Genomic DNA, 72,089 nt, shown 5'->3' with positions numbered 1-72,089 from the left:
GCAAGTTGCCAGAATTGAGAAGAACAATTATAACCTTGTGGCATGCAACTCTGCAAGGTGGCCACTCAAGTGTTGAAGCTACCCTAAAGAGACTACTAACACTGTTCTATTGGAAGAATATAAGGAAGGAGGTAAAAAATTTTGTGCAGAAATGTGATGTGTGCCAAAAGAACAAATCTGACTTGGCTGTTTATCCTGGTTTGTTACAACCATTACCCATTCCAGATGTAGTTTTGTCTCAAATTAGTATGGATTTCATTGATAGCCTCACTAAGTCCAATGGCTATGAGGTTATACTAGTAGTGGTGGACGTGCTTAGCATATATGGTCATTTCATTCCACTGAAGCACCCTTATACTGCTCAATTAGTCGCTAAAGTGTTCTTAGACACTATGGTGAGATTATATGGTAGACCTGATGCCATTACTAGTGATCGAGATGTTGTCTTTCTCAGTAACTTCTGGCAAGAACTGTTCTCACTACAAGGAGTTCAATTGAATACCTATTCTCCATACCATCCCCAATCTGATGGACACACTAAGGTGTTAAACAGAAGTCTTGAGACCTACTTAAGGTGCTACTGCAATGAAGATGTTGCTAACTGGTACTCCTGGTTGCCTATGACTGAGTACTAGTATAACACCTCATTTTACTCATCCATACAGACCACCCCTTATGAAGCATTATATGGTCGACCACCTCCCTTACATCTGCCCTACTTGCTAGGGGAGTCAGCTTCAGTTGAAGTTGATAACACCTTGATCAACAAGGAACTAAAAGTATAGCTGCTTAAGCATCATATGAGAAGAGCTCAACATAGAATGAAGCAACAAGCAGATTCCCTGAGAAGTGATAGGCAATTTGATGTAGGTCATTGGGTATATCTAAAAGTTCAGCCCTATAAGCAAGTGACTATATCCAACCACTCATCCCACAAGCTAGCTTCTAAATACTATGGTCCTTTTTAGATTCTTAAACGAGTTGGTTCAGTTGCCTACACTTTATTACTTCTTATTGGAGTTAGGATTCACCCCACAGTGCATGTTTTACTGTTGAAAAGATGCTATGAAGTTCCATCTCAGATTTCTTATCCTCCAATAATTGATTTGGCAGTCTTTATTGTCCTGATCCTGAATTAATCTTGCAAAGGAGAATGGTGAAGAAAGGAAACAAAGCTGTTGCACAAGCCTTAGTTAAGTGGCATGGGCTTCCTGCTGATGCTGCTACATGGGAGTTTGTTACTATCCTACAAACGAGGTTTCCTTCTTTTGATCCTTGTGGACAAGGCTCTTCGATTGGGGGAGGGGGGGTACTGATACACGATTATAGAAGGCCAACTAGATTCAAGTATAGAAGAAACAGTTGTAAGCTCAAATATAGAAGAACCAGTAGTGAAAGTCAAAAGTTAGTCACTAGGAAGGAGAGTTAGTTACAGTTAGTTGAAGTAGTTAGTATAATAGAATTCTGTGAGAAGAGAATTTACTCTAGCTTCATCATTTTAGATACAATGTAATCAGTACAAATAGTGTTGTAAGCTACATTTTCATAATTATTAATCAATACATACAACTTTAGCCAAAATTCTCTTTTCTCGTCTTCATCTTCTCTCTCTTATCTCTACTACTTTTCTCGATCAATTCCTGAGGCAGTGCCGCGATCCTTGAGTTCAAATCGAATTCCTGCAACCGCGTAACAAATTCATAACTGATATTGCCAATTTTTTGAAAAACTATAATTTTTTTCCTAATTAATATCTAAGGTTGTAAAGATTCTAAAACACTTTAAAGCTTGCAAAATTCCAACCATTCTTCACTGTTGTGATTTTTGCTCAATTCATAACCAATGTTGTAAATATTCCTGTTAGTTTTCTGCCTTCAAAACTCAAGCCTTAGACAATAATATCTATAAATGTTGTTTATATATAGTAAGTAACATGAAGTTTAATTAGCATATGTTAGATTTTCATCCTAGCCTCATAAATTGGTTTTGGATAGTCGTTCAACTTTCTCCTCCTTTAGTATTTCTAGTTAGTATTTTGTCCTGAATTTCTATTCCATTAGGACTCTCTTTCTTGGAAGAAGGGAAAAAGACTACTAAACGGAATAAATCTCCTTCATATGCCTTATCCTTTTCTTGAAGAAGTTTTGCACTTCTATAAATTAACGTTTTCTTCTCACAACAATAACAATAACATCCACAATATAGTCATTAAAAGAGTCTTGTTTAGGGGAGATTATTATCTCAACAATTTTATTTTCTCTTTTTATATTAGTGATATCATACGTAGGTTGATTGACCAAACCATAATAAATTATTATGCCTAGTTTAGTACAACAACAACCCAGTGAAATTCCATAAGTGATGTTTGGGAAGGGTAGTGAGTACGCGACCTTACCGCTACCCCGAGGGAGTATAGAGGCAAATTATTATGCCTAGTTTAGTATATACTCTAATTTATTGTCCATCAAACATTGCATTGTTAGCTGCCGCAGACACCATGTTATTTCGATCCCGACATTTCCTTCTCTACACTTTTGTTTTATGCTTGAAAATGCCTCTCGATCTTCTTTTACAAACCCTTACTTTTATTTCAATTGTTGAATAGAGTACTTACTCTGGGACGCATGTCTATGTCTGTTTTTATGTTCTTCATAGCTACAACGTTTTGTCAAACAAAACTTATGTCATTAGAGTGAAATATATCCCTCTTTTTTTGGATGTTGTATCGCGGTTTATGAATAAACTAATGAAATTTGAGTAGCTTTATCTTTTGAGTCGTTTTATCGCATCTTTGTGCCATATCACGCTTGATGGATGTATAGATAAATGAAATGAAAGAAAATTTCATGAATGATTATTTTACATGAAAAAAGGTAATGTACAAAATGAAAATGATTCGCTGCTATTTAATTAAAATTTAATGCCTTCTTATTTTTATTTGATTATATATAGATCCATGCGATATTAGTATTATTATATTTATCTTGTTCTACTCTTTTGTGTTTTGTTTGAAGAGCGACATATGCATTTAACACATCAATAAAATCCTACTAATCAGCAAAATACTTTTTCCCAATAATATTGTTAGTATCAGGAAATTGATTTTTCACTTTTCTCTTATCTTGATTTTTCGCACTTATCTAAGTGCTCTTTCTCCACCTTCAAATTAAAAGCCTCCTTTCAGTCCTTCAAAAGTCACACCTCTTACTCTTCCTCTTAATTTTAATCACATGTTGTTTTCACTTCCTCTTATTCCTCACTTCACAGCAAATCCCATCTTTCTTCCTCATTTTTCGTTTATTTCATGACCCAGAATCTCACACTCGGGACCATAATGGCACGTAACATTTCACTTGCTAGACAAGCCAACGTTAGCTAAGTTGTTTATCTAATTTTTAACAATTCACACTCATGACCGTGATGACGCCTAACATTTCACTTGCCAGACAAGCCAACGTTAGCTAAGTTGTTTATCCAGTTTTTAACAATTCAATTTAAAACTTGAAAATAAACTATAATAACCTAAAATGGAACAACAAAGTTTCAAATGACGAAATCTAAACATATCCCAGAATCTGAAGTCACGAATACATGGGCATCTAGAGTGCTATAGATAAAGTCTAAATAAAATACAACTGTTTGAAACTACATAAACAATAAAGATAGAATGGAAGGGGACTTCAGGGCTGCGGACGCCCTGCAGCTATACCAATAATCTCCAAAAGTAGCTAAATTTGAGCGGTCTCACTACGCGCCACTGGATCAACTCTGGTATCTGCACAAGAAGTGCGGAAGTGTAGTATGAGTATAACCGAACCCCTGTACCCTATTAGAGCCGAACCTAACATCGACGAAGTAGTGACGAGGTTATGGCAAGTCACTCACAATAACATGTACGCAATAATAATAATGTCGCGCCCTTTTTTTGTTCCCTCTTATGCAATCGGGAGATCGGGTTTGTGACATTTGGTATGGGACAACTCATTCCTTTTGGGAACTGGGTTTTGCATTTTGAAGAGTCGTCACCTAATGATTTAAGGTGCATTAGGACACCTATAAGATCTACTCCTAAGCTTGTTTGATAATCAGAGATCGGGTAAGGGCTTGAAATTATCCTAAGGGGAAGGTGTTAGGCACCCCTCAGGATCCACTAGTGTGGTTTCCGGCCAGATAGTTTATTGTGAATTTGTACAATTTAGCAAACAGACAAATATATGCTCAAATAGTAGGGGATTTAAGTTTAAACACATAAGAGTTTGAAAACAATTAAAGGCGAATTTTGAGAAGAAAGGGGTATAATTTCTAGAAATACATGAAAATATAAAAGAGGAAAAAGGGGGTCCTAGGTTTATTTATAATATAGATCACATCAATGCGATACCCGGTATGATACTCCTAAGAAGAGGGGATACACGTGGTATTAGCGCACTGGTCATCATATCCATAGCTACCCTTCCCACCCCGTCAAGGTATTAAAGCGCGGATTGGTCTCGATGTCTATTGCATGCTACTACCCCTCCCTTCCTATCAATACCGGAGGATTTTTAAGACTACTATTCCTAAAGGGGAGGGATATTAGGCTGATTTTAGGTCTTAAAGGTGAAAAAGCAAAGGCGACATACAAAACATATAGAGGCTGCACATTAAGGGAAACATATAACAAATAAGAGGCTCATGTATACCTCCTCAAACAAAGCACATAAATAGCATGGCTTAAACATACATCTAAGGTTTGAATTTAACATACTAAGGTAAGGAAAATTTTAATTGTTGAGGCAACACAAGTAGTAACAGAGAAAAGAGAGAGTTTGAGTGAAGTGTGTGTCTTTGAACTTAATTGGTTTGTGTTTTTGAAAGAAGAGGGGTGCAGGGTATTTATAGTTTTTTGAAAACGAGTGAAGGAAAAGTAATAAGATACAAACATGGAAACAATCATAGGTGAGAATCAATTACACGGGTGATTCCCTTTAATTAAGGAATCATTGTTTAACAGATTCAAATAAGGAAAGAGATCAGTTTAGATATAGACTGATTATTGCCAGAAAAGAAGTAGTACAAGCATTTAGTAAGTAATCAAGTCTAAGTACAAAATATACTTGTTTTGGAAATAGATTCAGCAAGGTAAATATTATAATAAAGGGAAAAGAATCAATCAATTTGAACGGGCGAGTGAAATCAAGATTCATAAAAGGGAAACTTTAGAAATCAGTCATAAGGTGAAGATTAATCAAGGAAGAAATTTCAGCATATAAATAAAGTGAACAGGGTCATCAGACATGCGAGACCAAATAAAAGAGATAATCACAAACAGGCGATAGTGGCAGAAATAAGCTAGTAGTAAAGCAAACATTTGAAGCATATTAATCAAGTAGGTCAAGTCACATTGAATCAATAGTGAAGAAAAAATAGAGTATCAGAAGCATGCAAAGGTCTCACAGTAACAGATGAGAAACCTTTTGAAAAGTTAGGGTTTCAAGCATAGTCAAGTTTTAAAGATAGTAGAAACCCAGAGTCAGAGGAATCACATAAAGGAAAAGGGATTCTGAAACAAGGAACTTCAAATCGAGTTAGTCATTTAAACGAACAGTTTCAGACCCAAAGCCACAGGGTTTTCAACAATAGTCGAGCCCTAAAATAGATCAAACAAAACTTAACCAAACAAACACTCATCTAACAAACAACTTTTAGAACTCGACTGAGACCCAAAAAAATTTAGGGTTTTCAAATACAACGAGTTCGAAAGATGGTAAAAAGGCGAGTCAAGTAAGATTTTAAACAAACAAATGCACATCTTAAACATTTTAAAAGTCAGAGAATAGATTTTGAAATAACTTAACAGGAAAAACCCTAATCGGAAAAAGACAAAAAGTCGTTTTTGAAAGCAAAATTGAAGAAACTTCGAGAAGATGCTTAAAAGTTCAGAGCAAGCATAGATCTAAAGTAGATCTGAAAGAAATCGAAAGACCTTAGAGATTAGGGTTTCAGAAAACCCAGAAAAGATGAGAAAGGCTTCGAAAGTTACCGATCTAACCAGGAGAGTCAAAAGTCTAACTCGAATGACGATGGCCGGGCGGAGAAAGGTCAAAGATGACCAGAAAAGGGCCATGAACTAAAATCGAACAAAGACTGGACCAGAGCTCTTCATAGTCTGGCCTTGAAACCATAAAGACAAACACATAGGAGACAGGGAAGGTTGGTACAGGTCTCTGATGACCTCGGAAGGCCATGGATTAGGGCGGATTAGGGTGGCAGCGGCTAGGATTTGAGTGGTGTTGCAGAGAGTGTTTGAGAGGAAGGGGATTCTAAAGCGGCGGTAAGTGAGAAATGCTAGGGTTTTGGGGTCGTTTGGAATTAATTAAGACAAGGGCGACTATTGGTCGTTGATTTGAGTGATCAACGACTTGGATTAGAATGGGTAAGTGGGACAGTTTATGAAACTGGGTTTGGGCCTGGTCCGATGAGTTCAATTGGGTCGAGAATTGGGTTAAAATTGGGGTAGGATTTAGGCTATGATTGAAATGAATTTGGGCTATTATTTAAATAGCCAATTTCCCCTTTTAAAATTATAAAAAATAGCAAATTGATTTCTGGAAATAAATTAAAGGTACTAAAATGATTTATAACACATAATTATCAATTTAAAAATACTGGATTTAATTTTTTATAAATGTAAACGCAATTAAATCTTAAAAGGGGCTAATATTGCAATTATATGCAATTTAGCTTTAAAAAATACTAAATAAATTTGTAAAAATATGCAAAAATGTCTTAGCTATATTTAGTACAAATATGAAAATCCAATAAATGAATCACCAAAAATGATAATTTTGGGAATTATTATTGGGTTTTTATGAATAAAATAGGGGAATAAATTGGTTAAAAAACCTTTAAAAAATAAGGAAAAATAATAAAACATTTGGACACACTTATACATGCATACACATGCTGTTTTGAAAGTAACTTGCATATTAAAAAATATATAGGGAAAAATTGGGTATCAACAAATAACATGAATAGTAATAAAGCAATAAACTCCTGAAAATGGATCCGAAAGTCAACTACCAGAGAGTCCCAGAATAACAAAGCCTCAAGTCTCATATTACAATATCAAGATTAACTCTACCATCTCAAACAAATACAATACAACATATCAATTCTGTTGTGGCGCACAACCCGGTCCCACCATATCATCATCTGTTCACATCATAATCGACCCTTATTCCTTCATATCATTTCAATTTTGTTCAATACTGTTGCGGCGTGCAACCCGATCACCTAAAAATTTCAAACAATTAACTTAAATAACACCAATAATATTTTCAAAACTAAGGAGGTGAAATGTACAAATAATAAAGAACCACAGAATAAATGAAAATTATCAACATCTCGAAATCTAAAACAGTGGAAATAGGTAAAATATGTGACAATTTAAAATATACAATTAAAGCAAGTTGAAAGAAGTAGCAAATAAACATAAATCGTATGGGAAATGAACAAATCAAGGAAAATAACAATTAAATAACAAATATGATATATTGCATAGATATCAATTAAAAGCATTAACAGTTAAAGCATATAACACAAAATAACATGAAATAAATGGGACGTGGAAGTAAATACTCCAACTCTGTATGCTAAATCCCGTGACGATGCATATACACTTGTCACCTCGCATATATCCTGCTTCCCCACATAATATACATAACAAATAATTCAACAAGTCCTAATTCTCTCAAGTCAAGATCAGACATAACACTTAACTCGCTGTGCAACCAAATCAAGGCACAACCGCGTCCTTTCCTTTAGAATTAGCCTCCAAACCAATTAAATCTAGCCAAATATAGTTCAAATAATTAAAATTAAGCTTTAGAAACTACTCAAGAGTGAAAACGATTCAATCTTTAACGATTTTGAAAAAAAAGTCAACAAAAGTCAACCTCGGGCTCGCTTGGTCAAAACCCGAGATTCGGACCAAAATCCAATCACGCATTCACCCCCGACCCCGGTTATGCGCTTTTTTTTTTTAAAATTCGGCCTCAATTTGAGGTCTAAATCTTAATTTCTCAAAATCTCCAATTTCTATATAAATCCCTAATTTCTACCATGAAAAATCTTAGATTAAAGGTTAAAATCAATGGGTGTTTATGAACATATAATTAAACATGTTAAAATTTACTAACCAATGAAGTTGGGATGAAAACTTCTTCAAAATCACCTCTAGGCCAAGATCTAACTTGAAAATGATGAAAAATGGTTCAAATCCCGACTTTGGAATGTTTTCATACCTGGGCGTCAGGTGCTCTTTGTGTTCGTGAAGCACCTGACGCATTCGCGATGTACTCTTCGCGTTCGCAAAGGCCTAGCTCCCCCCTTGCCTTCGGTTCGCGAGCCACAACACGCGTCCGCGTATAATAACAACCCAGCCTCCCTTATGTTCTCACAACCCTTCACATTTGCGAGAGGACGATCGTGTTCGTGAAGGGTAAACCCCCATTACTTTGCATTTGCGACCCAGTCCCCGTGTTCACGAGGAAGAAATTCCTCCCCGTGTGTGTGTATGCGTGTATCTCTCTCTCTCTCTATATATATATATATGTGTGTGTGTGTGTGTGTATCTATATATGTGTCTGTCACGACCCAAAACTCAATACGTCGTGACGGTACAAATCACAGTACTAGGCAAGCTCACAAATAACTACGCATTTCTAAATGGAAAACAAGATGAAACAGTTTTAACACTGACTAATTTTCATAAATAACCGATAAGATAATACCGTGACTCAATATAAAAAAATTAAAATCTAGGTGTCACTGAGTACATGAGCATCTAAATGACAATACAGTCAAAACTTCAAATACAACTGTCTGGAAAACTATAACAGTGCTAAAATAAAACAAAAGAAGGAGAGTCGAGGTCTGCTACGTCCAGGCAGCTACCTCAATAGTCTCCAAACAGATAAAGCTCCAAATCCAGCAACCGCCGTGTCCAGAAGTACCTGGATCTGCACACGAAGTGCAAAGTGTAGCATGAGTACAACCGACCCAATGTACTCAACAAGTAACAAGAGTAACCTTGGACTGAAAGCAGTGACGAGCTCAGATAGGTACAGTCCAAATCCAAATAACAACATTAATAGCTTAGAGAGGAATCCAATAATCAATTTATAGACAGTACAAAAATGTAGACATGCTTTCTAGTTTAACAGTTCAAGTTTAACACAGATAAAATATGCCAAGTGTGACTGATATGAGGAATATTACATCTCTATATCTACCTGTCAAATATGCATGTCAACTGTAATGCAACACAGTGATAAAGTCATATACATACTCTTGGAGTATTTAATTTCACTCAGCATGCTCAATCACTTGGCACTCTTAGTCACTCAATACTCCCAGTCGCTCAGCACTCTCAATCACTCAGCCTTCCTAATCGCTCGGCACTCGCACTTCATAGGTACCTGCTCTCACTATTGGTATGTCAGACTTCCGATGGGCGGATCCTGCCCAAACGCTAATATAAGCCAATCATGACATAAATCAATAAAGCCTGTTACGGCAGGCAACCTGATCCCATAAATATCACTTACAATCAGGTCCTCGGTCTCACTCAGTCATCAATCTCTCTAGTCTCTTGGGCTCACAAATCTCATGACAATCAGCACAAACAATGATAATATGATGTAACAATAAATGACAACAAAGACTGAGATATGATATGCAAATGATAGGTGTGACTGAGTATATAATTGCAAATTAGGCAAATAATTCAACAACAAAATGACCTCTGTAGGTCCCAACAGTACCAGCATATAGCCTAACATGATTTCTAACATGAATTTGCAGCTCAATTACTCTAACACATAGAGATCACATGAATAGCAACAAGGTTTGATGACTATACAGTACCACAAAATCAATCGGTCACAATTACTATGGAGCACGCTTACACGCTCGTCACTTAGCATGTGCGTCACCTAAACAACAACCACATAACACGTATTTCAGGGATTCATACTATCAGAATCAAATTTAGAAGTGCTACTTACCTCAAACCGCGTAAATCCCTACTCCAATAAGCCATTATCTCGCGAATCGGCCTCCGAATGAATCGCATCTAGCCACAAACAACTTCATACAATCAACACAAGCTATATGAATCAATTTCATATGATCAATCTAGGTTCTTTAACAAAAGTCAAAAGTCAACACAAAAAGTCAACCCTGGGCCCATGTCTTAGAATTCGACAAAATTAACAAAATACGAACATCCATCCAACCACGAGTCCAACCATGCCAAAATTACTCAATTCCGATCCCAACTTGGCCTTAAAATATTCAAATTATAGTTTATGGAGTTTCAATAATTTTTTTAATTTTTCTAACCCAACATAAATTAAATAGTAAAAATAATAATAGATTCATGTATATTAGACAAATCCGCTTTAGAATCACTTACCCCAATCAATTCCTTGAAAATCCCTCCAAGAATCGCCTCAATCCGAGCTCCCAAAAGTCTAAATGTGAAATAATATTCTAACCCTCGTTTCTAAAATCGTATATTCTGCACAGATGCTCCTCTTTGCAATCGCAAAACACAAAAATGCCAGCTGCCAAAATTAACCCTTCGCGAATGCAGAAACCCAAGCGCGAACACGATTCACAAGAACTAAACTCTACGCGATCGCACGTCTCCTCACGCGATCTCGATGAACAAATGCATGGCTTCAGGCCACTCCTCTTTCCTTCTCCGCAAATGCGGTACAACACTCGCGTTCGTGTAGTACTACTGACCATAGCTCCGCAATCACATACCTTATCTCACGACCGCATAGAACAATTTCACCAGTCGCCCCCAAACAACTCTTCGTGATCGCGTACTTCTACTCGCGATTGCGTATAAGAAAACCAGAAGCATATGCATCAGCAACTTCAGCAAATCTTCAAAGTTTAATTTCAATCTGTTAACCATCCGAAATCCACTCGAGGCCCCCCGAGACCTCAACCAAATTTATCAACAAGTCCTAAAATATCATACAAACTCGCTCGAAGCCTCAAATCACATCAAACAATACATCGATTCAAGCATAATGAACTTCTAACTTCCAAAACTAATGTCGAAACATATCAAACCAACTCCGATTGACCTCAAATTTTGCACACAAGTCATAAATAACACAACAGACCTATTCCAACTTCCGGAACCAAAATTCGAGCACGGTAACCACAATGTTAACTCTCGGTCAAACTTCTCAACTCTCCAAACTTCAACATTTTCAACTTTCGCTAATTCAAGCCAAAATTATCTACGGACCTGCAAATCAATATTCAGACACACTCCTAAGTCCAAAATTACCCTACGGAGCTGTCGGGACCATCAAAACTCCATTTCGAAATCATCTACACATAAGTCAATATCCAGTCAACTCGTTCCACTTAGGCTTCCAACTTTTGGACTAAGTGTCCCAACTCATTCCGAAACATCCCCGAAACAAAATCAACCATCCGACAAGTCACATAACAACAAGTGAGCATAGAATAGGTAATAAATGGGGGAACGAGGCTATAATACTCAAAACGGCCAACCAGACCATTACAGTGTCAAATCCCACGATATATATATATATACCAATAATCTATAAATATTTGACCATGTTTGACCACTAATACTGACCGATATCGGTCGAAAACTTCATCAAATTTTTTAAAAAATTATATTAGTTATGAAAAAACAAAACAGAAGTTGGCAGGAAAAAAATTAATTCAGTATTCCGACCGATACCGATTAGAAATGAGGAGCTTATTTTATTTTAACATCTTTTCGTACATAATAGGCAAGTCTAACTAGCTTTTGGTCAAATATTGACCATATTCCGACCGATTTCGGTCTAAAATGAGAAATGTGTCCGATTGTACAGTATGGACCACATTTACCGGCCAATGGTGGTCGGTATATTAATTAAAAATTTTATTTGACTTTTGCAACCAACTTATACTTTTTCTGACCGATTTCGATTGGTTTTCTCTTCCGACCAATTTCGGTCGGTGATAATATCACTTATACCCGTAGTTGTTACTAGCACGTAAAATGATACGTTTAGCACATATAGACGTACCTTAAGGAGTTAAAAGCTTACAAATTTTTTAAATTGCTACATAACTAAGAATTATGTTAGTTCGCCTTAATTTTAACTTTTTATATTTGTTTTCTTTCTTGTCAAATTGCTCGTTTGGCCTGCATTATTAGATAACAGGACTCGATTATAAATTTATTATTTAATGTTTGATTGGATTCTCTTACAAATATCCTCTGCCTTTACAATGAATGAAACTTTTATATTTTTTTTGGAAAAATAAAATAATACTCTCAATTTAAACACCTAATTATTATTTCAGATAAAATTGTAAGAGTCGGGAGAAAGACTAGATTTAAAATTTACTCGAACCCAATATTTACAATAACCAATGAATGTAAGATATGTTTTTCATACATATATTATGGTTAAGTGAGATTTATTCTCACTTTAATTTGTACCGCGAATATTAAGTATTAGTAGTATTTTAAAAAAGAAGCACTAGTAGTCCTTGTTGAGTGTATTTACACCACAAAAGTGCAATATTCTAATCTTATCAACAGCTTTTCTCTAAATTCAGTATTTTTCTAATTTTATTCGTAGGTCTATCTCCATTGAGAAAAACATAGTAGTAGTAAGTAGAAAAAGAGAAACGGAAAAAAATGTTTATAGATTGTTATTCCCTCTGTTTCAGTTTACGTAAGCGTGTTTGATTAGATACGAATTTTAAGAAAAAAATAAAGACTTTTAAAATTTATGGTCCTAAATAAGTCAAAAAAGAATTCAAAATATTTGTGATATTATAAAAATTTCTCATTAAGATAGAATTGAAAGTTTAAACTAAATTTTTTAAATTTTAAAAAAAATAATTTATTAGGAACGGACAAAAAAGTAAATAGTTTTGCTCCACGAAGGTAGCAGCACTGATGACTTGTAACAGATTCATTGGTCAGTAGAACCTCTTCCATTTCATGTGGCTCAAAATTTCCACGTCTTCTCAATCTTCCAAAAAAAAGAAAAATGAAACACCCCTTTCAAATTACCACAGTCGCACACACTGACCTTTGGTCTCAGCTTACAGTCACCTTTCACACAAAATATACTCCAAAAAATTTCCTCACTATCATTGACATCAACATCACCATCACCATCAACTCTGTAATAAGAAGGAAAAAAAAGAAGAGTGTGGCTCCGAAACTCTCTTCTTTTTATCTCCCAATCCTTCCCTCTCTCCACACATTCTCTCCCATTTCCACACCTTCTCTTCCTCTCTCTAAACCTTTCACACAAACACTGCTTAATTTCACACATTCACTGTGCGATTTTGTGTGTAGGGAGAGAGTTCTGATCGGTTTATATGGCGGTGAACTCGGTAGCGAACGTCCCGCAGTTACTCTACGCGAATGGGCAGTCACCGAAGATTGTTGCGGGGAGTAAAGACGGCGTGTTTGTTGATTTCTTCGGATTGTACTGTAAATCCAGCAAGCGTGTTCGTCGAAGGATTGGTTATGCGGCAGCTAATAGGAGAAGCTTGATAAACAACAAGTGGAATGCAATTAACGCTGCTCTTGACCTTGAACGTGTTGCCACTAATGCATCTCAGCAATCCTCTGATATTGTGCCTAAGGTGTGTGTTTGATGTTGTATACTTTAGCTATGTTGACTTCTTATTAGTGTAGGTACAATAATTAGCTTCAATGGATTTCGTACTTAGCATATTATGTGAAGAAACATGCATGTTTGATTACTTTGCTGTTCAAAACTTGGGAAGACGGTGATAGGTTGGAAAACTTTTGCTTTAACAAAAAAGCAGTCTCTTAACATTAGGCATGTCCCTTTTTTGTACTATGACTAGCATAAGTAGGTCTAGTGTTAATCTCGATGCCCTAAATTGAAATTGGACATAGTGCTTTCATATGAGGTGGGAAGAGATTTCATATGTGGAGCATCTTTTTGGAAAGTTACTAGTTGGAGTCCTTGGTATATGTGGTCTGCTGACTTTCCATATGCTAAAATGCTTCAGATTTGTAGGTAGCAAAAGTCCATTGAGTTATTTGGTTGAATTATATAAAGGTGAAATATAATTGACAAAATTAATTAGCAACTGCATGCTTTGCATGACCCCGAGGCCGCTGTTTACTTATCATAAGTATATTGCATCTCTTAACTTTGTAGATATTGGATATACGGATTTATGCCATGTGATATCTGAGGCGTGTGTTGTTGTCTGAGGCGCTTGAAGTTTTGCTAATGGTTGAGAGGTAGTTGGTCTTGATCAGCTTCATTGGCTTTTCTTCACGTGTTGTTTCCCAAGTTGACTATTGTTTGTCGAATTTGTTCTTGAATGTAGGATTGGCGATACACCTGCGTACTCTATGAATGAAAATGTGATACTTTTCATGTCGCTTTTTAATCTAATTGTTTTGCTAACTTAAATTATGACATTCAAGTTGAAATGGAGAAAGTCTTGAAGACAGAGGCATGTTTGATTCCTAAAAAATAGTAAAAGAGAAAATATCAAAGTGGACAAATGCTTTTATGTGATATTTAAGTTATATGTAAATCAAGCTTTTGCCATAACATCTTCTGAAATGCTCTTCTCTTGGGGCTTTACTTTAGCTTCTCTCTCTATGTCCTTGTTCTACTCTGGCAATATAGCGTACAGATGTATTGCAATGTGGTAATTTCCCCTCTGATCCCCCCATGTTTTACTAGGCATCTTACTTTCTGTGCCCCTTTTATTCAAGCCAATCACTCTGAGAACTCATCAAAAGACTACTGTCCTCTTGCAATATCTTTGTTTTCTTTTGTTTTTCCCGTATATGTTTGCTTTGAAATAGTGCTATTGAAATGAGTGACACAAGATACCTAATGGAGTTTATACCTGTTGTAGAATTCCAAAGCGTTTATTGGTTTTTGTGTAAAATAAATCTAATGGAGGATAGAGTAGCCTTTCCATGTCATTTCATGGTTAATTGAATGGAAAGATAGTAAGAGAGGGTAAGTTGCTGTTAAAATTGGAGGGAGTTACTTGCCTGATAAAGATGTTGGGCATCACTTATGTTGCTACGAGGCATATTACTGACAATTTTAAATGACAAATCAACGGAAGCCAAAGTAATAACACTGCTTGTTTCTTATGATGCAGCTGTTCATATTGTGCACAATTTTGTTGTGAAGTGATAACTCTGATTTTTTAATGTAAAGGTTACTATGAGTAAATTTGTGAGGTTTGCTTTATACTCAATTATACATAGTTGGTTATCCACCTGGAAACAATGAAAGCTTCTATAACATCCATATTTGGTTTTGGGGCTCAAAAATCTGAAATGTCAGATATGGAACTGTTTCCCTCATCCACTGCGCAGCTATAAGAACTTTTTTCTCTTTTACTTTAAGGATATTTTCAGTAATTATCCTTCTTTATCACTACTGAATGTTGCACGGAGTGATCTTCCCAGGAATAGTATTTTCTTATTTACTTAAAGAAAGTAATGCTCTTGAGCACCAGCTCTTTTCAAGGTTTTAGAGCTTGGAGATGGTAGATTCTCGGAGTGTTGCCTTTTTTTTGGGTGTAATCTTTTAACTTTTTTCCATAACCCTATGAAAGTACTCCATGTGGCAGGCTTGGATTTCATGGTTTAACTTTTTCAGGTTGCTGACTTGGATGATATAATATCTGAAAGAGGCGCATGTGGGGTTGGTTTTATCGCAAATTTGGACAATAAAGCATCACATGGAATCGTCAAGGATGCTCTTGTAGCTCTTGGCTGCATGGAACATCGTGGAGGTTGTGGAGCTGACAATGATTCTGGTGATGGTTCTGGAGTGATGACTTCAATTCCTTGGGATCTTGTCAACGATTGGGCTGAGAAAGAAGGGATTGCAGTCTTTGACAAGCTTCATACTGGAGTTGGAATGATTTTTCTTCCTAAGGATTGTAATCAGATGAATGAAGCCAAGAAAGGTCAGTCTTTAATATATAACTTTGGAGGATTTGCTAACAGATACTTTCCATTACAGCATAGTTCCCCTATACTCATTACTTGGTTATAGGGAATTTCTTGCCATATCAGTTATCAAAATAGAGTCTCTCTCTCTCTCTCTCTCTCTCTCTCTCTTACCCTTGATTAACTTTTTCAGTTTGTGTTTTGCCCTGTAGTGTGGAAAAAGTTGAAATCTCTGTAAGCGATTTTAGACCACATATTGTACTCCCTCACTTTAGATAAACTAAGTTGTTCTTTTTTTCCCCTCCAAAAATTATGTATAATTTTTAAGGAGCCTTCCTTCCGTATGTAGCAGAATCCAGTTCAGCTAAAATAGTTATTCAAGGTAATGTCAGTAATATCATAACAAATTCACGAAGTAAGATGTTAGATATCTAAACGTAAATGGTTAGAGACTTAGGTATATATGTTCCACACTGGATAAGAATATATACTGTGAAGCATACCTGTAAAAGAATTCAAGTTTAAGGCATTTGTCCTACACATATCAATCTCTTCTCACAAATCTCTTATCTCTCACATGGTATCAAATTCTAGGAAGAAATTGTTCCCCGTCATTAACAGCAACATCTGGGAGAATGAGATATCTTCATATTGTGATTTTTCAACTGTCAAATTTGTTGGGGACGTCGTTGTCTTTGGTGAGTGCCGTGTATAGACTAGCATCATCACAATAACCGGAACACTCATGTAGCAAAACATTAAAAGTCATGTCCCGGTCGGAGCCACCACGTGATGCCGCCACGCTGATCAGAGATCAAAACTTTTAGCGAAATTGTTTAGTGCGTTAACAAGTGATGAAGTTTCTGGTCACTTTCTGCCAAGCTTCTTTCTTCCATGGGAGTCGATTACTCCAATCCTACCCATCCAAGTTTCGACCACCTTCGAATTTCGATTAACCGAACCTAGTTTCCAACAATGTAACAACTCTCCAACAAAGTTTCTCGCTAATTTTTTGCTGAATCTCCAACAACCGAGTAGACGACCGAGGTAAACAACAACAACTATGCCTCAGTCCGAAACAAAGTTGAGGTATGCGATATGAATCCTCACTTCTTTCTTTATGCTCGTATCATATCATCATCATTATCATCACCACAAACAATATTCAGTACATAATAATCCAAAATTTAAATAATAATAATAATAATAATAATAATAATAATAATAATAATAATAATAATAATAATAATAATAATAACATAAAAAGCTCTTTAACAAATTTAAAACCTATTCGTAACTAGCAAGTATCACCTATATGGATCTTTTTTTCAATTCGCTCTATCTTTAGCCAAGTATGCAATGATTCCAAGGATTTGTAGTGTCTTTTGAGACAACTTCATTCTATGCGATTTTAGGTCTACCTCGTCCCTTTTTAACACCTTCATCAATGCATGTGACTAATAATTTTTTGCGATCGAGAACCTAAATCTGCAACTTTCTATCTGTTTTGGATTTCTCTCTTGAGGCCACTGCCAATCATCCTTCTGGCATCTTTAGCCTCGTTACAGACTTGTTACTCACTATATCAATATCTAGTTTTTTTTGTAATTTTTTTTGCTTAGCTTTGCGATAAACAAAATATTCCATCTACTTTTTCCAGCTATCGTTTTAGGTAATTCTCCAGCAAGCTTAATTCTGTCTCCTGGTTTGTTCTTCGTCAATTGAAACCTTTTATCTCAATCTGTGGCCATTTTGTCAATTATTAGGTAGGTTTTTAAATATTTTTTACCTCCAAATTTGAGAATTCTAATCTAGATTTGATATTTTGTACAACATCTGATTTGATATTCTGTACAACATCTGCTTGTACATATTTGAGAATTTCGATTACAAGAAAATGGGATCTGGTGATTCGAGCAATCAAATGCTTTTGTTGCATGATTGTATAATGGTAAAGAAAGAAGAGATTTGGGAATGCATTGCTTGATTATTCCTTCAAGCATGTTGGGGTTTAAATAGTGTTTACATGTAATCCTAAAAAGAAAAGGAAGTAATTCCAATTTCTAATTACACAATCTAAGGATTCTAAACGTTTACCATATTTTTAAGCAATGCCTTTTGCCATAATAACAATTTCCTAATTCTGAACACTCTTTCTCAAGTTGGAGCATACATATTGTATGCTCTTAACTTACCACGAAACCATGAGTGGTTGTTAAGAATATCTGCTAATTGATGGCTCAAACTGACAAATCTTGTCGCAATGCGCCCTAGCGTAATCTTTAGCAAATGAAAGACGATCTATCTATATATGCTTTATTCAAAGAAAAGTATATACAACCTGATTATCATAAATCAACCGCATTAGTGCATCTCCTCCGCACCTTAACTCTTTAAGAAGTTGCTTTAGCCATATAGGCTCACATGTAGACAAAATCAGTGCTTGATATTCTGCATCAACACCTGATCTAGCTATTGCATCTTGCTTTTTGTTTTTTCCAAGATATTAAATCTCCTCCAACTAGAACATAGTACCCTGGAGCGGATTGTCTATCTGAAGTAGATCCTACTTAGTCTGTATCATGGTATCAAATATTATTTGCTGGTTCCTTATTCTTATACAATAGACTGTCCGGTCGAACCTTTAATATACCTTAGAATGCAAATCACCGCATTCTAATGGCTGTAACAAGGAGCTTGGGGAGGTAGCTGACCGTGGAGGAGGTTGGTGGTTAGTGGTGGTGGTTGAGCAGTAAAGGCTAGTGTAGAAGTGTTTGTTAGTGGTGGCAGGTTGTGGAGGTGGAGGTAGTTGTTTGCGGTGGTAATATATAAAATAGTGGTAAAGATTACATGCACGAAAATCTTTAAGTTAACGTCTTAATGACATTAAGACTCTATATAAGATTTGACTGATTCAGACCTATTAAGAGTTATTTAGTGATTTTGTGAAAAAATGCATTTATAGAGTGAGATTTGAATGATTCATATTCAGATCTTCATAAAGTAGGAAACAAATGGGGCCTTAGTGTCCCTAAGAGAGGTCTTGAAAGATATCAGAGATTGCCTGATAAGTTGAACTATCTAACAATGATTTGTTGATTCTCTACGAGGCACTCGTTGCCATACAATGGTTTGTATCTTTGATATGCTGGGCTTGCTTTATGAAAAGGATTACTATACAAAGACTAGTGTACAATAACCATATATAGATCTTCTGTCATCTACAGAGCCATCCCAATCCGCATCAGTAAAGACTCCTGTCTAGAGATGGCCATGTTTGGAGAAGAGCAGAACTTTCCCTAGAGCAGGCAGACTTCAGATATCACAAAATGCGAAAGATAACTTGCATATGATGATCTCGTGGATCATGCATGAACTAATTTATCAAGTTGATTGAATAGGCTATGTCTGGTTTAGTGTGAGAGCGATGATGAGCTTTCCAACCAACTTCTGATATTTTTCGTTTTGAACTGACTATCCAACTCCAGTTTGTAACTTGTGATTACTTTTAATGGGCGAGTCTGCTGGTTTGCAACCTTTCATACCAGTTTCTTTCAAGAGATCCGGAATATACTTCATTTGAGAAATAAATATTCCTCTTTTTGATCTAGCAACCTCAATTCCCAACTCCCAGGAAGTACTGCAATTTTCCTAGGTCCTTGAATTCATATGCCAAGAACTTCTTCAATAAGGTCATCTTCTCTTTGTCATCTCTTGCAATTACTATGTCATCAATATAAACTAGGAGAAGAGTGAGTTTACCCTTTTGATGTCTTATGAAGAAGGTGTGATCAACATTACTTTGTTGGTAAGCGAAGGAGATCATCGCTTTGCTGAATCTGCCAAACCATGCTCTAGGGGATTGCTTTAATCCGTACAAGGCTTTCTTCAGTCTACACACCTTTTCTTGACTTTTTTCGGTGTCAAATCCAGGAGGAATCTCCATGTACACCTCTTCTTCTAGGTCTCCATGAAGAAATGCATTCTTCACATCAAACTGTTGTAAGTCCCAATCAAAATTAGCTGCACAGGACAAAAGAATTCTAATAGTGTTTGTTTTAGCAATAGAGGCAAATGTCTTTTGATAATCCACTCCATAAGTTTGAGTAGATCCCTTAGTCACAAATCTTGCTTTGTATCTTTCAATCGAACCATCAGCTTTGTGTTTCATAGTGAAGACTCATTTGCAACCAACCAACTTCTTGTCTAGTAGTGAAATGGCAAGTTCCCAAGTCTCATTCCTTGACAAGACCTTCATTTCTTTAGTTATATCTTGTTTTTGTTTAGGATCTGCAAAAACTTTTCTTCAATTCTTGGAATAGACACAAAAGAAATATACAAGGCAAATGTTCTATAGGAGGGAAGCAAGGAATAATAGGGGATAAAATTAGATAAAGGTGTTTGGTGCAGGATGCCAAGATCTAACTCCTTTTAATAGTGTTCAATAGGTGAATATAAATCATTAGGAAATGTAGATAACTCACTAGTAGAAGAAGATTGAGCATCAACAGATTGCATGATGACTTCTTCTGGTCTTTTCTCCTTGAGTAAGTTTCCAGATTAGGTCTATCTAATAGCCTAGTAATCTCCTCCTAAATTCTTTCTCTATTTCACTTTCCCTGGTGGTAGTGGTTGTGGTTTCCACAGTTTCAACAGTGCCTTATTGCTCTCCCTTTGAAGGGGTGATTGTGTAATACTAAAATATGACTGAAATTTTCGAAAGGTAACATTTATGCTAGCAAAAGATCTCTAGAGGGAGGATGATAACATTTATACCCTTTATCCGTTGGAGAATACCCAAAAAAAGACACATTTAAGAGCTCTAAGATCAAGCTTTACAGAATTCCTAGTGTGAATCAAGCGGACACACCCAAACACCTTTGGATGAACAATATAATTATTTTTACCCTTTAAAGCTTACAGAGGACTCTGAAAATTGAGAGTTTTAAGTGACATTCGATTGATGAGATAGGCAGCTACTAGAATGGTATCTCCAGTAAAGTTTTGGTAGATTTATAATAAATAAAAGAGATCCTCAACAACCCCATTTTGTGCACTAGTGTAAGCAACTGGTTTGATGGATCATTCTATAAGACTCCAAATAAGCACCAAATCTTTTATCCTTGCCATCGTTAGTTTGTAAGATTTTTTATCTTACCTCAAATTGAGTACAAATCATCGTATGAAATGACCGAAAGCAAGAGAAAACTTCACTTTTAGCCTTTAACAAATATATTAGAGTATTTACTATTAGCTAACCCAAATAGACTCTAAGTTCTAAGTTGGAACAACTTGGTGTCTTGGAAGAGCAGAAACAAAGTGGGATTGCAAGATCTGTTACGAAAGTAGAATATTGGACAACCGCAACTTGTGAAAACTCAGATTTTTTTTAGGGGGGGGGGGAGAGGTGGAGGAATATCTTGTTGCGTACCGCTTGTATATGGATATTTCCTATTTACTTACGAGAGAATGAAAATGTGAAAATCTCTAGATGGGTTAGAATGCAAAAAACACGATAATAACAACAAATATACCTTAATGCTAAACTAGTTAGAATGTGCCATATGAATATCTAGTTGTGTACCGCTTGTATATGAATCCTTAATATCTGTGTTGTTACATTTCCACTATTCAATTGTTTGTTTTCTTAAGATAATTTAAGGGTTTTCTACCTTTAGAGGTCCTTAAATTCTAAATCAATTTTATTGCATGTGTAACCAATTGACATAATATGCAATACAAAAAAACCAGAGATTCTCTATATGAATACGAAAAACCCAAATAAACTATGAAATTAAAAATCCCAACTGCTCTGTGTTGAATGAAATTCCAACAAAATCTATTTTGAGCTTATCTGTCAAAAGCTGGGGCTTACTGCTCTCAAGGTATTTCAAATACTTATGTGTTTGCGGTATCTCATGATTGCACAAGTTTTACCATTGACACTTTTTTGGTTCTCAAAAATGTATATTATTCTGGTAGTTGCCTATAAGCTTTTCTTCATCTATTACTTTATACTTGTTTTTACCTCTTATTGCATCCTCGCACGAAGGGTTAATGAGCATTATTGTGTTGTTTCTATTTTTTTTTTTTTGGAATATTGCTGTAGTTATTTCCAATATCTTTAACAATGAGGGTCTTGAGGTGCTTGGATGGAGGCCGGTTCCTGTAGATTCTTCTGTAGTTGGATATTATGCAAAAGAAACTATGCCCAACATACAGCAGGTTTTTGTTCGAATTGTTAAAGAGGAAAATGTTGATGACATCGAAAGAGAACTCTATATCTGTCGAAAACTCATTGAGAGAGCTGTGAACTCAGAGATTTGGGGAAATGAACTTTATTTTTGTTCGTTGTCCAATCAAACTATAGTTTACAAGGGAATGCTTCGTTCTGAAGTCCTTGGGAGGTTTTATTATGACTTACAAAGTGAGCTGTATACATCGCCTTTCGCTATTTACCATCGTAGATTCAGTACAAACACCAGTCCCAGGTGGCCTCTTGCTCAACCAATGAGGTTTCTAGGTCATAACGGAGAGATCAACACTATACAGGTAATTATAGATGTCAGTAACAGTTTCTTTGGGTTGCTGACTACGTGTATGGTGTCTGTTGTTTTTACATCCACAACCATCTGCAGGGAAACTTGAATTGGATGCAATCCAGAGAGGCCTCATTGAAATCAACTGTTTGGCGTGACCGTGAGAATGAAATCCGTCCTTTTGGCAACCCGAAGGCGTCTGATTCTGCAAATTTAGATAGTGCGGCTGAAGTATGGATCACTGCATCTTTTAGTTATCTAGTTTTAGTAATTGTTGAGGGCAATAATACCATTCTTTTCTCAGCACTAGGAACTGTTTGGCCTTTAATGTTTATTAAGATGGGTTTCTTGGGAAAAAAAAAATCTTACTGTTTTTCGGTTGCTGGTACTTGTATTAAATTTAAATTGCTTCAGGGTGCGTTTTATCATAATGCTTCCAACATCTTATTCTGCTTATCATTTTTCCTCGCAGATGTATAACTTTTTTCATGCAGACTTTTAAACATGAACTGTTTGTTGTTACTCCCTTTTCCTTACTGCTTTACATCACTCTTCTGTAGATATGATGATGGATTTTCACCATCTAACCTTTTTTTTGGATTATCCAGTTACTCATAAGAAGTGGCCGAGCTCCTGAGGAAGCACTAATGATTCTTGTCCCAGAAGCTTATCAAAATCATCCAACATTGACTATTAAATATCCGGAGGTATTCCATGTTGGCATTTAGTCTGAATTAGATTTTCATCAGCCTCTGTACTTTATATGTTAACACAGTTTTGAAATGCGTACTGAGATATTTCTGTCACTTTCCCAAAAATTTTACTTATGTTGACCTCTCCTTTAAACCTTGATATTTTTACCTTCTGATTGTACTCCATCTGTCCCAATTTATGTCACACTCTTTCCTTTCTAGCCAGTCTCAGTCTTAAAAAGAATGACACATTTCTATATTAGTAACAGTTTAACTCTAAACTTCCCATTTTACCATTCATATGATGATTTACAGCCACAAAAATTTCTATGGCTTGTTTTAGACCACAAGTTTCAAAGGTTTTTCTTTCATTCTTAAACTCGTGCCCAGTCAAACACCTCACATAAATTGGAATAGAGGGAGTAACTAATATTTGTAATGCTCGAGATGATTATTAGATTGTTATCTTTAAAGTTCACTTTTTCATGACAAAATATTTCGATCGTTTTTAGGTTCTTGATTTTTATAATTACTACAAGGGTCAGATGGAAGCTTGGGATGGGCCAGCCTTACTCTTGTTCAGGTGTCTTCTGAATGCCTGTTATATTTCAACTTGTTTGGGTTCTAGTTGTAGTGCTGTAATATTATCTCATAGGAGTTATGTACACAACTATTGAAATGTACTTTATTAAATCTTTAATAAAAACTAAATTAAGTTTCACGAGGTTGGCCTAGTGGTTAAGGTATGGCAGTAATCACCTGGAGATCCCACGTTCAAATTCTTGCTGGAATGCTTGGTCTGAGCGCAACCCCGCTAGCCTTTGGTGGGCTGGATTACCTTAACAATCTGTGTTTGCCGGCTGGATAGATTGCAGTGTTGCACAGTAGATTAGTTGAGGTACATGCAAACTGGTCCAAACATAACGCTATAAAGAAAAGGGAGAAAAAATTAGTGTGAACTCTCTTATCCATTTGGTGTATATGGACAGAGAAATAGCAGATGTTTCAATGGTATCTCAACTTCAAGCTGCTCCTTGAAGGCTAGATGTTTGGTTAATTTCTTTAGCTGGGTTAACCTTTCCCGTTTAAATAGCATTGATCATTGTTTGGAGTTAGTCAGTTCCCTAGTCTATAGTACTCTCCTTTTTGAATTCAAGCTGACATACTCTCTTTTGTAGCCTCTGCATCTGCTTGATGCTCTTTAATGAAATTTACTTCGTAAAAAAAGTGAGAGCTGATGGTTTGAGGAATAGAATGGTCTCTTCAGACATAAGGAAAAAACAAGAGAGAGAACGAGAGAATGCGTGAAGACGAACGACTTACACCTGATTCCTTTTATCCTTACAGTTATCAATATACACAATTACATTTCTCAAAGTGTCAGTCATATACACTTCTGTAATTACTCATCCTATAACAGCTAGTTTTTTAAGGTCTCCCTTTCACAAAGAAAACTGGAGTTCATTTCCTAGATATTTTTTGAAGTCAAGAATGGCCTTTTAGTAGGATGGAAAGTCTTTCTGTTTTCCTGCGCCGTCTTTGATCTTTTGTGTGAAACACTTTTATGTGGCTGAGATCTACTTGATTTGAATAGATGTGAGGGATCACCATTCCTTACCTGCATAGAATCTGGGCTTCCTCTTGTTACCCAGTCTGTTAATGTGATCTCATGCATTAGATATGAAATGATTACTGATGTCACCATTGTTTGCTTCAATATATTAAGCCTTCTCATCCCTCTTAGTGTTTTGATCTTCAATGATTTCTGCTTATTTTTTGTTTGGGTCTGTCCATATAGAAAGTGGAAAGATGCTCTGTTTGATGATATATTAATCTCCTTGAAAGCGTATCTTCAATTATATGTAAGGAACTGAATTATCCCCTATAAAAGAAAAAGAGATGTAAGGTAACTGTGATTGAGGCATAGTTATTGTTGTTGCATTAAGGAACTTTGATATGTAGTTGTTCGAACTTGGATATGGTTGTGGAATGAAGAAACTAAGACTGCTTTTGATACGTCCAAGGATCATAACATTATGAAACTGTGATCTCGATTATTTACTGTTTGTGTCTTGTTTTTTTTTTGTTCTTGTTCCTTCCATATTTACAGCGATGGGAAGACAATTGGAGCTTGTCTCGATCGTAATGGACTTCGCCCTGCTAGATATTGGCGGACCAAAGACAACGTTGTTTATGTTGCGTCTGAGGTGTGTAAGTTTTGTTCATTTTTCAGAAGCCTAATTCTGATTTCAAATGTTGCAGAAGCCATAAACTATGGCTCGTCTCCAAATTATGTTTCTCCTAACTCTTTCTAAAATTAATCAAGCTGACAATATTACTATTTTCCTATTTGTGTTCTTAAAGAATAATCGATTTATTAATAATCACATTGCTTTTGTTGTCTTTACAACTGGTAAATAATTACAGTGATTGGAAGGGTTTCTTCTTTTGGTTAGGTTGGTGTGCTACCCATGGATGAATCAAAAGTTACAATGAAAGGACGTTTAGGTCCTGGTATGATGATAAGTGTTGATCTTTCAAGTGGTCAGGTTTGTTTTAATATTTTAATCGCATGGCATTTCAATGCACTTTAATTGCGCATGGATACTCATGAATTTGCTTAGTTGTTGCTATTATTATTATTATCGCATGGCATTTCAATGCACTTTAACTACTATTATTATTACTCCCTCCATCCGAGTTTATGTGACACAGTTCCGGATTTCGAGAGTCAAACTTCTTAATTTTTACCGCAAATTCAGACAGAATCTTTAAGGTTTTTGAAATAAAATATACATATTTGAAAACTACATAAAAAGTACTATGTCACAATAATTAACAACTTTTTATTACAATAATTAACAATTCAAATATTTAAAACGCATATGAAAAATTCGCGGTCAAACAAGCACTCATTTGACTCTCGAAATTCGAACTACATCACATAAATTGGGATAGAGGGAATATTATAATTATTGTTATTATTATTATAATTATTATTATTATTATTATTATTATTGTTATTATTAGGATTAGTGATTATGATTATGAAGTAATATATGTTCATATCCTTCATCATCCTATCATTCACTTCCAAGTCCCAAGGCCCTTTATGTCCATAACTTGTTTGTTCTAATTCTGTTGTTGATTAACATAGGTATTTGAGAATACAGAAGTCAAAAAGCGAGTTGCATTGTCAAATCCATATGGGGAGTGGGTTAAAGAAAATTTGCGATCTTTGAAGCCTGTGAACTTTCTTTCGACAACAGTAATGGACAGTGAAATAATACTAAAACGCCAACAGTAAGACTTTGGCACTTCACTTTGTATATAAGGCTTTTTACTTTTATAGTTCAGGTACTTCAGATGGATTCATTCTCTGCGACAGTTGATATTTGATATGTGATTGTGTCCTTTGCGCCTAGTGGTAGTCAAGACCTAGCAAGATGTTAATTGTGATTATATTTATCATGGATAATTTGCATGTCTCCTAAAGTTTCTATCTGCTCATTTGTAGTTACGCTCTCTTTAATTAGTAAGATCTCTTTTAGGATTTGCTTCAAATAACATTCATGTGAAAAGGACAACTGCAACTGCACATTAGCATATGCTTCTAAGGGGTTTGGACTACACGACATGCATTTCAAATAAGTAGTGATTTTGCTGTGTGAAAAGAAGGGCAACGATACCGCAGACACTGAAATTTTAACAGATTAAAATAAATCCTAAATTCAAGATAACTCTTGAAATATTAGGAGTCTATTAGGGTTACTTGGTGGCTACTCCATCCAAACCCTAATTCATGCCTATAAATAAGGCTACATATGTCCTTCAAAGAGGATCTCAACAATTCCATAAACTCTCGGAATATGCACAGAGAGATCAAATATGAGATCTCTTAAATTCCATGAAACTCTTGGAATATTCATTAAGAGATCAAAGACATGTCAAATATGTCTTGCTTAAAGTCCTACATTCGAGAAATACGCCGCTAAGGCCCTCGAATCACGTAGAATAAATCGGAGGGAAGAATCAGGGGATAAACAGAGTTATAACCTTCATGTTTATCAATAAACACCTGTTTTCTTTACGGTTGTTTGTGATTGCAGTTTTATTTTTCTTTGCATAAATTTGTTGCAAACAGATACTACTTGAACTTGATACTTTTGGCCTGGTGAAGATTATGGTTTTATTATGGCAAGGCTTTTATACCTATAGATTAGGTTAAATGATAAAAACACTCTCTGCTAGTTTTACCTTTATCTCTTGGACGTGAAATGAAGAATGAAAGCAAGGAGCATACAAAGTGGAGGCTTGTATCAAGATTTGTTGCTGACGGGCTCCGTCATGATAGATGGTATTGACCTACTCGTGAGTAAAACTATTAAATTTGCTAGTAAGGCTCTGTTTACAGAGTTGGTAATTTAGAATGTGGATTAACAGTGTAAAAAGATTAAGTGTTAGATCTCTAATCTAATCTGAGGCTCAGAAGAAATCACTACCAAAGGCGTGTGTAGGAGGAAGAAGATTCTCTAGATGTTGTAAGTTCAGAAAAAAAGGAATAAAGTGATGGATCCATTGTGCCTCGCAAATGCGGTGAGGATAGCTCTTCATTTAGTGGAAAACACAAGAGATAGAAAACAAAGAGAAGGTGAAGGATACAAGAAAAGAGAGAGTCGCTTAGTTTTATATATAGCTTCCTCTTGAGAATCAGAGACAAAGGAAGGAATACGTTCCTAGCTTGTTATTTCGTTGGTCACCACTTGGCATGTTTTCGATTACAGTTGTATTCTATGACAATGACTTCTCACCGTGCATGTGAGATTTGGGTCCTATTTCCTTGCACAAATTTTGATTACTATGATTTTTATTTATAAGTTAATAATACTTGAGAAGACAATTCTCATTACTAGTTGCACTGGAATATGTCTGCTTAATTTATTGATGCATTGGGTGAAGTATAAAAATTTTCCTGATAGCATCCATCGCTTCCCTATGCTGGTTCGCAGTGCAAGTTCTCTTGACTGGAATTTGTTATATCAACCATTATTAATCTTGTGTTATCATTTCCATTCATAAAACAGGGCATATGGTTATTCTAGCGAGGATGTTCAAATGGTTATTGAAAGTATGGCTGCACAAGGGAAGGAGCCTACATTTTGTATGGGAGATGATATTCCCTTGGCTGTGTTATCTCAAAAGCCACATATGCTATATGATTATTTCAAGCAGCGGTTTGCTCAGGTGGGCTATGTTGTTATCTGTAGTCCTGGATATTTCTGTAAGGCATCTGCTATGTCTTTAGATATTCATAGTTTTTCTTCCAGCACTTATTGCGAGCTTTGTAAGATGTCAAACTTGTATTTCTTTCTCTCTTTCCGAACGAGTCTTTTTGATTGTATGTTTGCTTATCTTTTCGAATGAGTCTTATGATTTGGAAATTGGCTGAAAGATGTTTTTTTGCTTACTTGATATTTGGCCGAAAGGTATATTTGGAGTCACCGGTTATCTTAACCAGATAGCTATGATGGATTTTTATGATTAGACTTGAATTTGATGTCTAATATATTATGTGCATCTATGTCAGGTTACAAATCCAGCTATTGATCCTCTAAGAGAAGGATTAGTCATGTCTCTTGAAGTCAATCTTGGCAAGCGTGGAAATATACTAGAGGTTGGACCTGAAAATGCATCTCAGGTTGGTTGACTCTTCTCCTTCCTTTCAACTTTTAATAATATGTGGTGTTTAAAATTTTTTTTATGATCTTATGTTTAGTACAGATATATCATGTATCATTTGTTGTTTTCTATTGTTTACAATTTTGTATTTGGTCAGGTTATTTTGCCTAGTCCTGTACTTAATGAAGGAGAGCTTGAATCTCTGTTGAAAGATTCACACTTGAAAGCTCATGTTTTGCCAACATTTTTTGATGTTGGGAAAGGAGTTGAAGGGTCCTTGAAAAGGTCACTGTATAAACTATGTGAGGCAGCTGATGAAGCTGTTAGAAATGGTGCTCAATTGCTTGTCCTCTCTGATAGATCTGATGAACTGGTAAGCTGCCCTTTGGCCATTTCTGTGCTACTATCTGTCTTTTAGTTTCATCAACGGTGGCATTGCCTGCATAGCTGTATTGACATTTTGGCCAAGTGCTGTTTGCTCCAATTATATGCAAGTCTCAGTTTTTCAAATTTAAAAGATTTTTAGTTTACCCCTTGAGTAGCAATACTTATTTGTAGGCATATTCAAATTATTGAGGTTATCATCTTTTTTTTTTTTTTTCCTGATTCATGATATCTATGAAGTCTGGTTCTTTCTGAATTTTCTTTTCCAGTGTGCTTCATTGAAAAGTTAATCTGTTATAGCAGTCTGTCTTTCGTATCTGTTAATCTATTTGCCCTTATTCTTTCCTGATAAGAACTTTAAAGCTTGTGGTTTGCAAGTGTAATAAACTTATTGCTTGCCATCTCCAGGAAGCTACTCGGCCTTCGATTCCAATACTTCTTGCTGTAGGTGCTGTTCACCAGCACCTGATTCAGAATGGCCTTAGAATGTCGGCTTCAATTGTTGCTGATACTGCCCAGTGCTTCAGTACTCATCAGTTTGCTTGCTTGATCGGATATGGTGCAAGGTTAATTCTAAGACATAAAACTCCTTTCTGTTTTCATTTCCTCTCCTCTTTACAAGATCTCTATGTGCTCTCAAGCGCATCGATCCGTGTTCTTTTGTTCAGTCTGTTTGACATATTGAGTTAATATCATCAGATATTAAACTGATCAGAACAGATTCTGAACTTAATCTTAGCCAAAAGGCTGAGAAATGTATCGTTCAGTCTGTATGACATACCACTCACTTTATCTATGATCTGTCTCTTAACTTATTAGATTAGTTCTTCAATCTGATTTATCACTGTGGTAAAGTTCTCTTTTGCCCTTAACGTATACATCTGGGGTCAGGTCTGCTGTTGTTTAAACATTCAGGCAAAGACATACTTATATATTCTTTCTTCATTCAGTGCTGTGTGTCCATACTTGGCATTCGAAACATGTCGACAGTGGCGCTTGAGCACTAAAACTGTGAAATTGATGCGGAATGGGAAAATGCCTACTGTTACCATTGAACAAGCTCAAAAGAACTTTTGCAAGGTATGCATCTTTGGTGAAAGTATGCTTACTAAATTACTGTTTCCTGGTTGGCATTTTAAAAAAGCACATCGGAGATATATTTTGCTAGTGGAATTTAGGGCTTCAGAAGTGCCTTTTCATTTTACCTACATAACCGTTTGGTGATGCATAACTTTATGAGACTAGTTTGGTAGGGATACTATTTTACTTTTGCTTTGTATCTTTCTTCTTGATTTCATGTTGTTCATGTTTTTCATATTATTTCATATTATTTCTGTGGTGTTACTGATATTGTCTCCTTTTGTCTTTTTGTCTTCTTGAGCCGAGGGTCTTTCGGAAACAGCCTCTCTACTCCTTCGGGGTAGGGGTAAGGTCTACGTACACACTACCCTCCCCAGACCCCACTAGTGGGATTTCACTGGGTCGTTGTTGTTGTTGTTGTAACCATTTGATGATGCAACTTGAAGATGCTTGCAGTCCATAATGCAGACATTGACTTGATCTTTTTTCCCTCAATTGCAGGCAGTTAAATCTGGCCTTCTCAAAATTCTTTCAAAAATGGGAATCTCCTTGCTCTCGAGGTATCTACTTCCAATATAGTTTGAGCAGCAATTTTCCTGTTGTAGCTTTTTCTTGCTTTTTCTGTCTTCTTTATTGCAATTTACCTTTCTATGTTTCCTCATCTGCTTCTCTCACAAAAAATTATTTGGTTCAGTTATTGTGGTGCACAAATATTTGAAATCTATGGATTGGGAAAGGAGGTCGTAGATGTTGCATTCTGTGGCAGTAAATCGAGCATCGGTGGATTGACCCTTGATGAGGTATTGATGAGATGAATCATCTGATCTGTGGATGGTTTATTATCTAGCATCACTTTTGGCATATAGTGCTACAACTCTTAACCTTTGTTGCCAATTAGGTGAACGAAATGAGGAGTGCAGACTATGTAGATTTTCTCTTCCCTTGCTTGGTATGCCAAAAGAAAGAGGAAAAGTGGAGAGAGAATAAAGTTTTTCTTCTGCGGCCCACTTATTTCCCTCTCACTTTCTTTCCGTTTTCCTCTCATTTTTCTTTCCTTTCCCTTTTCTAGTGCACCCCTCACATCCCACTGTAGGAAACATCAACCCCAATAGTAGCCAGGAAACCACATTGATGACATTGCTTCTTTCGGAACATGAGGTCTGTGAACCTTCTAGAAACCAAGTTCTTAATCAGGGATATAATTCTCTGTAGTTTCCCAGACTTCAGTTATGGGATTACATTGGGTTTTTTGTTGTTGTTGGATATAATTCTCTGTAGTAAGGCTATAGCATGCCAGAACTATTTGGACTAAGACTATTAAAAGAAGTTTTTCATTTATACTCTTCACTCAGTGTGGAGCTTTACTTTCGCAGTCTTTGTGGTACACTTGAATTCTTCTTTAAGGGTCGCTTTTTAATGATTGGGACACTATGAGTGGACTGTTAGCTGAGCTGTGAGCGTCCTCGATTTCAAAGTGAAATTCCTTAATTCTATTTAGCAAGCTGATCAAGTAATCTTATTACAGTGCTGATGGAGCCCTGTGCAATGTACTATACATGCTATACATCAGCTGTCTTTGACCTTTAAAACGATTTTGGTTGTATCTGATCTGTAATATAAATTTTCGCGTCTTTAATTGTTTTCTTGAGTACATAGCATAAGATACTGATCGCATTCATCATGGAAAATGCAAAAGTGGTATTAGTTTAGAAAATGTACTTCAACAGAAGAAAGGTATTGAAAGTAATGGAATTTGCAAGTATATATTTTTTTTTTGATAAGGTAAATTGTATTAATCAAAGGTAGGGGAAAACTCCCTTATACAAGATTTATACAACAAAATAGAGAATTTACATCAGGACATGATTCTCTATGAAAGACGCCCAATCTTCCACACAAGTAGGGCCTATATGGGTACACCAAAAAGCAATCAAAGAAAAAAGCCTACTCTTAAGATTTGAGAAAGGAGACTCAACCCCTTCAAAAGCTCTCTTATTTCTCTCACCCCAAACTATCCACATGAGAGCTAGCGGTGCGAACTTCCACGCCTTTCGTTTTCTTCTTCTTCGTAGACCGGCCCAACTGTATAGCATTTCCTTTATAGAGCTTGGCATCACCCATTGAGCACCAAAAAGATTCAGAATTGCCCTCCACAAGGCCGATGACACAGGGCAGTGCAACAAAAGATGATCGACTTCTTCCCCCGAGCTTTTACACATGTAGCACCAACTAACAAGTGTAATTCCTCTCTTTCGCAGATTTTCCGCAGTTAAAATCACACCCCTCGCTGCTAGCCATGCAAAAAAACACACCTTCGTGGGTGCTTTAGGAACCCATACCGATGAGCAAGGGAAAGTTGTCTCCCCTCTCACCAACATACTCTGGTAGAACGACTTTACGGAGAACAAACCATCGGCACGCAATCCCCATCTCCAAGAATCACTAGAGGGCCGGGGCGAGTCTTGCCCGTACAGAATTGTCAACAAGTCTTGGAGTTCTGCAATCTCCCAATCTTGCATGTTTCTTCTAAATACTAACCCCCCTTCATGCTCCTTACAAATTTGATGAACCATCAATTCCTTCTGGTTTGAAACTCTGAAGACGTGTGGGAAAGAGGCGCTCAGAGTATTCTCTCCACACCACCTCTGATGCCAAAAGCTTATTCTCCTTCCATCGCCCACCATGTAAGTTATGTTGCCATCGAATACTTCCCAATTCTTCATAATGCTCCTCCACATGCCACAACCAAAAGGTGCTGTGATTGCCTTGGTCCTCCAACCCCCTTCTGTGTAGTCATATTTTTCTACGATGACCTCCCTCCATAAAGCGTGGTCTTCCACACCGAATCTCCACAGCCACTTCCCCAGCAGAGCTCGGTTGAATACCCTGAGATCTTTTACTCCAAGTCCACCCCACCTTTTTGGGGTAGTGACTGACTGCCAATTCACAAGGTGAAACTTTCTAGTTCCATCAGCCGCATCCTATAGGAAATTCCTTTGAAGCAGCTCCAGTTTTGCTGTGATGCTCGTAGGGGCTTGCAACAGGGATAAGTAGTAGGTGGGAATACTCGATAAGGTGCTTTTAATAAGCACTTCCTTACCGCCTTTTGACAAGTACCGTTTCTGCCAACCTGCTAATCTTTTTTCTACCCTTTCAATCACTGGATTCCAGGCTGTAGTATCCTTATGCGAAGATCCCAAAGGAAGTACCAGGTAGGCAGTAGGAAGTGAGCCAACCTTGCTACCGAGGACATGGGACAAAACATCGATGTAATTCACCTCTCCCACCGGAAAAATCTCACACTTGCCGAGGTGATTCTGAGCCCGGATACAATCTGAAACTACTGTAGTATGTACTTCAAGTGTGTTAACTGATCCATATCTGCATCACAGAAAACCAGAGTGTCATCCGCAAAGAGCAAATGGGATACTCTTCTGCCACTATTAGCCCCGATTGGAGCTGAGAAACCTCTCAAGAATCCTCCTGCTGCCGCACGATCCATCATTCTACTCAGAGCATCCATCACTAGAATGAATAGCATTGGGGATAGAGGGTCGCCTTGCATGAGACCCCTGGAGCTGCTAAAGAAGCCATACGGGCTACCATTTACCAGGACCTAGAATCTGACTGATGAAATGTAGTACTTGATCCATCCTCTCCATCTTGCCCCAAACCCCATCCACAACATAATGAAATCCAGGAACTCCCAGTTGACGTGGTCAAACGCCTTCTCAAGGTCCAACTTGCAGAGTAAGCCGGGTTCTCTATTTTTTCTTCTTGAGTCAACAAGTTCGTTCGCCACCAAAGCGGCGTCAAGGATCTGCCTACCTTCCATGAAAGCATTCTGGGATAACGAAACAGTAGTGTCAAGAACCTTCTTGAGTCTGTTGGATAACATGTTGGAAATAATCTTGTAAATGCTCCCCACAAGACTAATAGGCCTGTAGTCTCTAATAGAAGATGCACCTTCTTTTTTAGGCACGATGGTAATAAAAGAAGCATTGATACTTCGCTCGAAGACACTGTTCTCGTGAAAGTATTCAATTGTTTCCAACAACTCCCCCTTAATAATGTCCCAACATAACTGGAAAAAGGACATGGAGAAACCATCAGGTCCGGGTGCCTTATCACCATCACAACTCGACACCGCCTCGTGCACCTCCTCCTCCTCGAAAGCCCTTTCTAACCATACGCTGTCTCCCTCTCCTATGTGGTTGAAATCTATTCCCCCCAAAGTAGGCCTCCAACTTTCTTTTTCTTTGTATAAATTCTCATAAAACCCCACTATCGCCTCCTTTACCTCCTCCTCACCCTCAGTCCTCACCCCATCCACATCTAAAGAGTCTATGTAATTTCTCCTCCGATTTGCGACCGCGACCCTATGAAAAAACATGGTGTTCGAGTCCCCCCCTTTAACCAGAGCGCCCTCGATTTTTGCCGCCAACTAGTCTCCTGAGCTATTGCTAAATCAACTACCTCTTTCTTCACCTCCCCCAGCCTTGCCTTCTCGGATTCATCTAACTCCCTCGCCCCTTCCACTCTCTCTAATTCCCCCAATTCATGCATGAGCTCCCTCATTCTAACCTCTACCCTCCCATAGACCTCCTTATTCCACCTAATGATATCTCCCTTAAGCAACTTAAGTTTCTTTGAAAGACGGAATGAAGGTGTCCCTGTTACCTCGTAGCTTGTCCACCATTCTTTCACTTTGTCGCCAAATCCGGGCACTTTCAACCACATGTTCTCGGGTGGCGAGGATAGGAGTTGGTGGTGCACTGTAGGGTTGCTGATAAGAATATTGCATATAAGAACCACGGCCACCTGAAGCGCCATGAAAAACCTGAAGTGCTGATTGAAAAGGCCTAGGAAGATGGCCTTGGTTCATGATATCAAGGAATACTTGGCGAAAGGAGACTACCCAGAGCTCGCAAACGCTATTCAAAAGCGCACGCTTCGGAGGTTATCCAACAATTTCTTTCACAACGGAGGAGTCCTGTACAGGAGGACTCCTGATTTGGGATTACTAAGGTGTGTCCTCCAATAGCCATGTTTTAAGCCTAAGACACCCCGGAACCTACCCGAAACTCACCCGAGCCCTGGGGACTCCAAACCAAAGACCTAAGTTAGAAAATTTAAAAAGCACTCCTATTCAGCATTGAAAGCCCAGGCTTGAATATTAGGATTTATTGTAAGGGTCAAACGGTCAAATGAACCGTACCCGTATAACTCATGCTGAGGAAAGATGCCGAGACAAGTTGGACCGAGGATTGTCAGAAAGCTTTTGACAAGATCAAGGAGTACCTGTCCGCACCACCAGTTCTTGTCCCTTGGAACCAGGACGACCTTTGTTGCTCTGAAACTCTTCCGAAATTTTGAAAAAAGAAAAGTCATTTCAAAATAAGTCATATTTTTCTTGTTTCGTAAAAACGGGCGAATTATGCGGGTCTGATTCTCACCGGATGTGAGATATGTAGGCAAACCTCATCGGTTCTGGCCCATAATTAAATTTTTTTTTAAAAGACCAACTGCTAGAAATTAAAAAAGTAGCCGTTGGCCCTTAATTTCAGCCGTTGGGAAGTTTAAAAAATAGTCATTTGGCCCACAAACTTTTTTTTAACAACGTGCCATGGCCATGTCCTGCGACGTCCTGACACGAGCGGACCCGTGCCATGGCCATGTCCTGCCATGTCCTGCGACTTCCTGACGCATGCCATGGCCATGTCCTGCGATCAAATGTAGTTGAGCAATTCTCCCGATGTACATGGAATTACGGGATGATATACCTACCAAATTAAAGATCTATGAGTCTAGTTTCCAACGGAGTAAACTGTTCATTGATACAACATTGGAATAAAGGCCTTCGAATACTTCGAAAATACTTCGAAAAGAACCGGTTAATCAGGCTACCCCCGGCATAAGCAAAGGAGCTTCGATCATATCAGCTCCAAACAATGAAAAGGCTTTGAGACAATCAGCCTTCAGCAAAAAGGCTTCGAAAAATCAGCCTTCAAGAGAACCTCCCGAGGTACTCAATTATCGTCACATATCGACTCATACGATGTCAAAATTCGACGATTCTTTTTATTATGGCTCCTTAATTACGATACAGATCTAATGCTTCCATAAAAACAGAAATCGGAGCTCATTTGCTTGACTTTCACTTCTTTGTTCTGCATCAGGAGTACCTGATGCAACATCAGAAACCCTATGTTCACCTTCTGTCGAGGTGATAGAGGGACCAGGTTCCTCTGTGCCTTTTGGAGATTCTGCTGCATCTTCTTCATCCCCCTGCTTAACTTGACACATCAAATCGGGGCCGGCGATGCGCCCCGGTCGGATGTGGAACGGTGTTGAGCCGATCCGCTGATCGACTCGGGGCGTGGACCAGTGTGGATTGGGGGGGGGGCGGCCAAAGCCCGAGCTTTTGATACGCTCGTGGAACGCCGTCTCCTTGATTGTGGTAGGCAGCGCGAGGAGCAGGGACAGAAGTAACGGCTAGTATAGCTTTGGAACCAACAAAGGGAATATTCAATAGAATATTCAATAGAATATTCCCTTTGGTAAACACCATGATTTACTGCTAAAGAAGTAAGTTTTTCTCACCACGCCGTTTTCGATGGACCAACCAAATTTCAGCTCAATCAGAGTCCGTAAAGTTCGCTGACCTCCGAAAATACCGGCAATTCAGTCAAAATCAGGTTTTGCGTTTTCTTAGGGTTTACCAAAAACATATCCAGACCAGCCCAATCAAATATCAATAAAAAACAGATATCTCATGATTACAAGCTTCTGCTCCCCGAATAGTTTTGAACGAATTTTGGACTTCTCCACTTTGAATTGTTTGAACTAATTTGGACTTCTCTTCCTTGAATTGTTTTGAACTAGGAAAATGTTTCTTACTTTTTTCGTCCATCAAGCATGATGGGCAAATTTCCGAAGTCAGCCTCGGTAAAAGAAGCTGAAGCGCATTCGGCAGCAACTCATCCCATGAGGTCGATATAAGAAATCTATCAAGTCTAGACCTTGAGTTTGATTCCTCCGCCCTGGCCCAAGTAAACCTTTCCCCTGACAGAGGAAGATCGATGAGAAACTGATCATTAATGAAGTCAAAGAACTCCTCCATGGCCCTTGAAATCATACTATACCCTAATCTCTCCTCCGGGAATCTGATAGTGTTAAAGTCTCCCTCTAGAACCCATGGAATATCCCATTCCCCCATAACATTCACCAGTTCCTCCCAGAAGACCGCCTTGAACCCTTCTCCCACTGGGCCATGCACTCCCCCAAATACCCACTTTACCCCACTCCCTCTATCTTTGACAAGAGTTGCTAGAGAAAATACCCCTTTCTTAATCTCCTTTACCTCCAGACTTCTATCATCCCACATAAGAAGGATGCCCCCGGCACTTCCCACTGCTGGGACATAGTCATAATTTACCCAACTACCTCCCCAGACACTCCTCACAATTGCATCTGACAGAACTTCCATTTTGGTCTCCTGAAAACAAACTAGTTTGGCACCCCACTCTCTAACTCCCACTTTGATGATGGCCCTTTTGTTTGGGTCATTCATCCCCCTCACATTCCATGAAAGGATCTTAACTTCCATAAGCAACAATGTCCCCTTCTTCCCCTCCCACCATAGCGAACTTCCTTTCCCCCTGTCGCACACCCGACCCCTTCTCTGATACACCACTACATCCCCTAAATTTTTTTGCCTACCCCCTTGACTCGACTCCCTCCCTTTACCATGAAAGAAAGACTGTTGCTCAATCTCCCTCAACCGTTCTAACACCCTATCCTCCTTTCCTTCAGAAGAAACTCCCAAAAATTTTCCAAAGTTTAACAGTTTCTCCTCCATCCAGAATGATAAATCCCCTCCACTACGTGACGAAATTGGACATGCATCTTCTATAAGTGCCCCTTCCTTGCTCCCGCCTGAGGAATACAAGACCATAGCATTGCTGACAGTAGTACCCTTAGGTGCCGGGATATTCACACCAGTTGCTTGAGAGACGCTGACCTCTGAAGTTAACCCCACTGACAGTAGTACCCTTAGGTGCCGGAATTTGCAAGTATATTGAGAGTGTGTAACCTGTTAGTTCCAGTTTCAGTGGGATATCTATTTTGTGAGCTTTAGCTTTAAATATTGATATGCAAATTGTTAGTTGGTTTTTGCACTGGGCCAATCAGACTGCTGGAAAAACTGTTGATTTGATTTGGCGGAAATGTCTTGTCTAGAATTGACATGGATGTATGTTTCACTTTTTTGCATAATATGTTGACAGTTTGACATGAACAGTTAATTAGAAGTTTACCTTCATCTCTGAAGTTCTCCAAAATGTTAGCTCTGATGGCATGGGCAGTATACTTACAATATGAGCTTTTTGCAGCTGGCAAGAGAGACCTTATCATTCTGGGTGAAGGCTTTCTCTGAAGATACAGCAAAACGACTAGAGAATTATGGGTTCATACAATTCAGACAAGGAGGTATATTTTTCTAGAGGCTGAAAACTAAAGGTTGTGGAATTATATTTCTTTTTTACATTATGCAGTATCCAGATCTATGGAACCTAAGCCAACGTTGTAAAATTAATTGACCTTTAGTGTTGTTTAAAGCCTGGACATACCGTGTCTGTTTCTCGTGTCATCTAGAAAGCTAATTCCGGACGAAAACATTGGATCTGTGCACTCAGGTAGAATTTTTCAACATGCTAGACTCCAAGCTTGTAAGGAGGTAGGTCATTAGGAAAGCAATACCAAGCCTTACTAAATGAATTTTCATGTCAACGCGTAATTGTGGTCCGCTAAGTGGAACAAAGTTAAACAGCCTTGGGGCATTCCATCTTTTGAGTATTCTATTTCTTTATCCATGTCTGGAAAATCTTAACATTCTAAACTCCAATAGCTTGTATAGAGGTAGGTCAGAGTTACCTCTTACCTTGAGGAAGCAATACCAGGCTGTATTAAACAGCCTTGGCATTCTATTTCTTTATCTCTCTGTGTGCGAGGGAGGCAGAGAGATGAATGAGGACAGAGAGAGTGGGATGGAAGAAGAGGAACTCACAAGAAAAAGCTGATATTTCCGCTAGCTGTTTCATACTTAAAGCATTAAAGGAGAGCAGTTAGACGCATTACATAGGAACTGACTAGGAAATTCAGATAAGATGCTTGACCACATTCACTTGAGGGAAGATATGGTGCTGCCATTTCATATCTCAGTTGTTGACTTTCTAAATTTGACTAAGAAGGAAAACTGCTTGAACAAAAGAACCCTGTATTAATATGCAAATGCTATTGTCTGAGAAACATTAAATGTTTGTCTAAATAAGATGTTCGACTGGCCATCTGTACGCTATAAGTTTAGAAATATTAGAATGAAGAATAAAGACTTGCCAAATCTTGATGCGGATCACGTTGTCCATTTCATGCTCGATTGCAAGATTTGAGCAATATTAATCTGATGTATAAAATGTAACTTATTTTTCTTCCATATTGACTAAGTTACTTTTAAACGAACATTTGAAAGGATAAGAGAAGTAACCTAGAAAATGGCGATTTGCTTCTGTCACCCTTCACCTTTCGATGCCTGACCAGAGAATAACTGGTAACTTTGCCGGACTTCAGTGAAGACAGCTTTGATTCTATTCCGTCCCCCTCTGTGCGCATTTTTATGGAGTCTATTTTGAGAGAACGAAGGATCCAAGAAATAACAGCATCACGTCTACCTGCTGTCTAGTCCTGTAGTTTCAAGTTCCTCCAAGAAACCTGCTTTCTTAGAAGCATATATTATAAACTTTTGTATCAGATGAAGCAAAAATCAATGTGGTACACTAACCTTAAATCATTAAGTGTCGCAATCTGGTGCTTTCGTGAAATATGGATGTGATTGCTAGCTGTATTTTGTGAATCAAAAGATACTCCTTTAACCATTTTGCATTGGGAAATGAAAAGTAGTGGTATCTTTGTTTCAAGATGAAGTCTTGACGGCTATTAGTCAGTATTCCTTGCATCATCTCTTTATGTAGGTAATACTCTGATCTTCGTTTGGTTTTCATTTTGTCTCTCTTCCCTTTAATTAAAAGGTGAATATCATGGAAACAACCCAGAGATGTCAAAACTGCTCCATAAAGCTGTTCGCCAAAAGAGTGGAAGTGCATATTCAGTTTATCAGCAGCATTTGGCTAATCGACCTGTAAATGTGAGTTGTTTTAATTGTTTCTGTTTCTTGTGATTGGACATTTTTCCATTTCTTATCATCTGGAGATCTGATTTCATCCTGTAGTTTACTACTGAGTATATGCATCTCTTGATGGGGGAAAATACATAAAGACCTTCTTAAACTAGTTCCTGATTAAAAGACATTTAAACTCTACAAGGGTCCTATGACCCCCATATAGTTGTTCCAAGTGGTACAAATAGCACCTTTTAGGCCCACGTGGCATCTATAGTGTTTGCACCATTTGCATGAGGTGAAAGAAAAGGTAGAAAAATTATTTTTTACAGCATTTTCTTATTAAACTTTTTTTTTTACTTCATTTATTTTCATTTCTCTTTACCTTTTCTTTCTATACTTTTTCTTCTTATCCCAACGGAAAATTTGTTGGTGACTGGAAAATATCCAGCGAAAAGCCAAAAATTGGTTCAAATGCAAATCTGATCTGGCCAACTACTCAGCCGCAACACCCATCACCACCATTTTAACAAGCCACAACACCCATCACCACCATTTTAATCACCAACCTTCAGCGTCAAAACTCCATTTAAATCCAGACTCAACCAGATTAAAAGCCACACCAGATAAAAAAAATTAAGCACAACTAGATAAAGGAAATTAGCACAACCAGGTGGGGAGTACTGAAGAATCCAACCTTATGATGTTCATTCGCTGGGGATGACTGCACCCAATTAGTCCCTTTGGTTAGCTCTGGGTTTGTTTTGGCAAGAAGGAGAATATAATACATTATAGTGTTATACCAGAAATGGGTCTCTCATCTTCAACATCATTCAATAAAGATGTTATTCTCAGAGAAATTCATGAAAACATTCAGAGTACACATCATCTGCTACTTGGCTCTACGACTCTCTTTCATTTTCCTCAAAGACAACCATCCTAAAACTGGTTATTCTCCTGCGCTTTTTCATTTTGTGGATATCAATTCAATTAATCTTAATAAAAAGGACAGAAAAAGATTTTTAAAAATCAGGATTGGTCAAAAGAGACCCTCACTTTGGAGCCCTGCTTGGTTTGGTTTAGGGAAGAAGGCCGCTGGGTTTTGTTGGGGAAGAAGGAGAAGGGGTGGGGAAGTTGGATGGGTAATATGAAGAAGGAAATTTACTTTTTCTTTTTCTTAAACATTTTGACACGTGGTAGCGCGTGTCTAAAACACGCTACTTTTATAGTGGTCTTTGCAGTGGAAGGGGGTAAAGGATACATTTCGGATAAAGATAGTAGAGTAGTAGGACCGTCGCAAAGTTTAAGTGTCTTTTTGAAAATCACGGACTGGTTTAGGGGGGTCTTTATGTATTCTCCCTCTCCTGATGCATATGCGCACTCAAATATCACTCCTGAAAGAGCGGATGCATAAGATGCATTAATAGTAATTGCTGTCATGGACATTCTAGTAATATCCCGTGTTGTTCAATCTATTAAAAATGAAAGAAAATGTGAAATACACCAAAATAAATCATCATTTTGATGATATCTATTTACTGCAGGTTCTTAGAGATCTTCTTGAATTCAAAAGTGATCGTTCACCTATACCAGTTGGAAGGGTTGAACCTGCTTCAGCAATAGTGCAGCGGTTTTGCACTGGTGGCATGTCTCTTGGAGCTATTTCGAGGGAAACTCATGAAGCTATTGCAATTGCAATGAATAGATTGGGTGGAAAATCGAACTCAGGAGAAGGTGGTGAGGTAAGTTATACTAGTGTCCTGTTGAGCACTATCCATATTTCATTTGCTTTGCTATTGGCATAGTTTCTTTATTACAGAGTATGCTACACAAATGATGTTGTTTGATCTGTTAACTTCAAACAGGATCCAATTCGCTGGAAACCACTTACTGATGTTGTTGATGGATATTCTCCAACACTCCCACACCTTAAAGGTCTTCAAAATGGAGATACTGCCACAAGCGCAATTAAGCAGGTATGTGCACTATGAGTTTGCTCTTCATATCTCTTGATGTGATTGTTGGTCCGTTTTATTGGTAGGTTGTTTTCCTGAGGACTAGTTGGGAACCCACTTGACTTCCTTACTACTTTTTCAGGTTGCTTCAGGACGCTTTGGTGTCACTCCTACATTTTTAGCCAATGCTGACCAGTTAGAAATCAAAATTGCTCAAGGTGCAAAGCCAGGTGAAGGTGGCCAATTGCCTGGTAAAAAAGTTAGCGCTTACATTGCGAGATTAAGGAATTCAAAACCTGGAGTTCCTCTTATATCTCCACCACCACACCATGATATTTATTCTATTGAGGATCTTGCTCAATTGATTTATGACCTTCATCAGGTGAAAGACGTGCTTATTTGTTCCTTTTAATTGTGATTTTCATTCATGAGCAGTATCAACCCAAAAGCTAAGGTGTCTGTAAAGCTTATTTGTTGATTTTCATTTTCACTCATGACCAGGTCAACCCAAGAGCAAAGGTATCTGTAAAGCTTGTGGCAGAAGCTGGTATTGGTACTGTGGCTTCTGGGGTGGCAAAGGGAAATGCTGATATTATACAGGTAGTCTTTCATATTTGTGGCTTTTATATGCGTTCTTTGTGCTTTGACCTGATCAGAGATTGAGCTGAAATCAAAAGGAAAGAAGAGAAATTGGCCATGAAATCAAAAGGGGAGAGGGAGAGAGAGAGAGAGAGAGAGAGAGAGAGAGAGAGAGAGAGAGAGAGAGAGAGAGAGAGAGAGAGAGATTTTGCAGCTAACTGCTAGCTAGCCTAGTTAGCTGATATTTTGCAGCTGGCTGTTATGGTGAACCACTTGCAATTTTCTTTTTCTTTTTTATGAAGTAATAGTTTATTAATGCGGTGGAAGAATTCCCAGTAGATAAGTGGTACACAAAACTAGACTTATACAAAAACATGCTCTTCTTCAAAGTGTAACCCATGTTTGTACCATAAATCAACTAGCAACAAAAGACAGGTCTTCATCTGCTCATCATCATTTTCACACCTTCAGAGGCTCCCATGTTCCTTTCCCTCCAAAGTTAAAACAACTTGCAATTCTTCTAGGAGTTGAAATCCAAAAGACCATTATTTTTTACTTTTTTCATGATTAAATCCAAAAGATCATTATAATGTTTAGTTGATTGGTCCAAGTGCCCTATCCCATATCAAAGGCATTTCCAATAGAAAAGTGACAGTCTTTTGCAGTCGCTGAATTTTGTTGAGAACTGAATCCAACATGAAGTGAAAAATTGTTGACTTTCAAATGTTGTAGTCAGCATTTTTGATGTGGCCTTGTGTTTGATACATCTCCTTTTTCGGGATGTAACAGTTGGTTGACTCACATCCTTTTTATGTCAAATTGAATTAAGCTGTTTGGCTCTGGCATTGTTGTTAAAATAAGATTTAAATTATCTATTTGTATAGATTGGAGGGAAAGGCGGGAGTCATCTTTTATAATTATAATTGTTACGATATTGTAATCCTAAAGCTAATTTACCTTTAAAGTTATTAGGTCTGAAATGGAAACAAGGAATGATTCCATGTTGGGTTCAAAATTGAATATGAACATCTCCTTGGCAATTGATTTTGCAATTTTGACACATCATGTGGAGATAGTAGATGAAACATGACAAGACATTTTCATATACCATCAATTTGTATCTAAGCTACAGAATTGAATTAATGGTTTCTCCTATGATGGTGAATTAGGTCTGAATAATTGCTTACTACACCAAAGTAAAATCATTTGTATAGTCTTGGCAAGTCATGCCTCACAAGGTCATATTTGTTCTGTATTAAAAAAACGCTCATATTTGCTCTAGTGTTTAACAGTTGCCGGTCTTTTGTGATGTATTTGGTGAAGAGCTTCTCTTGTATGGGAGTGGGAGTGGGATGTTGGGGGGAGGAGAAGTTTATACCTTTGTAACATGTTCATTGGAGCTTCTTGTAGAGAATTTAGATATTTATGCGCAGTTTTTCAGGAGAATGTCATGATAGATGAAGATGTAACACATAGAATTAGAGTAAGATGGCTGAAAAGGTGCTACGGGAGTGTTATGTGATAGGAGAATACCTTCAGTGAAAGGCAAGTTTTATAGAACTGTTATGAGACCATAAATGTTAGATGGAAGATAATATTCGACTTTTAAAGCCTAACATATTCGCAAGATTAGTGTTGTAGAATGATGATGTTAAGAAGGATGGTTGTGTATAAGATTAGACAATATTAGACCCCAAATGTAATGCTCTATAGGTGCGACATTATGATGATTGAAGGTGCTAAAGAGGACGATTTAGATCTAAAATCGTATTGTGAGAAATTATCTCAGAAGATTTACAATCTCATAATTTATGCGGACTTAATTATGAACAGAACACAATGGAAACAAAGTATCCACATAAGCTGTACCAACTAGTTTGTATTAAGGTTCAATGTTATTGGTATATTTATTTTAGGTCTGACTTTTGACAATGAGTCCTTTAGTTTGGTTAGAGATTGAATGCCAGCATAGGGATAAGTGTGAGATTTGTGAGTCCCTGTCATTAGAAAATTGAGTAGTGAAACAAACAGGCCCAAAATGGAGCTCTTATCAAATATAGATGATTTATATAGCTTGCTTCAACTAGTTTGGAGTTAAAACATGGTAGTAGTTGCTGTAATCATATTCAGTTATGTAATATTAACACTTGAAGGCATATTTATTGTCCAGAGATATTTTTTTTGTGTGTGGGTGCGTGTGTGGGTGTTTTGGCTCTATGTGATGACTTATCTTGAAATGTCAAAGATGGTTATAGACGTTATTATCTCAACTTAATGTTTTGATTTTCTTTAAATATTCATTATACTTGTCTAAACCGTATTAATCTTCTCATGTCAGTTTTTCTAGATCTCATCAATTTGGTCGCATGGAGTGATGTTTGTCCTCTTAAAATGTCTTGAGTTCTTTTTTTTTTTAAATCTAAAATGTAATTATAATTTTTTTGTTGCATGGGTGTTCATGAAAATCCAGATCCCACATGTTGAAATATACTGGGTTTGTTGTTGTTGTGTTAAAGAAAATGGACCTTGGCTTTAACTCAACCTCAAAAGGTACCTCATTTGGTGAGGATTGTCCAAGACCATATAAGGAGACAATAATCCATTCCCTTAACCAACATGTACAATTAATACCCCAATTCCCCGCAACGCCCAGGATTGAACATTTTTAGCGTGGACAACATAACATCGGAACCCGACATAACTAGGAATTGGGATGGGTTTGGCTCTGCTCCCTTGTTAATAAAATGAATCTTGGGTCTAATTCAACCTAAAAGCTAGCTCATGAAGTGAGGATTGCCCAACTCAAGGCCATATAATGGGTTTGTGAGATAGCACATGAGAAAAATAGATTATTGATATAATGAGCCCTATTTATACAGTATATATCCTACTCTTATTCTATGTGGGACTAGGACATATTCATAGTATTTAATGCACTAGACCGAGCAACCATATTATGTTTCTTGCTCTTCCAAGATACCAAATTACCTCCTACTAAAACACAATATCTAGACGTGGAACGTTTATTAGAAGGTGATCCTGCCCAATCAGCATCAGAGTATCCAACGATCTGCTCATGGCCTCGATCCTCAAGCAATAATCCTTTTCATGGAGCTAATTTTATATACCGAAGAATGCAGACAACTGCATCCCAATGACTATCACAGAGAGAATCCATAAACTGACTCACAACACTCACAGTAAAGGAAATGTCAGGTCTAGTCACTGTGAGGTAATTTAATTTACTAATCAACCACCTATATCTTGTAGGATAGCGAAGCGGCTCCCCCTGTCCCGATAGCAGTTTAGAATTTGGATCCATAGGAGTGTTAATAGATCTACAACCTATCATTCATGTCTGCTCAAGAATGTCCAATGCATACTTTCATTGTGAAATCACAATACCTGAGCTAGACTGAGCTACCTCAATACCTAGAAAATACTTTAATTTTCTCAAACCCTTAGTTTGAAAATGCTGAAAGAGATGGTTCTTCATCTTAGTAATACCATCTTGATCATTGCCGGTAATAACGATATCGTCAACATAAACCACCAAATAAATACGGAGATTGAAGTAGAATGCAGATAAAACAAAGAGTGATCAACTTCATTACGGGTCATGCCAAACTCCGGAATAAATGTGCTGAACTTACCAACCTAGGCTCAAGGAGACTGCTTTAGACCATAGAGGGACCGGCGCAACCGACATAAAAGGCCACTAGACTCCCCTTGAGCACAAAATCAGGTGGTTGCTCCATATAAACCTTATCCTCAAGGTCACCGTGAAGAAAAACATTCTTAATGTCCAACTGATAAAGAGGCCAATAGTAAATAACAACCATGGATAGAAAAAGACACATTGATGCTATTTTAGCCACGAGACTGAAAGTATCACTGTAATGAAGCCCAAATATCTGAGTATACACTTCGGAAACAAGGCGAGCCTTAAGTCGATCAACCTGGCCATCTGGACCAACTTTGACTGCATATATCCAACGACAACCAACAGTAGATTTACCTCAAGGAAGAGGAACAAACTCCCAAGTACTAGTCGTATGTAAAACAGACATCTTGTCAATCATAGCCTGTCGCCATCCTGGATGAGACAGTCCTTCACCCGTAGACTTGGGGATGGAAATAAAGGACAAAGATGATACAAACGCATAATGGGGTGAAGACGATGATGACTTAAATCGACATAATGGGGATTAGGATTAAGTGTGGACCGTATACCTTTTTGAAGTGCAACCGGTGGACTAGGAGGAGACAAGTCCATCGTAAGAGCAGAGTTAGGTGCATGACGTGAATCAGTTGGGCCAGATGCTGGGTATGGACAATGATAATAAGTCAGGAGTGGTGGAGCTGTAGAAAGTTGAACTGGACTAGGTGATAGAACTGGAGCTATAGGTGGTGGAGCTGAAACTAGAGCTGTAGGTGGTGGAGTTGAGTTGTGGAGGAAGATGAATTTGAGATAGTGACTGAATCTCCAAAAGATGAAACTGGTAGCACCTCAGAAATATCTAAGTGATCACCCGGACCTATGAAGTATGACTGGGTTTCAAATAAGGTAACATTAGCAGACATAAGGTACTGCTGGAGATCAGGTGAAAAGCATCGATATCCCTTTTGCGTTCTCGAGTAACCAAAAACTATGCACTTAAAGATTATAAGGAGCTAACTTATCTTTTCCTGGAGTAAGGTTATGAAAAAAAAACACGTGCTCCCAAAGAAACGGGGCGGAAAAGAGAACAAAGGTGAGTAGGGAAACAAGACAGAGAATGGAACTTGATTCTTGATAGCTGAGGATGACATACGATTAATAAGATAATAAGATGTGAGAACTGCATCCCCCCAAAACGCAATGGAAGATGAGATTGTATGAGTAGGGTACGAGCAGTTTCAATGAGATGTCTATTCTTTCTTTTAGCTACCCCATTTTATTGAGATGTGTACTGACAAGATGTTTGATGAATAATTTCGTGAGAGTTCATAAAATGCTGAAATGGGGAAGACAAATACTCTAGGACATTATCACTACAAAACGTGCGGATAGAAACCCCAAATTGATTTTGAATTTCAGCGTGGAAGGTTTGAAAATAAATACAACTCAGATCAATTTTTCATCAAAAATATCCAAGTGCACCGGGAATAATCATCAATGAAACTGAAAAAGTAACGGAATCCCAAGGTAGAACTGACCCGACTAGGACCCTATATATCTGAATAGACTAAAGTAAACGGTGACTCTGCTCGATTATCAGGACGTCGAGGGAAATGGGAACGAGTATGCTTATCGAGCTGACATGACTCATACTCTAGAGTGGACAAATGAGATAAGCCAGATACCATTTTTTAAAGTTTTGACAAACTGGGATGTCCAACTGTTTGTGTAACAAATCTGGTGAATTAGTAACAAGACAAGTTGTTGAAGGAAACAAGATGTGAGTCCATGTGATTTAGTAAGGATAAGGTAATAAAGTCCATTTGATTCACGACCGGTACCAAATACAGAGCATTTAAGTTATTTGGCTAAGCGACTAACTGCTATAAGATTAAAAGGACTACACGGAACATAAGGAACTGAATCTAAGGTAAAGAAGGAAGTGGACTTGCTTGACCAATTCCAGTTGCCCTGGTTTGAGACCCGGTGGCCATTGTGATTGTTGGAAGAGATTAAGAATATGAAATAGTAGTGAAAAGAGATTGTTACCAGAAATCTGATCAGATGCACCTAAATCAATGACCCAAGAGCTAGAGGATGAATATTGGGAGACATAAGTCACGCGTCACGCTATTACGTGTTTGAACCGCGGAAGCTATCTCTGAAGATGTCTATTTACATGCTTTTTACTGAAGAAACTCAATATAATCTAGTAGAGAAACCATCCAACTATTCATAGTATTGGATCCCACTTCGCGACACCCAATTTCTCAAATGCTTGACTAAAAATTGTATGGTTAACCTTGAAATGCCAAATCAGAACAAGTTAAGCTGGAGATTTTGTTTTCTTAGTTTGATAGAGTTGGTAATCAAGTTTTCACTTGAAATAGTGGAAATCTGAAGAAATATATGAGAAAACTGTTCACAACAGGGGAAAAAAAACTCTGTTCATGTGGGAAATCACTGCTCATGTTGGAAAACATAGTAGCTTGCCGAAAAATTCCAAAGTTGTCGGAATCTGTAGTGGAAGAGGTCTCACGCGCCCAACGCGTACACAGATCTCGCCGGAAAATTTCTTGTCTGTCCGGCACGTGAGGGCGCATGGTAGAATTTTTTCGGTGGGGTTTTATGGGTTATGGTCGGGGGACTACGGCGTGCCTTGTGGTGGTGTTGGTTTGTACAATGATAAATAGTGACTTTGACGTAAACAATCACTTAGGTCACAGGAAAATTACACGGTGATTGAGTTCTTTCTTTCTCGGATGTCACTGGAATGACACACAACGATTTTTTCTCACCGATGCTCTGATACCATGTGATAAAGCACGGGAGAAAGATATGTTATTGATATTCTATTCAATTATAATGTGATGAGCCCTATTTATACAATACATATCATACTCCTATTCTATGTGGGACTAGGACTAATTCATATTATTTACATAACTATCTAACAGGGTCCCTCATCCAATGCGGACTCTTAAACACATGGAAAGCTTGTGCTAGATTTTACTTGGAAAATTAGACATAGTAAATCAAGTCTTTTGAGCGGTTGTATCATTTGCAGATATCAGGTCATGATGGGGGAACTGGAGCAAGCCCAGTAAGTTCAATTAAGCATGCTGGCGGTCCCTGGGAGCTTGGACTTACAGAGACGCACCAGGTTATTTACTGCAGAATTGAGCCATTTCCAGTGTCTATCTAATAGTTCTTCTCATTACTAACTTGCCTTTTATACTTCAATTATTTCTAATTCTATTTATGTTTTTTATTGAACGGATCTGTGCAGACACTCATAGAAAATGGGTTAAGAGAAAGGGTTGTTCTTAGAGTTGATGGTGGATTTAAAAGTGGATTTGATGTCATGATGGCTGCAGCAATGGGTGCAGACGAGTATGGATTTGGTTCAGTAGCAATGATAGCCACGGGCTGTGTGATGGCCCGCATATGCCATACAAATAATTGTCCAGTTGGTGTTGCCAGTCAGGTAGCCTATTGTCTCGTTTTCGATCATCTTTATCATGCTTATTGATAATTGATGAATTTCTGTATAATTTTGTTTCTCAAAACTTTCAGAGAGAGGAATTACGAGCTCGGTTTCCAGGGGTTCCAGGAGACCTTGTTAACTACTTTTTGTATGTTGCCGAAGAGGTAACCTTATGCTCACATGTATAATGTGGTTGAAGAAATTCTATTTTCTGTTTGATCTTTTGTATTTTTTGGAAAAGAATAGTTTGTTTATTTCCTTTTTTGCTTCCTGAGTAAATTTTTTCTGCAAAAGGTTATGGTTACCTTGATCATTTTACTATAGGTCTTTTGGGCGTAAGCTTCTACTCATGGGTGATGAATTGAATTTTGACGTAAGTATAGTGCAAAGGGATTCTGATGTTGTCGCTTGTGGGATAAAGAGATATCATCTCTTTACATACTTTGCAAATAGTATTTAGTTTAAGTTGGTCTACAAAATTTAGCTTGTGAATTTTTGAATTGAAATTGCTTGAGATTCAGAACCTTCCATTTGTGGAAAAGTACTTTGTGAACATTTGGTTCTAGATCGCTTGAAATTCTGTAGGAATTTTTTAGCCATAGGGAGTGCTAGCTTGGAACTTAGAGGGGAACAGTACGTCTAATTTTTATCTGATGTAACTGTCACTGGGTTGCTGGCGTTTAGTCCTCTTCTCCTATATGTGTGTTGGATAACTTGGGGAAGAAACAATAGAATGGACAGTAAAGGGTTAATTATATGTTGAAATGGTTCTTTTTCTTTTTATCAAATACATGGTTCAACCATAAATCAAGTTAGCCCAGCTACCAATACATATGTGTATTTTCTCTTTACACCAAAATTATAAATGAAAATACATTACTTTTGCTATTTTAGAATACACCCTTTATTTGATGATTTTAGAAATTAGAACCATCTATTTATCTGTCATGGGCATTTTCATTTGCTGCAAAATTTTAGTTTGAGCTCATCAGCCAGGCCCGCCTTTATTTGTATTTGCTAATTTCTTTTTCTACTATCATTGGCCAGGTAAGGGGCATGTTGGCTCAACTAGGTTACGAGAAACTGGATGACATAATTGGACGCACAGATATACTTAGACCCCGAGATATATCATTAATGAAAACTCGACATCTTGATCTTAGTTACATCCTCTCTGTAAGTATTTTGAAAGATGGTTGATCTATCGATCAATTGATAAGTTAGTTATAGTTCATATATTACTTTCTTCCTTTTTTATTTGGCGAAAAGAATAAGTCATTGCATTATGCTTGTAGAATGTTGGGTTGCCTGAGTGGAGCAGCAGTATGATAAGGAACCAGGAAGTTCATAATAATGGTCCTGTTTTGGATGATGTTTTGCTTGCAGACCCAAAGGTAAGTGTGAGAAGTATAGCACGGAAAAGTTTTATTAATTATGTCTAAAGTGTGGTACAATGCCCTATTTATATACAGTGATTACATAATAATAGGCATCTACTTCCCGATGTGGGACATTATGCATTACTAATTATTTAATACTCCCTCTCAAGCCAGTGCATATAAATCATATGTGCTGAGCTTGTTATAGATGTAACTAATACGAGAACTAGTAAGAGACTTAGTGAAAATATCTGCAAGCCGATTATTCGACTTAACAAACTTTGTAACAATATCTTCTGAGAGTCTCTTTTCTCTGACAAAGTGATAGTCGATCTCAACGAGTTTAGTCCTCTCATGGAACACCGGATTTGTCGCAATATGAAAAGCAGCTTGATTATCACACACTAGTTCTATACTTCAACTCCTTGAGCAACTGCTTGACCCAAACTAGCTCACACGTTGTCATAGTCATGGCCCGATATTCTGTTTCGGCACTAGATCGCGCAATTACATTCTGTTTCTTGCTCTTCCAAGAGACCAAATTACCTCCTACTAGAAGTTTAGCATTCGGATCCATAGGAGTGTTAGGTTTGCAACCCATCATTCATGTCTTCTCAAGAATGTCTAAGGCATACTTCCGCTGTGAAATAACAATACCTGAGCTAGACTGAGTGACCTCAATACCTAGAAAATACTTCAATCTACCCAGATCCTCAGTCTGAAAGTGCTGAAAGAGCTGCTCTTCAGATTAGTAATATCATCCTTATAATTGCAAGTAATAACAATATCAACATAAACCACACGATAGATACATATATTAGGAGTAGAATGCCGATAAAACATAGAATGATCAGCTTCACTACGAGTCATGCCGAACTCCTCAATAATTGTGCTGAACTTACCAAACCAAGCTCAAGGAGACTATTTCATATCGTAGAGTGACCTGCGCAATCAACATACAAGACCACTAGACTCCTCTTGAGCAACAAAACCAGGTGGTTGCTCCATATAAACTTCTTCCTCAAGATCAATGTGTAGAAAACCATTCTAAATGTCTAACTGGTAAAGAGGCCAATGACGAACATCAGTCATGGACAAAAAGAGGCGAACAGATGCTACTTTAGCCACAGGAGAGAAAGTGTCACTAAAATCAAGCCCAAATATCTGAGTGTATCCTTTTGCAACGAGACGAGCATTTAGCCGATCAACCTGGGGGCCGGCTTTGACTGCATAAACCTAACGACAACCAACAGTAGCCTCACCTAAAGAAAGAGGAACAAGCTCCCAAGTGCCACTTGCATGTAAGCAGACATTTCATCAACCATAGCCTATCGCCATCCTGGATGAGGTAGTGCCTTACCTATAGACTTATGGATGGAAACAATGGACAAAGATGATATAAAAGTATAATGAGGTGATACCAGGCGATGGTAACTTAAACCGATATAATGAGGATTAGGATTAAGTGTGATCGTCCACCTTTTCGGAGTGCAATTGGTGGACTAGGAAGAGACAAGTCCGCAGTAAGTGCAGAATCTGATGCAAGACGTGAATCATCTAGGCCTGATGCTAGACATGGACGACGATGATAAGTCGAGAGTGGTGGCCTTGTGGCTGGGGATGTAGGAGGATCAACTGTAGACTCCTTAAAAGTCTGTTTAGGTAGTAGTGGTTGTGTTGGTGCTGTGGATTCCTCACAAGTAGGTATATGTAAGACCTCAGATATATTAAGATGATCAGAAGAAGTAAAGTAAGGTTGAGACTCAAAAAATGTGACATCGACTGACATAAGATACCTACAAATGTCAGGTGAGTAGCAACGATACCTCTTTTGAACCCGAGAATAACCAAGGAAGACACACTTAAGAGCACGAGGAGCTAACTTATCTTTTCCAGAAAATAAGTTGTGAACAAAATATGTACTCCCAAAGACACGAGGAGAAAAATAGTATAGGGTGACTTAGGGAACAATATTGAATGTGGAATCTGATTTTGGATAGCAGATGAAGGCATTCGATTAATCAAGTAACAAGCTGTAAGAACTACATTGCCCCAGAAAGCGCAGCGGAACATTGGACTGAATGAGCAATTTCAATGAGATGCCTATTCTTTCTCTCTGCTACCTCATTCTGCTGAGGGGTATACGGACAATATGTTAGATGGATAATTCCTTGAGAGGTCATAAACTGTTGAAACTGAGAGGATAAGTATTCTAAAGCATTATCACTACGAAAAGTGTGAATAGAAACACCAAATTAATTTTTAGTTTTAGTATAAAAATTCTGGAAGATAGAAAACAACTCAGAACAATCTTTCATTAGGAAAATCTAAGTATATATTGACTAATCATCAATGAAACTAACAAAATAACGAAATCCTAAGGTTGAACTAACTCTACTAGGACCCCATATATCAGAATGAACTATAAAAAAATATATTCTGAACGACTCTCAGCACGATGCAAAAAGGTGGCTCGGGTATGTTTCCCTAAGTTGACACGACTCACAATCTAATGTAGACAAACTAGGCACCATCTTCTGAAGCTTGGATAAACTAGGATGTCCTAAGCGTCTGTGAATTAGGTTTGGAGGGTCTGTAACTGGACATGCTGTGGAGGGATTGAGTGATTTATAGTAAAACCATTGTGATTCACGCCCTGTGCCAATCGTATTCCCCGTACTGCGGTCCTTCATAATAAAAGAATCATCAATAAAATATATACCACAATGGAGGACATGAGTCAAACGACTAATAGATATAAGAGTAAAAGGACAACCAGGACATAAAGAACAAAATCTAGAGTGACATAAGATGAGGGATTAGCTTGTTCCACTCCTTTTGCTTTAGTTTGGAACCCATCAGTAGGAAGAGATTGTGAATCCACAATATTCGACAAAAGTAATTTATTACCAGAGATATGATCAGAAGCTACTGAGTCCACAACCCACGGTCCAAGAGTATTAGACTGAGAAACGCAAGAAAAAGAATTACGAGCAACATGAGTATCACTCTGAGCAACCGAGACTACTTATGGAGATGTTTGCTTACTTGCTCGATACGGAAGTAACTCATTATATTCCCCTTCAGGTAAAGAAAATCCCTGATTACATGTAGTCTCGTTCTGAGCAACATGAGCGTTTCTGGGTAGTCGACTATGTAAATAGTAGCACACTTCAAGTGTGTGTCCAAGTTTATTACAAGAAGAACACTTGGATCGAGATCTCCCAGAAAGACCTCTTCCTCGTCGATTCTCCATAGCTTGAGATGTCCAATTTTCCATTATCTGAGATGCGAGAATAGAGGAATCAACAGTTGGTGGTGAGACCATTGTGTGACTGGGTGGAGTAGCAAGTGAAGCAATCGAGAGAATAGTTCATCAACTGTAGGGACCGACGGACTAGCCAAAATTGGTCTCTCACCGAGTCAAGGTCATTAGGCAGTCCAGCAAGTGTAAGAACTAGAAACATCTTCTGTCGTTGCTTTTGTTGTTTTTCAACACTAGTAGTGACTGACATCAACTTCTCAAATTCCTCCACAACTGCCTGCACTTGTCCTAAGTAGGTAGACATATCCAATTCATGTTTCTTTAAGTTTGTTATCCGAGATACACATCATAAAAACGAGATATGTCATTAGTGTATAAAGTACGAGCCTCTCCCAAACTGAATAACATGTCTGGAATGGACGAAACAAAGGTATTATCTTGGAATCGATCGCCACAACAAACTACATAATTGAGCATCAACTTTCTCCCAAGAGTGCTTTAGCTTTTTCATCTCCATCACTAGTATCCTTGGTTAGGTGATCTTGAATACCTTGACCCTTGCACTACAACTCAACAGAAGAAGTCCAGGCTAAGTAGTTTGAACATCCCATTAAGGGTTTCAAAGTAATCATCAAACTTGAATTTCCAGAACCCGTGCTTTTAGAACCAACAACCACAACAACAACATACCCAATATTATCCCACACAGTGAGGCCTGGGGAGGGTAGTGTGTTCGCAGACCTTACCCCTACCTTGTGAGGATAGAGAGTATGTTTCCAATAAACCCTCGGCTCAGTAAAGCATAAGTACCACAATAATGGAAATATAGACAAGAAGGGTTTTAGAACCAAAAAACATCAAACCCCAAAGACATTGTTGGACCAAATAGCACAGACAATCAAGAACAATAAAAAGCTCACATAAATAGTGAAGAAAAAAACACTATCTCTTGTTGGAAACTGAACAATTGCTGGAATCTGCAAATAGTCGCCGGAAAATACAAAAAAATTGTCGGAATTTGGTGTAACTTGGACTGATAGGCTCGGAATCACCTTGCGAGCCAGCTGTCCAAAAGGACTTTCGTCAAAAACAGGCCGTAAAAGTGTTCACGCGCCAACGCGTGTGACAGACATGTTGCCGGCGCAGGAGGTTCTGGCCGCGCGTGACTGGTCTTCTGTCGGGATGGTTTCTAGGGCTTTGGTCATCAGAGCTTTCTGAGTATGTTGGTGGTGTTGGTTTTAGCACAATACTCACCAAAAAGGAGGTGACAATCAGATATGGAAAAAGTCACCGGAAGTTGATGCAGAACAACTGTCCGACCTTTCCGGAGTTTCTCACGGGTGCTCTGATACCATGTGAGAAGTATAGCCGGGAAAAGTTTTATTATTTATGTCTGAAGTGTTGTAGAATGCATTATTTATATATAGTGATTACATAATAATAAGTATCTACTTCCCGATACATTACTAACTCTTTAACAGTAAGGTCACTAAATTTTTTTTTAGCCACAAATCAAAATGTCCAATAAATCATGTTAAGAGAATGAAGCTTGAGCCAAACTCAATCCTAAAAGCTATCTCATGAGGTAGGGATTCTCCAAAGACATAGGGAGATAACAACCATACCCTTGGGATTCTTAACACACCCGCACTTTGGATCTTGGACAACATACTATAGGGCCCGACATAGGTAGGATGGATCTGCCACCGATACCATGTAATGTAAATGAACGTTAGGCCTAACTCGACCCCAAAAGTTAGCTCATGAAGTGAGGATTCTCCCAAATCATATAAGGAGACAACATCCCACACCCTCAGGCGATGTGACACTCTAATAAATAAAAATAAGGACAGTTTATTAGGCACAAAGTGGGTATAACTCATGATAATTTGTTCTTGTCCATGAATATTTTACTCGTGGTCCATTCAGAGAAATTTATCTTCGATGGAAAGCGGTCCAAATGAATAACAAAAATTAAAGTGGGCTAGTCCTTCCCACAGAAAGAGCAGCGTCTCCCATTTGCCTTGTTTCAGAGAAATGTTTTGCAGAGTAGAGTTTAAAAGCTTCTATTTTGGATTTTTTAGATAAATCAACCGAGAAATGTAATTACAATTGATTTGGGACAACAAATATATCCAATGTTGTAAAAGGTGTTTTTGGGGTGAGTGCCGGGGCGAGCCCTTGGGAGGGGCGTAGTAAAAATGTGCTTGGGCAATCTGGAAAGGCAAAAGTATCGTGATGTTTTGGGTGTATACTTAGGCATTTGGTGAGTTTTTTGTTCGGGGCATATGCACAGAAAACCTCTTCAAATTAGAATTAGAATTGCTAAACAAGTCCTTAATTTAATACCAAAAGAAAAAGAAATCATCTTGTTATTAATTCTAAAAAGAAAAAATTGTGAAAAATTAAAAGATTTTTCGTTCTTAGCCCTAATTTTTATTCTTTTTCTTCATGTTCTACTGATAAAGGGAAAAATGATCAATTTTCAAACTATAAAGCAAAAACACATCATCCTTCATCACTTGCTCTGGTTCAAATCGCTCAAGCTCTTTTTTTCTTTCAAGTTAGTTTATAAATTTTTGTTCAATTTATTTCAAAGTCTGATAGATTTTTTTAGATGCAACAATTTTGGTTAGTTTTTTAGTCGGTTGCTGATTCTGATTAGTGTTTTAAGATGAAACAGTTCTATATACATTCCATTATTTTATAATTTCTTTGAAATTTTTATAATGTCTATGTAATTTTATCTTTTTCTAATATTTTATTTTAATTTTATTAATTTATAAAATATTTAGAATTAAAGATCCATGGGGCTTACGCTCGACTTACACCTTGCCCGTATTAGGTGAAACGCCTCGCCTTGCGTCCCTGCCTTTCACAACACGAAATATATCTCATAATATTTTGTTTGTGACACAATAATTGAAATGAAAAATCCATCGAGAAATTTCCATATTCTGGAAGAAATTATAAGGGACCAACGGACAAACTTTTAATATGCAGATATTTGACGCTATTGAAAATGAGAAGGTGGTCAACAAGACTGTTGAAATATACAATATTGACCGTGCTGTATGTGGTCGTATTGCGGGTGCTGTGGCTAAGAAATATGGTGATACTGGTTTTGCTGGGCAGCTGAACATAACGTAAGATTATCTTTTACGTATTTGCGATTATAATAATTAGAGTCATATATCAGTATGAGCAAGTATGTTTTTCTCGCGATGCAGATTTACTGGGAGTGCTGGCCAATCATTTGCTTGTTTTCTGACACCTGGAATGAACATCAGACTTATTGGAGAAGCTAACGACTATGTAGGAAAGGTTTGTTGAACAAATAAGATATGCCCCATGTGGATTTGAAACTCTCTCTGTTATGGTTTTTCCTAAAAGGCCATTGGTAATTGGTGGAGTGTTATTCTGGTAACACATGCCACGTGGTTTCTACGATATGCGAAGTAATATGCTGAGCTGTTTAGTAAGCTCGTTATCTGAATTTTAAGAATACAATATTCCATCCATACTAACAAAAGTTACTGGTTCAAATTTCATAGGGCATGGCTGGAGGAGAATTGGTTGTAACTCCTGTTGAAAATACTGGATTTTGTCCAGAGGATGCCACCATAGTAGGGAACACCTGCTTATATGGAGCGACAGGTGGTCAAGTATTTGTCAGAGGTAAAGCAGGGGAGCGTTTTGCTGTGAGGAATTCTCTTGCTCAAGCTGTTGTAGAAGGCACTGGGGACCACTGTTGTGAGTACATGACAGGAGGGTGTGTTGTGGTGCTTGGAAAGTAAGTATTGTCTGTTGTTCACGTTCCACTCATACAGTGTAGGATTCCTAACATGGATTTGAGCTATGTTTTCTTGCTTACAACAGGGTTGGTAGAAATGTAGCTGCTGGTATGACTGGGGGTTTGGCATACATTCTTGATGAGGATGATACCCTTATATCTAAGGTTTGATTTCAATCAACTTTGTGAATGTTTGTACAATCTGTTCATGATATTGATGTCTTCAAGTGCCTCTCAATTTGCTTTTGTACAAAGTTTATGAATTATCTGGATCTTACATAGATTATTTTACATTCTAAAAATTAATCATATTAAATTGCAAAATTTCCTTGAAATTCATGCAAAAGAGAAAACCAAGACTAATACTAAATTTATGATCTCATTAATGTACATAGAAAATTAATGGAAATTTGTAGTGTTCTTTTTCATTTATAATGGTGGTATCCATCACAGGCACAACTTGCCATAACTCGCCTATTTCATCGGGTATTCGGTTATCTATTATCTTCCACTAGCACATGTATCGGGTAACTCTGCACATTAATATTTAGACAGATGGGGAAAAGATCACCTAGCGTGTTTTGACTTCGTTGGCATTTGTAGGTTGGTCTCTCATGGTTCTCATTCCACTTCATTGATCACTAGAATTCTTTTAGGAAATCACTCTCTGGACTTGCTCCATAAATTAGAAGTCTGCTACAGAATAGTTGTTGTTGTCAGTTATCATAGCTCAGTAAGCAGATAATTCTTGCCCAGTAGTGTAAGATTTGAAAAGAGTAACTAATTTTCTTAGCAGACCATGTGGTGAAGTTGGATCATAAGTTCATAGTGCTGTAGCTTTTATTCGTTTTTAGGAAGCTTATTTTGACAACTATATCTTCAGGTGTCGTGAGTGATAATTTTCAGCACTACCAAAATGTATTACATATTTGATTTGGTTTCTTGAAGCTGCATTCTTCTCCGTACATTCTCTAACACTCTTTAATATCCATTATAGGTAAACAAGGAGATTGTTAAGATCCAGAGAGTGGTTGCTCCGGTGGGTCAAATGCAGCTAAAGAGCCTAATCGAAGCCCATGTGGTAAGTACACGTATAATTTTCTATGCCCGTGCATGCGTACGCCCGCCCTCATATATACATGCTCGACTAAAGATACAGCTCATTGGGCATAATTACATCTTTTAAGAAGTGCCATTTATGTGCCTATAATTTGATTTGATAGTCTCCTGTCAAGCTTTTTCAAGTATATGGTCATCTATAATTCGAAGTGTTTGTTTTTGTGGGGAAGGGGTTGAGTGGGTGGTTGTCGTACTTCACTTAAATCTTTTTTTGTCCAAAGATATTATCATGGGCTTTTGGCCTTCACCACAAGTATCAATAATACGGTTTTTGATGATGTAAAACTTGACACAAACGGCATCCGTCCTATTCTTCGAAAAATTTAGGGGGGCCAGCCACTTTTTAGACCGCTAATTAATGTTTAGCCACTGTTTGAAATGTAATTGCAAAATAGTCAGTGCTCCATTAAAATAAGATGGAAAGGACTTTTCTGCCCTTTAGTTTCCAACATTAATTCCCTCATTCCTGAACTTGCGTCTATACAAACGAATATTCTCTTAGCAGCATAGATGAATAACGTAGCCGAAGAACAACGTGCTAAAACAAGTTATATCCCTAACAGATCGTTGTTTAGAATTATACTTTCTGATCTTATAAGTTGTCGTCTTACTTTCTAAATATTTTTCACGAGCTCCATGATTCTATCCTTGAGTTCTCAACTGCAGAACTTAAAGCTCCATGACTTTATTCTTGAGTTCTCAATTGTAGAACGACGAACTCCATGACTCTATCCTCGAGTTCCTAATTGTAGACCCACGAGCTCCATGACTCTATCCTTGAGTTCTCAATTGTAGAAGCACGAACTCCATGACTCTATCCTTGAGTTCTCAATTGTAGAACCACAAACTCCATGACTCTATCCTTGGGTTCTCAATTGTAGAACCACGGACTCCATGACTCCATCCGTGAGTTTCCAATTGTAGAGCCATGAACTCCATGACAGCTCCCGAGTTCTCAATTGTAAACCCACGGACTCCATGACTCTATTTCTGAGTTCTCAATTGTAGAACCACAAAGTCCATGATTCTATCCTTGATTTCTCAATTGTAGAACCACAAAGCCCGTGACTCTCTCTGAGTCCCCAATTGTAGAAAACTCCACGACTCTCTCCTTGAGTTCCTAATTAGTAGTGCATTTTTGGAGGATCCGACACGGGTGCAGCAGCATTTTGAAGAGTCCGTGCAACATAGCCACGAACTCCATGACTCTGTTATTGAGTTTCCAATTTTAGAACCACGAACTCCATGATTATATCATTGACTTTCCAATTATAGAACCACGAACTCCATTACTCTATGTATGATGCTTCTTCTCTAGCTTGGTAAAGAGAAAGCTGAATACACTAACACTCCAAAACCATCTACAAGTTAATTGACGAAACTCTGGATGGTGCTCCTGTGTAGATCTTAAAAGTTTGAGGATTTTGCTTTCCTAGTTCCAGAAGCATAGGCTGCAATACACGATCCAACTTGCACGTTGAGACAATGATAATAACAACTGACCAAAGAGGATTTCAGAGAGCACTACTTGCTTTTAAAATCTGTGGGTTAGCTTGAACCAAAGAACGTAAAACTTGAAGCTGTTCAATTTGTTTCTCTTTCCTGCAACTAATGCAAAGAAGAAGAAGCGTACAGAAAGATGGGGAAAAGATGAAGTGTAGGTTTAGTTTTTGTCCAACTAATTATACAATGGCTAAATATTGATTAGTTTTAGGATGGTGGCTAATTTCTAGTTTCCCTTTTTCCCCTATTTTTCTTCTCTGCTTCTTTGGGCTGTTTGCCGAGTGGTCGAAGTAGTCTTTTTCTTATAGATTTATATTCATTATACCTAGGAAAAAACGGGCAGCACGAAAGGCTCAACTATTCTCAAGGAGTGGGACAAATATTTGCTACTGTTTTGGCAATTGGTTCCACCCAGTGAAGAAGACACTCCGGAGGCCAGTGCTGAATACGAGCAAGCTGCTGCTGGGCAGGTCACTTTGCAGTCTGCAGAGATACCATTGAAGTAAATCTCACACGAGCACAGCCATGACCATGGTTCTAAGCAGGAGACAGTTTGTACAGGAAAGAATGATAGTCTCCACGGAAGGACGGTGAAGTCTGAGAGATCAAAACTCTTAAAGGTGCAAGCAACTACCTTTGTTGAACAAAGGGCTGATCTTTGTGATGCTTCAGCAGCTGTACAGTGATGCCGTAGAAACTCTAAATTCTTGATAAATTATGGCATAATATTGCCGTTGCTACTATTTGCTTAGCCGAAGAACTTGGAAATTCAGGTACAATGTTTTAGACCTGTTACTAGTTCTTGCCCCTCATTTTTTTCTTTGAGGCGGTTTTCATGCTCGTGCTTAATAAGTTGTAACTTGTATCATGACATTGACAATTTCATGAATGTGTAAATTAAAGTCATCCAAGCAAAGATTTGTTTGTTGGCGCACCGATAAGTAGCAATGCCAAATGTTTCCTTTTCTTTAATCTTGAATAATTCAAATACCACAAGGAAATGATATTTCAGCGTGACGATGAGCTATCTTATACATATTTATGAAAAAAGGATAAACTATCTTAATGATAGACAACTAGAAAAATCACGTTTTGAAAATGGTCCTGGATGGTTAGTTTTTGAACAACTTTTCAATATTTAGCTGCCATTTGAAATGTATTCGAGAAATAGGGATGTGATTCAAGAAGCAATAATAAATGAATAATAATCAAACAAGCAAGATAAAACAGTAAGGATACGATTAAGAGATAAAAATGAGGGAAATAGACGTTAGAAGAAAAGAAGGGATAATCTAACAACTAAATATATTAATCATTAGCTTCAATCCAAGAGTAAAGGGATTGAACTTATACACGTATCCATGGGAGAAATTCATGCTAGGTTCAATTATATAAAAAGATACAAGGGAATAACTCTCTAAACAACACAACCTATCTAAAATGAAGACCTAATAAAGTATTTAAATCTAGGTCTTAACTAAGAGTAAAAGTGACTAAAATAACCAGTCCCTACAAGAAGTTTAATCGTCTTGAGTCTTGTTGTCTTCCTTGTAAATAGTCATTTAAGTACGTTTTGAATTTTGAAGTCTTCCTTCCACGAACCCCTACAACACTAAGCTCGTGATGGATACAAGGTTGGCTCCAAATCCATGATAGCCTTTCCCTCTTTCTTTAAAATTATTTGCCTTCAAATTCAAACCTTGCACAATATGGATGAGATTAATAAAAATCTAACAAACTCACCAAAAGGTATGACCAAGAATACAACCAATGATCTATAATATATTCATCCATAAGCACATAAACACCTAGAAACAAATACGCAACTTTCCAAAAACAAAAGCACACTTTAAAGATAAATGCAGGGGTCATGAAATTCAAGAAAGATTAAATTCTCCGACATAAATAAGACATACACCTAATTTTTGACTATATTCGAATTTGTTTTCACTTTTTAGTATTTAAATATCTTTTGAGTTTAATTTACATATTTTAGCTTTTGTTTTACATATATATTTTACTTAAGAAAATTGAAACTGATAAAAAAGAGAGTCACATTTTAGTATAAGTTTTACCTTCATTTATATAGAAAGAAAAGTTCCCAAAAATATAGTTTTATTTAGTTTAGTGCAATTTCTAAGTTAGAGGTTTTCAACAAATGAAAATTGAGTATGTAGTAATTTTGCTTTGCTATTTTTTGACTTAGTAGGAGTATATTTTATTTATTTATTATCAAGAAAAGAAAAAAAAACCAATGCAAGAATGCCATTTGGAAAAGATTCATTTCTCTCTTTTGATAAAAAACTTTGGCCCACCAAGGACCACAAATCACAAAAAGAAATTTCCTTCGGATTTTCTTTGGGAAATCTCACTTTATACCTATTAATCCCAAATTATTTACCTTTTAATACTCATGCCCAAACTATTTATCTTGTCTACCCAGTTGGCCCAATTTATTTACCTGGTCCCCATATTTCACGTGGCCCAATCTACCCATCTCTCCTTATCTTCGATCCAGCTCACCTATTTCACCCGGCACAAGCTTCCCACGTTTTTCTTCGTTGTTTAACAGTTAACAAGTAGACTAGAGTACAGTTTCCAAATCTCCATAGCCAACCGATGAGAACGCAAAATTCACCCACATTCGAGTTTTTAATTTTTTTTCGATTCCGTTATATCTCTTCGTCTAGTACCTATTTTTGGGTGATATTTTTCCTTTGGGTGAAATTTTTGCTTCTGAAAGTACATTTTAGTGAAAGTGGGTTTTCAAAATCATAGGATTTTTGTGTTTTCCTTTGTGCTTTTGTGAATCAATGTCTATGGATTGTTGTTTTCTCTATGGGTCAGAAGCATTGTGCGCGTAGATGGTGGCGCCGTGGACAATATCATTCTTCAACACAAGTAGCTGCTGAATCCGTTGCCTCAGCCATGTCTGTTCCTAGTTTTTTCTTATTTTCTGATTCTCAGTCTCTATTTAGTCGTAACCCTAGCAGTAGTCATGTTGAAAACACAACTGAAAATGTAGAATTAGAGGATGGAAAAGGCAACAATATTAATATTTCGTCAGTCGATGAAACTCCCTACCTGTCATTACCCGACACAAATTCCGAACCAGTCATAGGAGGTGTTCCTGTGACTGATAAGGGAAAAGGTAAAATTGTTGAGGATTCTAAGTTAGGGGGAAGCCGACGTGAATCCGTGCCTAAAACAGAGACTCAACCAGTAGATGTTGATTGTAGCGATGATTCTCAGTTAAAGAAGAAAAAAATTGGTATCGCACCCAAGAAGGTAATTTTCTTACAATTATGATCTTTGAGATTTTTAATGTATAGTACATTGTTATTTTTTAATTTCCTGTTAGGCTTTTGTATTATATTATAGTTATAGTCAGTTGTGTTAATTTTAAGTGAATTCTATTTCTTCAAGTTCATTTTGTACATTTAAGAGAACTGTTGTAAATTTATTACGATTTTTATTTATCTGTTTATTCCAGCTATCCGTTTCATCAATGTTTAGTGCGACGTAATAGTGATTATAGCTGTCAAAATCCATCACTAGATGATTAACTAAGAGAAAGTCAAGTACCATCGAATTTTGAGTTTTTGGGTGAAGTTCATTTAAGCTGTTCTATGTGTATGTTTCTGTGGTATTAGCAAAATTTAGGCCTATCATATGATTTTGTATGCATTGTGTTTGAGCGTGAAGGAATTGAGTGATCTTTTCTAGTATATTGTACAGACCAGTTAATTTGCAATAATGAGCTTGTTAATTTTGGATGGCATATTTGTCTTTGCTATTAGTTTCTCAATGTTTTTGAATCAATATAGACAGATTAAATTAATGTTCTGCTTGAGGTTTAAAAAGGGTCACTGATTCAGTAGCTGTTGTAGTCAACCATATTTATTGAAGCCAGAGCTGCTCTGTGTGATTTCTGATTTTCAGCTTTGCATTAGATGGTTTTGTACATGATTTAGTATTTAGCCAGTTGACAGTGGTGGAGAGAAGCATGGAAGGAATGAGACCGTGTAAGTTAGGAGTGCAGAATGAGCTTTTCTTTATAGGTGGCATTGTGTGGATGGGGTCAATGGGCGAGAAGCGCTGGTACTGTAGCATAAGTTCCTTGTCGAATATTAGCTATCTTGTAGTGCAATTTGATGTGAGTTTATGCTATTCTTTTACTTCCTTAGTAATCTCAAGAATATGCAAGATGAAAAGTATTTTGCTACTATCCTCTAAAATATGTATTTGATAGAATAGTTTCTGAATACTGTAGATTTAATAGTTAAGTTTCTTTTGGCTTTCCCTCCCTAGTAATATTGAATATGCATCTTCAAATGAAACAACTTAAAGTAAGTTTATGCATTGATGGTCACTTGGTATTGCTGCAAATTGTTCCCACACTATTTTCCTTTTGTTTCCTTATAAGTAAAATTTGTAGTTGCCGGAAATTAGTCAGTAGAATTGTATACCCTGCTGATATAGTTATATGTCGTGTTGGTATCGTATGGTAGTTGTAATATTTTTAGTTGGTTTAGTTGCATTTTAAGTGAATTCTATTTCTGAAATTATTTTATATGAAAATGTTTTGCAGTGTTGGGATTTCCTTGTGCCTATGGACTTAGATTATAAACCAAAGGTTGATTGGGATACCAACTGCCATGTTATTCATCAATTGAAAACGAATTTATCAAAGAGGCAACTTCGACTGTTTAAGAAAACATGCTTTGGCTATTTTTTGGATCTGTCACCAGTTATTGTGCAGATTCGGGTTATGCACCATTTGCTTATTAGAGAAGTACATCATGAGGTAAAAAATGAGATGCGATTTGTAGTGAATGATTCTAGGTTGCGCTTTGGCTTGGGTGAATTTGCACGTGTTACTGGGTTGAATTGTAAGGGTGATACAAGTATAGAGAGCATAACAGAGAATAGGTTGATTTCAAAATATTTTGGGACTGCATCCGTGACATTTGCCCAACTAGCAGACTGTTTTAAGAAGAAGAAATGGGAAACAGATGATGATGCGTTGAAGATAGCAGTTCTTTATTTTGTGAACAACTTCTTACTTTCTCAACTCAAAACAAAGGTTATTTCATGGTCTTACATTGACTTGGTTGAGTGCGGTGATTTTAATAATTATCCCTGGGGTATAGATGTTTATAAAGCTGCAATTGACTCGTGTTCCAACAAGTTTCAAGATAAGCCTTCTTTTTATAGACTCGGTGGCTTCCTGTTGGCTTTATAGACTTGGTTGTATGAATGCTGCCCAAGTTTGGATGGTCACTTTGCTGATCATCTTGGAAACAAACTTCCACAAATTTTGAATTGGGTAGTCATGGGTCAAATACCGAATGAGCGAGTTGTTTTGCAAATGTGTAGCTTGCAACACGAGCAAGTAATTTTCTCATAGTTTTATTGCCTCTCTTAATGTTTTGGTACAGTAGTTTAGTCACAGTTGTAGCAATATCCCAGTTCAGTGATATACTCTGTTGGTATACATGTATACTATATTGGTATCATGTATACTATATCCCAGTTCAGTGATATACTCTGTTGGTATACATGTATACTATATTGGTATCATATGGTAATAGGGATCTTTTATCTTTCCATACTTTATTATCATTTCTATTTCTAACTAGTGTGCTTAATAATTGCAGCTAAAGAACATCACCCCAACTGATGATGAGAAACAACTATTTGATGTGCGTGGTCTAAACTTTGAAATTGAAGTTGAGTGCACTGACAGTTAGCCCGATAGCTTTCAGGTTTTTGGCACTCAATTACCAAAGACACAAAGTATGCATGAAAGTACTGGAGGTGATTCCCAACCTACCAATGCTGAGGTAATGAAGGAGTTACAAGCTTTGAAGCTTTTTGTAGAGACCAAGTTTGAGGAGGTGCTTGCAGCTATTGGTAGGCAGTCAATGAAACCAGAGGGAAATTCAGCGGTATTGATCTTTTATATAATATAATGCTATAGTATATTGTTCAAAGATGCAATATATGCTTATAGGATACTATTCCATTCTTTACTTTTAGTGCACATAGTATTCTTGTAATATACATAATACTAAAATTGTTAGTTTCTCATTTTCAGCATAAGCAACAGGATAATGATCCTGACTTTCGTGAGATGCATAATGATTATGACCAGTTTGAAAGTGGCCACGTTGGGAATGATCCTATAGTTCTTAGAGATAGCACGCCCAAAGCGCCTTCTAGTATGTAAATCACAGATTTGATTGATTTTTTTTTGCTGTTGTTTTTTGAAAATAGTACTCTTGCTTATACTTTGATATGTTTAGTATCTGGTTTTGGTGGGGTTGGTCAAGATGGAGGTGCCACTGGTGTCGATGTGAACAACGTCACAACAAGTGATGGTGTAGTTAATGATGATTTTGGCATAGATTCTAACTTTAAACTGTCTGCATCTGCAATTGATCAAATCACCGCCATTACACAACAAGCAACATATAAGCAGTCATCTCATGATGTTAAAAAGTCGGGTCCTGCTCCGCTGCCATCAGAAATCCCTGTACAGACACGAGCAAATGTTGTTATTGAGTCTAATACTGCTCCACAGGGTACGATGTTGATGTTACTAATTTTGTAGTTAGTATGTAAATGATAGGTTCTTGATAGTTTTTTAATTTTTATTTAAGTAGTGATACTGGTAATGCTTTTATGTGTTCAGCATGTCGGGTTGATGGTGTTGGTCAAGTGGATGTTGGTGGCAGTAATGTGAATTTGCCTTCTGGTAATGTCTTCTATATATAACTTTTCATTCTTTTTTTCTAAATTTTTTAACTTTGTATATTTATTTATTCACTAGCATTTTCTAATTTAAGCTCTATGTCGACACGGGGGTGATCTTCACTTGGATTCTGATTTTGAATATGCTGATTCTAAACTTGATCTAATTGCTGCCATTACACAAGGAGGGAGACGTAATGTAAATCAATCTGGAAATGAACTGACAACTCGTGCTGTAAATAAGTCTAAACCTGATCAGTCGGTATCAAGAAGTATTGTCCAGATACAAACAGACGTTGAAACTACTCCTGCAGTTTTCGCTCGGAGAAGGCGCCCCGCAGCTGTAAAACAGTCGCCGTATAGGAATGACTGGCAATCTGGTGTTAGTGCAGTTGGGGTATCCTCGAAGGTTATCAAAGGAAGATTTTCATTTGTAAATGACATTTCAGAGACTGTTGATTTTAAGCTTACGACTGCATTCTCAAACTTTGTTGAAGCAAACATGCAATTGGGAGAGTGCGTATTCGTTTCCATGTACTTTTGTTTTCATTTTTTCTTTGTTTGTTGTTATATTTCTTATCCATATCTTCTTTTATACGAAATAGGGAAGTGTATTTACCTGGTGATCAAAAGCTAGAGCCTTGTTTTGACTTTGAAGTTGAACAGATTGATGATAAGACGTTTTTCCATACCTTAAACTATTCTGGAAGGCCGCTCTCTAGTTCGGTATGTGTTCTACTTTTTATTTTTGTTGTTGTAGTAGTTCATTCATATTGTTAGCGGTAGTCATGTTTTCTTCCTCTCTTTTTTGCAGCACTTGGATATTATATTCTACTATCTTAGGAAGAAGGCGAAATATGGAACTAATATGCCAATCAAAGTCACAACTATAGATACTCTTTTTAATAATATCATTCAAAGGGTTTTCACAGAATTTGTAAAAGTTGGGAAACAAGATCATTTGATTGATAGATCAGATGATATCATGGAGTACATGAAAGGATTTAGGATGCATTGAAAACTCCATGACACCAGGTTGATCATGTCATTTTTCCAATTAATTTAGCATTGGATATTGGGATGTGTGTCATTCCACAAGAGATGTTTTTACGTATATGACTCGCTACGTAGTCGAAAGCACAAAAAAGCTATTCAAAAAGTGGCAAAGGCTTATGCTGTGTTGATTCCCCTATTTCTAGTTAGTATTGAATTTTATAACCAAAGAAGTGACATTGTAGTAGAAAATGGTCTGCACATGAGAAAGAAGTTGACTGATCCTTTTTAGATTGAACTGATTATAAATCTGCCAACACAGCAAAATTCGTAAGAATAGTTACTTTTTTTTTACTTTGTTTTCCTCATTCATATTAACATTTTCACTTCTAATTGATTTTTATAGTCTATTCATTTGTTTTATTTCAGAGATTGTGGAGTATATGTTGCTTGTTTTGCTGAGTATATTATTGAAGATCTTCCAATCCCTGTTGCCAATTTTGATGTGGATGGTCTTCGAGCTAGGTTTGGTATACTGTTGTGGCACTATGGGAGGAACAAACAGTTGCATGGAGAATCAAGTGAATCTGAGGCTCCAGTAGCACCTAAAAAGACTCGTGGAAAGAAACGCAAGAAGTAGTATAGGTCTCTTTTTGGTTTTAGTTAATCGTATCATGAAAACTTTGCAGGATTTTAATAGTTTTTGGTGAAGTATGGTATTATTAGTAGTAAATGACCTTCTGCTGATTCAACACTGTAGGAAACTTGTGCTTTTATAAAATATTTCCAGCTGCTAATGTTTATTTTATCATATTTAATTATTCTGGTTCAGAATATGTGGTATAGATTTCTTCAAGTACATGGGGGTTATCAGTTTAGTTATGTCTCTTGATGCTGAAAATTTGCTGATTTTGTTTCTGATTTCAGCTTGTTTTATTAGGCTTTTCTTAGGCTTCTTCCATAAAGTTGTAGGTTTATTAGGATGCCGAGGTCCATTCCTTTGCCAGAGGGTAAGGTTTAATGGATTCTGCAAGTGAAAATTAGGGGCAGATGAAGCGAACACTTCTAACAACATACAAAGTAGTTGTGACAGAAGTTAAATGATCTGCTTTCGAATGTGATGATGGTCTAAGCTTTAATGTTCATCTGTAGTTTTAGCATAGATGGTGTATTAGTGTAGTAGAACTATATACCAATCAGGTATATTGATATACCATTTGAGTATCACGTTGTATTTGACTCACCTTTCTTCGTTCAACAACTAGATGTAAGTATTGACATGAGTTCCAAAGCGTGCACATTTGGGTATCACGTTGTATCTGGTGCACCATTTGTATTTCTGCGCATATTTTGTTTTAGCCATATTAGTGCAATACCACTATATACCAGCGAGGTATACAAATATAACATTTGGGTATCACCTTGTATTAATGTACCTGATGATGTACAATAACTGCATGTAAATGGCTTCCAATTTGTTATACTTCAATACAGACATGAGCTGCAAAGCGTGCCCATTTTGTTAACAAAGTATGTACAAATGTTGCATTTGCAGCACTACTTCTATTTCTGCACATATTTTGATACTAATAAGATATACAAATATACCAATAAGGTATACAGATATACCACTTGGCTGTCACATATATATTTTAGCATCTTTTTTCCTGCAGCAACTAGATGTAAATGCATCCCACTTTTATATACTAAAATAGAAAATAAATAGATTCTTATTGAAAATACAAGTAGCCATATAAATTTGTTGCCAAAAAGTAATTTCTCAAAGAATCATCATACCAAATATATGTCTAGTGCAAGAAATGCATTTTATTTTTTTGCAATTCAAATGCTATGATTCTACGATATATGAGTTCTATAAAAACATTGAAGCATTATATCAATATCTCTTTGGAATATTTCGGCATGTTCTCCGGTTGTGTCCTTTTCTCCCGCATAGGGCACATGTAACTGTATTTCCTTCCCAACCTCCTATGCCTCTCTTCTTTTTAGGTCTTCCTGGTTTGATTTTTCCTTTTGGTGGCAGTACCGCCTGCGAAGAGATATCTTCTGGAATTTTCCACGTTGTTTCATCAGGCAATGGATTTACTGGTATCTCATATGTTTTCAGCAAGTAGTCTATGCTGTAGTAATCCGAGCAATACTTGTATGAATCCATATGGAATTTTTGTATAACTGCCATTGCATGTGGACATGGAATATCATCTAGCTGAAACCTCTCACAAGTGCAGTTTCTTTCATGTAGGCGCACCACATTTCTTGTTTGGCCATCAATTACTAAATGTAAGAATTCAGTTGACGGCAACACCTAATATAATTTTAATTAAGAAAAGTCATTAGCTATATGAAGTAATAGTATTTCTTAAATAACAATATTCAGTTGTTTAGTGAAATCACTAAGGTAAAAAATAAAAATACAGTACATGCCGTGTTTTTATGATTTTGAAAATGCATACCGTCATCGTTTGTGATAAGATAGTATTATCTGCCAATATTTTTCATACTTTGCACCAATCTTCATAAATGATTCCACTGCATCCTTCCGATTGGTGTAATTCCATTTTTGAATCAATGTTGTCATAAAGTCAAGCAAATTCACAACTGGGAGGTCTCTTGCGTGCTTGTTTGCTGCATTTACTGATTCCGCAATATTCGATGTCATGGTCATGGTTCTATTTACCTCGGAATGCGCCCAGGACCATTTATCATATCCAATATCCATCAGGTATATTTTCACTCTACTATCAATAGCTTCTAACTCTGCCATATGCCTGTTGAATTCTTCAACAGTGTATGCTCTTGCTAACGCAAAATATACTTCTTTGATTTGTTTTTGGCTCTTCCTGAAGTTTGTCTTTATGTTGTTCCACAGATGGAACATACACACAATGAGGGACTTCTGGATAGACAATTGAAGTTGCTTTCCATATAACATCATGCATGTCTGATACAATGCACATTCCCTCTCTTTGTCCATAGGTTTCTCTGAACTGCACGAAAAACCATTCC

General features: G+C 37.3%; 1 protein-coding gene and 1 pseudogene across 1 annotated transcript; one reads left to right on the top strand and one right to left on the bottom strand.

Moving 5' to 3' along the window:
* The first annotated feature begins 13,131 nt into the window (after window positions 1-13,131).
* LOC107793691 (ferredoxin-dependent glutamate synthase, chloroplastic-like) lies at window positions 13,132-62,229 on the top strand. The gene is made up of 33 exons (XM_075253563.1): window positions 13,132-13,701; window positions 15,729-16,041; window positions 22,134-22,576; window positions 22,663-22,794; window positions 23,172-23,270; window positions 23,768-23,838; window positions 25,366-25,462; window positions 25,712-25,804; window positions 26,413-26,558; window positions 28,340-28,499; window positions 28,843-28,953; window positions 29,092-29,307; window positions 29,727-29,884; window positions 30,269-30,398; window positions 30,900-30,958; window positions 31,093-31,198; window positions 38,792-38,888; window positions 40,484-40,599; window positions 42,117-42,314; window positions 42,438-42,548; window positions 42,670-42,909; window positions 43,029-43,127; window positions 49,835-49,930; window positions 50,057-50,254; window positions 50,344-50,418; window positions 51,302-51,430; window positions 51,550-51,648; window positions 57,902-58,044; window positions 58,129-58,222; window positions 58,453-58,691; window positions 58,778-58,856; window positions 59,689-59,772; window positions 61,643-62,229. The coding sequence occupies exons 1-33, from the start codon at window positions 13,432-13,434 to the stop codon at window positions 61,817-61,819; spliced, it is 4,878 nt and encodes a 1,625-aa protein (XP_075109664.1). The 5' UTR covers window positions 13,132-13,431; the 3' UTR covers window positions 61,820-62,229.
* Window positions 29,977-30,078, bottom strand: LOC142181399 (U2 spliceosomal RNA; annotated as a pseudogene).
* Window positions 62,230-72,089: the final 9,860 nt, after the last annotated feature.

Source organism: Nicotiana tabacum, chromosome 5 (assembly GCF_000715075.1).
Source record: "Nicotiana tabacum cultivar K326 chromosome 5, ASM71507v2, whole genome shotgun sequence".
Classification (NCBI taxonomy): domain Eukaryota; kingdom Viridiplantae; phylum Streptophyta; class Magnoliopsida; order Solanales; family Solanaceae; genus Nicotiana; species Nicotiana tabacum.
This window is presented reverse-complemented; position numbering and strand designations above follow the sequence as displayed.

Bases quoted from the DNA above. Each gene is read 5' to 3' on its own strand.
- LOC107793691 (XM_075253563.1), top strand. From the start codon at position 13,432: ATGGCGGTGAACTCGGTAGCGAACGTCCCGCAGTTACTCTACGCGAAT. The intron at 16,042-22,133 runs GTCAGTCTTTAA...ATATTGCTGTAG, and splicing joins GATGAATGAAGCCAAGAAAG to TTATTTCCAATATCTTTAAC. The intron at 28,500-28,842 runs GTGGGCTATGTT...CATCTATGTCAG, and splicing joins TCAAGCAGCGGTTTGCTCAG to GTTACAAATCCAGCTATTGA.